The following is a 70,745-nucleotide window of genomic DNA, read 5'->3' on the forward strand; positions in this document are numbered from 1 at the left end:
TGTACAGAAATAAGTATATCCTGTAATGTGTGATACCTCAGGGGAGCAGTGGCGGATTTAGAGTTAGTAGGGGGCCCTGTGCGCTTCATTTTCGCTCCCTCCTCCCCACTAGGGACCCAGCCAAGACAAAGGACATTTGAGACAGCAAAAAAATGGCAAAGCAAATTCTTTGCTAGACTACTTCAAAAGACCATGTTTAGAGCACAGTTCACAGAAGCTCAGAATGCAGAAAGCCCGGACCACTTTGCAACTTGCAACACTTATTAAGTTCAGTCATTTGTCAGATTTGTCCTGCAATTTGGGGCCCCCTGTCATTGGGGGCCCTGTGCCACCGTATAGTTTGTTTCATGGTAAATCCGCCACTGCAGGGAAGACAATGCAATAAACCTTGCAGCTCGAGCTTAACCCTTTGGTCCACTCAATGAATTAATCCAGCTTCTGTACAAGATGAGAGAGGCAAAGAACTATGTGGTTCATATCTTATGCCGTGTATCCTCAATAGTACAAGTCTTGAGATGCACTGTACAGAAGAGAGTCTATGGGGTTTTTTTTTAAACAAGAAATGGTCAAATAACTTGTGCATTTGGCTAGTCAGAGGCATCACCGTTAACCCTAAAGGCTCAAAAGTATAGAATTGACTGAAAAATCATGAGAATTTTTAAAATACAAGTTCTATAGGGCTTCCCCCCTGTTTGTTATTGGAGTTTCTGATCCCTCTAGGTGCACTTCCTTCATGCTGTGTTCCACAATCACAAGGGATAGAAACTTACCTTCTCTTGGGAAAAAAAGGGGAAAAGATTCTCAAATACTTATGTGATTATAGGAGCAAGGGTTGCTCTTGTTGTCTTTGGAACATCCATCTATCAGCCTTAGCATAGACTGAAATTAATGATATCCATCAAACACAGGCACAATCACTTTTACACTCTGTTAATTCACTGTTAGCATCCAGGAGTGGTATCACAGGGCTGTTTGGTTTACATCAAAAAAACAAAACATGTAACAAGGTTTTGAGCCTTCAGCATTGTCATTAAGACAAACAGATTCTGCCCCGCAGTTATACCCCATTGATTTTGATGACATTTCATGGGCATCAGCTCAGAGCAAAACCTGACTCAGTTTCTCACATCCAAAATGCCACATTCCTTCCAGCTCTCCCCAGTGCCCCATCTGTTTCTGTTTGCATTCCCTTTTTGACCCAGCAGAATGACCTCTTTGTCAAATGACTCAGTTCAGGGTAGACGTTATGCAGAAGCACTTCTTGTACCCATTGGATCTACGTGTTGCTTTACAGTGACATTGTTACTGTGCCGTGCTTCAGTACTTCCTTTTGGAAGTACTAAAGCATGGCCCAGTAAGTACCCATACTGCACTTATGGGTGGCGCATGCTTAGATTTCCCCACTATGATGCTGTAGCACAGGGGCGGGCAATTATTTTGGGCAGAGGGCCACTTACTGAGTTTTGGCAAGCCATTGAGGGCCACATGACAAGCAGCTCAGGGCAGATTAATATTAATTTTCTAAATTTTTTAGGGGCCCCACGGGCCGGATAGAATGGCCAAAAACTAAAAAGCGTGCATTTTGCCCACCCCTGCTGTAGCAGCATGTTATAAGCAGGAAGTGTGCTGCTATGGTGACATAGCTAGTGATCACATGTAGACCTGTGTGATCACTATGTCACTGTAGGGCGATGTGTAGCTGCGCCCACTGATAATCGCTTATTGTATACAAAGTTCAGTCATTCTTTACTATTCTGAGGAGTTGGCCATCTGAATGCTATGCTGCATTTCATCAGTCCCTCTGCTGCTTCGTTGCCTGAGCCACAATCTTTAAACCAATACACAATCTTTATTCCCTTCTTGTAATTCACCATAATGCTATCATGCAGTGGCCTAATAGCTATCACAATTCATTCAGTAGAGGGCAGACGTATATAAACATATATGGAAGTCAGTAGTTAAGTTTCTAAGCATAAATCTAACTAAAAGGACACAAAACAATGCTCTGCATTAGATAAGGCTTCTGGTTCAATAACAGCAATCATATTTTTCCTTAATTATCAAAATCAATGTCTACAGCCCTGTCATTTCTGAAGACATTGAGTTATTAAATCTGCCTTTGACTTAGTTCAAATGAAATGCTCATCAGCTTGTTGGCCATGTACCAGAAAACTAGAGCTCTACTGCCCCCTTGTGCTATAAATATATTTATGACAACCTCTCCCTCTTAGAGAAAAGGGCCATAGACTCTCTAAGACTCTCTCTTTAGGAATAATAAAAAAAAAGTCTGTGAGGACAGTCTGTCTGTTACTAAGTAATCTTTGCAAGGCAAGTCCTTTAAAACTACTGAAAAGTTTTTTTTTTTAAATATTAAAAGTTATTTATGGTCTTTAAAATAAAATTACTCTATGCTCAACAACTTGAAATCTTTTCAATGCTATGCCTTTGACTCAATCCTTCTAAAGTATTACTATTACTGCCTTTATAGGCATTAAACATGCATCTCCTAGAAACTTTCTTCCAGGAAAGAGCTCTCCAACTATCACAGTTCACCAGACAAGCCATACACTTTAAACCACATATTCTACTATTTAGCTGTATAAGCTTTCCACATTTTTTACATCAGAGCTACCATGTCTATTCAACAGTCTATTGCAATGTCTATAGGCACCAAGATTTGTCACTTGGGGAAACAGTGTGCCTCTTAGGACCATATGACAGAGTCTTGGTTTGAGTTGATATCACATAGCCAGACCAATACGGCTGACCCCAGAAGAGAACTCCCAAACCTCTAAGGACCTCATATTTAGGGCTCAGAACTCCTTTTGCCTCTAGACAAATAGGGCTACAACCTGGATACCTGATATATTTAGGGCTACATTCACTGACATTCCCTAAAGCCTTTTTCTTTTCTGAGAAAAATGGTCCATCTCATCACTGGTCCTATCCCCTATCCAAAATTTCCATATTTGTATCGCATTCATCTTTTGTACAAGAAAATCCATTTTTCATGTAACTTACACACTTTCTTATTTCCAAGGCTTTGTGTTTGGATGGGGAATAGGCATGAACATAATCAAGTTAGTAATGTCACTGCTTGGACACATATGGAAGGATTCAAACTACTGTTGGCTTGGAAGTGGCTGTTTGTTCACCTCTACTGATTGCTCATTCCTCTTTTGGATGATAGGCTGCATGTTGGGCTACATGATGCATCTTAAGGAAACTTCACACCTGTCCTCAAGCCAGTTTTTTGTGTCTGAAGGCTAGAAGCAGGGGTGGAAGCCTATTCCATGCCCCTGAACTTAGGTGCCTCACACTCTGATGCATCTATGCTTAAACCTCTGGGGGGAAAAAATCAAGAGATGAAGTGTTAAGAAACATATCAGTTGCACCCACAACCTTAATTCTGTCTGCTGTCCCTGTGCTGCATTCCAGACATCTCTCTGTGTCAGATTTGAAACACTAAGCCTACCTCAGGTCCTCACAAGGCTCAGCAATTAATTCACTTAAGTATGTCTATTTTGGACCACTTTGGGGAGGAAAAAAATAGGTCTTTTATACGGTAACCTAGTCTCCGTATTAATGACAGTGCTACTATCACAACAGTATAATGGCAAAATTGAAGACCCATCTAAATGTTGTAAATTGATGATCACAAAAAGGGGAAGCAGCTAGTGGCAACAGCAGGCACTTTCTTTCCGCAGGAGTAACAGCCTGACACTGCAGACAAGCACTATGTGACAAGTTGTAACATTCTGGGACCAGCTGGGCATTCTAGACAGATTCATCAGTTAAAATAAATGAAGATGTTGTGGATCAACCGTGACTCCCCCATACAAAATATATAGTTAGGTTTGGCAGAATTCTCTTTTTAATTTAAAAAAATAATAATTTTGATATATCATATTAATGTTTATTTTTAAGCGTTTAATTCAATTTTTCTCTTTTTTTAGGATTGTGTTAAATTAGAGGTGTGGGGATCAAACAATTTATTATAACAAAAAGTACTATAGGACCGCTGCCAGCTGAGCGGTAGAGCTGCCATCCGTCCAGAGCCTACTTGCCCCTAGCTCCCTCCTCTGTTTTGTCACTTTGCTTCCTTTGTTCTGGGAGATGCAGTCCAAACTACAGTCATCACAGTTCTGTAGGACTGCTCTCCCTGTCATCATCACACGCTCCATCAGCCATCATTTTTCTTACCTCCCCTTTCTATAAATTTTAATTATTAACAATGGTAATGAATGTTTTTCATTGGTCCGTATGAGGTGAAACCAATATTTATCAACTTTTACCAATAAAAATCAAATCCTGCCAAGCCTATACGTAACATTCTAGTAAGTACACTTTCATTCAAGTAGCCCCAAATGACTTTCAATTACTTAAGGCCTCATCACATTCTTCTGAGATGATTGTTAATTTTATACACTTGTAATTGAAACACATCAAATAACCTCAGTCACATGCAGTTCAGTGTTAGTGAATGTTGCGCTGGCCGGGTCAAGCCCCGGGCCCTTTTGGTCGCTCTGCACGCGGGCTGTGGCCAGCAGCCCGGGCAGGCTGGGTCGGAGAGGGAGGTCGCCGAGCTAGAATTAGGCACAGATGCGTAACGGTTGATTTTAAGATTGTTTACTTACACCGAGATGGTCGCGGTGCAGGTTGAGAACTTGCTTAAGTTACAGTTGCAGATAGAAAAGAAGAGAGGCGGACTAGAGTTCCTCCGGGAACACTCTTCTAGCCCATCCGGTTGGAGGCTCTAAACCGCGAGCCTGTCGGACCAACCGGAGAAAATCCGTCTGGTAAAGAGCTCTGAATACACTCACTCACACGAAGTTTGCTAGGCTCTGTGGATCCGTCTCTTTGGCGCGCAGGGAAGGATACGTCTAGGATCGTACGGCGACGGGGAGAGGCTAGAGGCTGATCAGACCTCTGTTTCCTGCTTAAAATGCGTTGGGTCCGTGAGGATCCGCAGCGCTTAGAGATCTTCACACAGCGCGAAGTCTCCTCCTGGTGTTCGTGGAGTCCTCCAACTAGGGCGGAAACCACACAAGCCTTTTATACAGCTAGCAGGCCAATCACTAGCTGCCACGTGTGAATAATTTAACGTAAAACAATAATGGGGCTCGAATTAGAATACAAATGGCGGGAACTCTTTGCAACGTGCATCACCGTGCTGCAACTTAGAAATGCACACTGCAAAGAAAGCTACGAATTGGCGGGAACTTCTTTTGCACCCGGGGTTCTCTGTTGCAGCAGAAAACTCCACCGTGCAAAGAAGCTGCAATTTGGTGGGAACAATTTAGCGGGCAGCAATTTAGCTGTGCCGAAGCACACAAAACAAAAACTCACAACTTGGGTTGTGACAAATGTATCAATGCAACAGAATTTGGCTACAAATTCCGTTTCAAAACACTCAAAATTCCCATTTCAAACAACATTTTTCAGAGCGACCCAAGTTGCTAACTCATCTCCATGCTCTTCAGACTCTGACATTTGTCTTTTCCTGAAAATATTCTTGATGTCTCATTCAGTGCTGCTACTATAGACTGAGACACCATGATCATCCCTCAAAATTTCTAGACAACCACGTATCTTTAAGTAAACCTTTTAAGTGAAAATGAAGCTGAGGGGTCCAGAGAGATCCAGTTTGCTAACCACAGCTTTACACACCACCAGTGGCCCAGAGTGTTGATCTCAACAAGGTAATTCTGAAAAGCCAAACAACTTTTTCAGAGCAGAAGCTAAAAAAACCCCCAAAACCCAGAAAGAAAAAGTGTCTTGCTATAGAGCTATATATACTTTATTTTACATGTATGATGTTTTTATGTTGTTTCATGGTCATAAAAATGACAACTTAAATTTGCAAAAACATCAAGACAGCATTACAGCAATATATAGTACTTAATGCACAAAAATGGTCTTCCCAACCCCAACATGTTCCTAATTTTCTGTATTTTGATGGCTCTGATGATATAACATGAAAGGAAATGCTTGTGAAGCAGATTTCAAAGGGTGACAGTTTTTATTTTGGCATTAAAGAAACTAAAAAATGAAAATATTATTGGGAAACATCTCCTCCTTTCCTGCTGGATGGACTGTTTTGTTACCATGAGGTTCTATAGTTTTGTGGCATCAGTTCAGTGGAAACCAGGATGGACGCTTCCTGTTTCTTTCAATGATCCGTTTGCCTTGATCTTGTTCTCTGGGTTTCTCTCCTTGATACAAGACTAGAGTCTCTACAGTGGGCGTATTAAATGGTCCTCCTTCTATTTTCTTTATTTCAGCCCTTATGAGACTAGTTTCTCTTTTAACCTTTGCATAACAATGTTCACAAAGGACATGCTTCTGTTTCACATGGCCACATGCAGGACAAACATCTATATTTGTCTGGAAAAAAAAAATGGAACAGTTTAAAATTAAAAGCAAAGACAAACAAGAAAATACTTTACAAATACTCAAGACATTTTGAGTGAAGAGTTATTCCCACTGCATAAGATATATTTTCTTACAAATCTCTATATGCAGTAGAGCCGCACAAAGTTTAAAATACAAGGCTTCATATTCCCATAGCGAACCTTCACCCCACTAAAACTCAGACACACACAACAGAGTTGTACGCTAAATTTCTTTTCCAATTTAACAGCAAATATTTAATAGAAGCAAACAACAGTGCTGTTTCCTATTACAAAAAAATTAAAATACACAACAATTTTAACTTAATTGTGTAGCACAAAGTATAAAATTAAGGATTAGTTGTCAAAATACAACAAATCAACTGTGAGGGAGCTGGTTTAGAGTTTTTTGTTGGCTTACTGATTTACAGTTTTAATTACACTTTTGGAAAGTATTAAGGAGTTTGTTTTGCATAGGTATCATTAAACTTAGTGTTTATAACCAAGAGCAGCCCTTTGAAGTTAATGCCTGAAGTATTACACCTGGCAAAATCTGCAGGACTGGGTTATAAGATACGTAACCATATCTTGATTTGCAAAGTATTTAGAAGTTTCACTCATACTGAAATGTTTAGATATAAACCAATAAAATATAAAATCCATCTGCACTGTAATCTAATTTTGGAATAGTCTTTTGCTGCTTTCTTTGTTTGCAACTCTTTGAATCCATTTTGAAAGTGACACAGGATTGTGGGAAAGCGGAGCTGGCAAATGCTTTTAAAAAAAGATAATGTCTACAGAAATGTTTCAGCTTGTACTGACATTATTTGGAATATTTTTACTTAGCTTTAAAGCATGAACAGAGTGCATATTTTCTAAACCAGGAGTGTCACATAGGGCCCAAGGGCTGTATCTTGTTTGTGGGCCAACGTATCGGGGGGAGCAATGAATTCATGGTTACAAGGCTCCACTGGGGATGGCCTCTGGCAGCAGGGAGTGAGTGACCACTGCCCCAGTGCAGTGCTGCTCATGCTGCTGTAGTTTATCCCACCGACACAGCCTAGTCTAGATCTGGCTTGTGAGGAGCCCTTCAGTCCATGTCTAGCCTAGGAAATGAGCACATATGACACCCCTGATTTAAATGTACCGCAAGCTTTGTGCCAAAAAATTCCTTTTGATGACCCAGAGGGAAAGCTGACAGAAATCTGTCAAGTTACCTTGATTTTTATCATGTTACGGGGGTTTCGTCTCCTGCAGCGGTTTACCTCAATGGTCCGCCTCGACTTGGGAGCTGCCATCCAAAAAATGTTATCCAAGAAGCCTGGAGCATTGTTACTTTCACCTACATCTTCCGCTAGCTCAGGAAGAGCAGCTGGAGCCTGAACAGCCAATGCTGGCTCTTAGGACAGAGAAGGGAAAAAATACTTAGCGATGAACTTGTCACAGGGCCACTTCATTTACTTAAGTACAGACAGTCAAAATGCCCGAGGCTGAATCAATTCAGTCTTCGCAGATCAGTCTAGGATGCATACATTGAACTGAGAAGCAAGTGAATCACAGAATCATAGGAAACAGGGGTTGGCAGGGACCTCAGGTCTAGTCCAACCCCTGCTCCAAACAGTACCATCAAGAGTGAACATTCACTTTTGACTCAAAAATACAGCCCCATGCCTGCAGTGGCCCAGCCCAGGGGCTGGGGGGGTGCTAGAGCACGGCTCCCTGCTTGGCTGGAGCAGACAGCTTGGGCCAAATCAGCCTAAAGGGGGAGTTTACAGGTACGGTGCATCCTGCGAGTTACCTTGAATCCGGAGGGGCTCTGGGGCAGTTCAACGAACCGATTTAACTTACATCACTTACGTCTGATACTACATCCACCCAGGTTTATCTTGAACCAGTGTCCGCCATTTTGAAAGCGGTTTACGTGCAGGGAACTTCTGTTGTGCTGCAGTTGCACTGATTCCCCCCTCCCACCTATGCCGCTGTGTGTGCAACTTCTGTCCCTAGCCCTGGCAGGGGATGTGGCCCATGGAGTCACATCGCCACGCAGGTGAAGTCCAGGAAACATCGCTTTCCCACGTCGACATGCACAGACGCCGGACACGGACGAACAGGCAGAGCAACGCCCCGTCCCGCCTCAGGCCGGGAGCCCCGCGCAGCACCCACCCCAGGTCGGGCCGGCGCCGGGGAAGGCCCGCCACAGCTGTCCCCAGCAGCGCCGCAGGAAGCCGCGCAGCGGCGGCAGCGGCAACGCGAACACGACAAGCGCCACCATGATGGCTCTCCGGCACAAAGCATGCGCGGGGCATGTCGGGAAGCAAGCGGCGCGGGACTCCCCGCCCCAGCACGCCTAGCTTGCCCCGGCCACCTGGGACTCCAAGTCCCGGCATGCCTTTCGACCACCTCCTTCCTAGGGAACAGGCCTCCTACAAGGGATGGGGGTGGTATGTCCCGGTATGCAACGGGCCTGGCTCTCCCCTCCCCCCCCAGCCAATCAGGGCGGCGGGGGCCGGCGCGGGAGGAAGGAAGGAGCTGCGCGTGCGCAGAGCGGTGGCAGCAGGAAGCGTTCCAAGATGGCGGAGCGCGGCTATAGCTTCTCTCTCACCACTTTCAGGTACGGGCCCGGGCTGCTGAGGGATGGTGGCGGCTGAGGGTCGGTGCAGAGCAGAGCGGTGCGGTGGTGCAGGAAGGATGACCGCCGTGGTGGGGGCTGCGGAGGCAGCCGTGGGGGAGGGGAGGCTGACGGTTTGCAGCGTCATGGCCGGGCCGGGGGAGGCCGGCACCGTGTTTTCTCGTGTATAGCTGCCGCGGGGTGGGCGGTGAGGTACCGTATTGTCTGGTTTACATCGTGCTCTGCAATATTGCGCCCCTTCTTTTTGCAGCCCTTTCCAAAGTAAGGTCCCCCGGGTTGATGGCTGTCTCCTGCTGCTTAGGCTGACAGGAGCAGCTGCCAGGTGCCAAAATTGCCCAGAGAGAGGGTTTGTTTGGTCAGTGAAACACTGAAAACACTAAAAAGGGGAGAAGGTGGTTGACATTTGTGGAGTGAAGAAAAACTGGTTGTTAAGTGAATCGACTCCCCCAGCTGCTCAAACAGCCCAGTGGGAGCCAAAGCAGAAGGCTACTATTCCTCCCCTATCCACCTGGTAGAAAGCTGCTCTCCTTACCTAGGAGATGCACCCCAGGTTTGGGGCAGGGCTGATTTTAGGGGGGAAAGGGGTATGTTTTATGACAGAAAATATGGTATTTGCCCCAATTTTTGTTGCAAGGATAAATATGTGTGTGTGTGTGTATGAATTCCCTTCCCTGCCGTTTCATTCAGCAAGAGGGAGCAGATATTGCACTGGCCTATTAAACTCACTTTTGTAACTCTACAGCAAGCCATTTGCCTGGTTTTCTAGTTATTCAGACTATTGTGGTGCTCGGCCTTTAAAAAAAGAAAAGGCATACCATGCAATTAGAAAGAGAATTTGTTTAGCAGTCTGTCTTGGGGCTTTTGCTTTTGCTTTCTGCCTGTTAAGAATCCATGTCCCGCTCCTGAAAGTGCCATGTTAAATACAGATCTCTCAGGTATGGAAGAGGTGGGGATTGCAAAGTTGAGAAGAAAAACAAATAACTCTTGGACCTGCTTTGTAGTTACTTAAAATAAACAGGGCCAGGCATGGTGTATGCAGGTTTCCTGGAAGAGCTGTGCCTCAGCAAGTTCTTTGCTAAACTAGTCCTTGTCCTCTTAAAGCTAGCGTGAAAGTGACAACTGTTTTCATTTGTGATGTATGCAATTCACTGCTAAGATGCAAGAGGTAAAAAGTAAATGATAAAAGACAAATTTCAATATGACACATTAAAGATGGTGAATGATATTATGGCTGAACTCTGTTTTGTTTGTTTTTTTTAGTCCTTCTGGTAAACTGGTCCAGATTGAATATGCATTGGCGGCAGTTGCTGCAGGAGCCCCATCTGTTGGAATTAAAGGTATGCTTATATGACTAACCTGATGTTGGCTTCAGAGTACTGGGTGTTAGACCGACCCATTGTCAGTTGGGAAAACTAGGATAGATTTAGGCCTATTAAATTGCAATTGACGTTGTTGTCTTTCCCCTTGTTGGGACCTGGAGAGAGAATGGCGAATGAAAAAAAAAAAAAAAAAAAGTATGGCCCTTCGTCATTTGTTTCCTTTTAAATGGATTTTCATATGCTTATCTGGATAATGTCTCATAGCATTGAATTTTATCAGAGAAATGGTTTTAAAGTGGGAAGAGAAGAGTTTAATGCTATTTCAGAAGTACAAACGTTTGATAATTTTACTATGTTGAGGGGGATTTTACTGGAAAAAACACGTTTATTTTGAGCATTTTTGTACCCTGGGTAGGTGTTTCGTTGCTTCGTGTGTTTTCTGGAACAATTGCACATAATGAAAAAATGAAGAAAAAAAATTTTTTTTCCTTTTTTTGTTTTAAAATTGAATATGATCGCATGTTGAGCACTTGTATGCAATGCAGTGGAGGTCTCAAAAGTAATTGTTTAACATCCTAGATGAACAATAAGATCTGTAGATCTGGTGGGAAGAAGAGAGATTTTTCATGTACTAGCAAATCTGTTTAATTTTGGTCACTCCTGGTAACCTTTATATATTTAAACCAAAGTATTTTTTCTTTCCCCTTTCTAGCTGCAAATGGTGTTGTGTTGGCAACTGAGAAGAAACAGAAATCTATTCTCTATGACGAAAGGAGTGTGCACAAAGTAGAATCAATTACCAAACACATAGGCTTGGTGTATAGTGGCATGGGACCTGATTACAGGTATCAGAAAAATGCTGTTGTTTGAGAAGCTCTCTGTTGGTATTGACTTGCATCTCCCTAACTTACGAAAATTGAAGGCTGCTGTGAAAATAGGCATTTTATGATTTCCCAGTCCCTGTACATCTGTTCTTTAAAGTTATTAAAGCTCTTGGGTGTCTCTTTAGCATACAGCACATATCATATAATGTGACTCTAATGTAGGGGTGTCCAACCTTTTTGAATGTGGGGCCGGTTCATGAATTTTTTATCACCCAGTGGGCCAGCCAGCCGTATTCAAACACCCTCTGTCCTGGGCCAGAGAGACCTTGCCTGTATAGCCCTACTGCACCTGCCTGTTACTGCAAGGTTTGTGGTAGCTGCTGGTGGGCAGGGGCAGGAGGGACCCATTCAGCATCCAGCCAGCTACTGTCCCAGAGACTAAAAGGGAGAGATAAATAGCTCCACATCCCCCGAGCAGCGCAGCCCCATGAGCCAGGGCTGGAGCGAGGCGGCCGCTGCACCGCATCCCCTCACCCGCACAGCCCCGCTCACCGTGGTGCCCAGCCGCTCGCGCATGCAACCCCGGTGGCCTCAGTGCTGCGAGCCTGGAGCACAGGGTCCAGCAGACACCGGCTCCTGCTGCCTCACCCCGCAGAGGTCACTCCAGGACCCCGCCTGCCAAGGCCCCCCTGTGCTAGCTTCTCACGTGCTGCTGGGGACGGGAGGAGGCCAGCCAGGTCAGCACCAGCTACCAGAAGCAGCAACAGAGCCATGTGATGCTCGGGACTGACAGGTGTAGGCAGGGGAAAATGCATCTGAGCCTCTGCTGCTCTGGCCGGGCTCGTCCCGTCCCAAGTGGCACGTGGCTTCGCCGACGCTTCTGCTGGCCGGTGCAGATCTGGCCGGGCTCCTCCTGTCCCCAGCAGCTTGTGGGAAGCTGGCTTCAGTCGCGTGCTGCTCCGGGTGGGACGGACCCAGCCGGGTCAGCACCAGCCAGGAAAAGCGGCATGCAGCTGAAGTCGGCTTCCCACGTGCTGCTGGGGACAAAAGGGGGCTGGCTGGGTCTGCACCGGCCAGCAGAAGTGGTGGCGGAGCCGTGTGCCATTCGGGATGGGACGAGCCTGGAGCGGCAGGAGCTCAGCTGCATTTTTCCCCTGCCTGCACCCGTCAGTCCCGAGTGGTACGTGGTTCTGCTGCCAGTTCTTCTGGCTGGTGCCGACCTGTCCGGCCTCCTCCCGTCCCCAACAGCACGTGGAAAGCCGGCTTCAGCTGCATGCTGCTCTGGATGGGACAGACCCGCCCGGGTTGGCACCAGCCAGCAGAAGTGGCAGAGCTGTGTACTGCTTGGGACTGACCGGCGCAGGTAGGGGGAAAGTGCAGCTGAGCCCCTGCTGATCCGGCTGGGCTCATCCTGTCCCGAGAGGCACATGGCTACTCCTCTTCCCACACGTACCGCGTCAGCAACGTCAAGCTGACGCAGTGCGTGTGGGAACCTTGTCCCTTCCCTAGCCCTTCAGCAGCCATTGGGAAGCTTCTGAGGGCCTGGGGGAGGGACAAGGGGTGGGAACGAAAGTAAACTCTTTAATTTTGTTTCCCCTAGCAGCACCATGGGCCTCAGAAAATGCCTTGGCGGGCCGTATGTTGGACAAGCCTGCTCTAATGTAATATACCGTCTGAAAAATGTATGTTTAAAATATGCATGCTCTCTGAAACAGTTGGATTATAAATATAAAGGCATGTTTCCACTTAAGTGAATAGGAAAATAATAAGGAGAATCGTTTATGAAAGAAATATGATATATGCTTGGATATGGTTTCACGTGTCCTTAAATGCCTAAGAGTGTTTTGCGTTGATACTTAATGTGTTCCAATAGAAATTCCATTTATTCTTTACATCAGTCTGGTTTTTCTGAAGATGCAGAATACCCAAAGATTTCAAATAGAAATCTATAGCATTAAAACCACTCTGACCTGTTGTCGTCTTTGAGTTGTTTGCAACAGAAAAAATGTTTTATTTTTTCCTTAATCAAAATGGAGTGTAAATTTAAAAGTTGACATTTTCTGAGGGGAGGGGATGGGTCCTGCATCTAAAAAGGTTGAAAACCACTACCTGAGCATCGTACCATTGCAGTAGAACAGCTATCTTTAGTTCTAATAATAGATATTGTCGTGCACAATCTGTTTATATTGCTTTTTAGAGTACTTGTGCACAGAGCTCGGAAGCTGGCCCAACAATATTACTTGGTTTACCACGAGCCCATTCCAACCGCTCAGCTAGTACAGAGGATTGCTTCTGTGATGCAGGAGTACACACAGTCTGGGTAAGCAGCTCTTTGATTTTTTTTTTAACCAAATAGTGTAATATTTTTAACTGAATTTCTGCCTTTCTGTCTCGGAGGCTTATAATAGGCTTTAAAGAAATTACTTAATCTACTGACTCTCTTTTTCTGGAGCAGGGTTTTTTTTGTGTTAATGCTTGGAGGAAGGATATTGTAGAAGTGTAAAGCATAATTATTAAATGCTTGATATCAAAAGGAAACTGCTGCTTGTTTTGTTTAATCCAAAGAGGTCTCTAAAATGCGGTGCCTCTGAAGCCACATCACAAGATGATCTGAATGTCAGAGGTGGAATGTAATGTTAGTATTTTGCAAGTGTAAAGATTGGAGAGTAGTAGATATTTTAAATGACCTTTTTAAAATTTTTTAAAAAATAAAGCCTGATTCTGTTAGGAGGAGGAGGCATATAGCAATAACCAGTTGAGGCAAAAACAATGAAACAATCTTAAGAACTTTGTGATTTGAGCAATAGCTTTTTTTTTTTTTTTTTTTTCCCTTTCCCCCTCATAGTGGCGTACGTCCATTTGGAGTATCATTGCTCATATGTGGCTGGAATGAGGGCCGACCCTATTTATTTCAGTCTGATCCTTCTGTAAGTATCAAATACATACTGTCTTGCTGTTCTGAAATTCAGCACTTTTAGAAAGAAGTTTAAGTATTAAATGGATTTGTGAAATGCCATCTTTCTAGAATGGAAGGTGGAATCTGAAGTTTAACCTAAATTTTACAAAGTTATCATTAAACTTTGAAAACTAGTTTACATATAATAATTTAATGAGCATGTGAGTAAACAGTTTCCGTCTTAAGAGATGTAAAGTTTTCAATATGTGAACTATCTATTTTATGTTCAGACTACTTTGTATAATCCCTCGTATTTCATGAAAAAAATTAGTTGTACTAATGACTCTGAGCTCTTAAGTAGTTAAAATGTAGCATAGTAATGAAATGCAAGGTCTAATAAAGCTTTATTTTCTTGAAAATGTAAGAATATACTCTCTCTCTCTCTGACTCCAAATGGCATCAAACGCTGTCCTTCCCCTGACTGGGGACTGTATGAAGCCGTGGGCAGCCCCATGTTAAATTAATGTATAGAATCAGTCCCAAAATAGCTATTCAGTTTCATCATTTGTTCATCAGAAATATTGTGTTGACTGCACTGTACAAGTAGGTCTGAACATATTTCAATCTTATTCCTAATTGTCCAGACACCTCACCTTTATTTAAATCATTCCAAATTGAGAATGCATTAATTTTTGGAGATCTACATCAAATTTCCTTTTTAAAAATGAAAGGAAATGTCAAATGAACATTGCAGGTATGGAATATCTTAAAAAATATATATATATTTTTAACAGTGCACATTGTAAGCATTTCAAACAGTGGTTGTGAGTGAGAGTCCAAATATCAAAAGTCAATAAGATTTCATAAACAGTAGTGTATTTTATGAATCCATAGTTAAGCATTTTAATTGTAATGTAATTGGGCTAATGTTTTCATCTGTACAGGGAGCTTACTTTGCTTGGAAAGCAACAGCCATGGGAAAAAATTACGTGAATGGAAAAACTTTTCTTGAAAAAAGGTAATGCCTGTAGAGCCTACCGAAAGAAATTTAGAAAAATATAGATGTGGTTCTGTGTTCAAGTTTTGGAATATCACAGCTAGGTTACAATATGTATTCATTTAAACTGTTTAAAAGCTTTAATAACATGTTTACAGACGGATACCAAAAAGTTGTTGGGTTTTTGTAGGGGGTTTGTGTTTGTTACTCATTTGTTAGCTTTTGTACAGAGGGAGGGATAGTTGCATGAAAAAATGTGTATTGGCAGTCTTATAAGTGTGTTTAGCTAACAAGAATAATGCTAATTCAGGTTATAAGTATAAAGCTCTAAATAAATTGGGTATCATGGGCTTTGAGAGAATTCTGTATTTTGCAGATTTAAAATATTAATCTCATTTATACAGATACAATGAAGATTTGGAACTTGAGGATGCCATACATACAGCTATCTTAACACTAAAGGTTAGAGAGAGATTTAACAAAAATGTTTTACTGTTTTATTAAATCACTGGTACAGCAAAGTAAATTCTCTTTTTCTGTTTAATAGGAAAGCTTTGAAGGGCAAATGACAGAAGATAACATAGAAGTTGGCATCTGTAATGAAGCAGGATTTAGAAGGCTTACTCCAACTGAGGTTAAAGATTACTTGGCTGCAATAGCCTAGTATGAATCAAGCAAGACTGTAGATTCACACAAGGATCTTTTTAATTTTGGCTACTTAAATGTTTTTGTTTGCAATTTTTGCATACTTATTTCTACATGGTTTGTCCAATGGATTTTTTAAATATCACGGGTGCAAATGCTGTGATTCTAATATTGATATATGAAAACTTCATACAAGGAATTATTTCCTTTGAGATATGGAATCTTTGTACATGAAACTGTACAAATTATAAAGTTATAAAGAAACCTTATAGAGGATACAGAATAAAATTTGAAGGGAACAGTTTTAGGGGAAATGCTTGTGCCTGTGGATTTTTTTTTTTTTTTTACGTACAGTTCAGGTTTTAATGTCACTTTTTTTAAAGTAGGCGTCTCGAGCCATAGCAGTCATGACCAGGGATCTGGGTTTTCCGTTTCCACGGAAAAATGGTAAAATGTGGATTTCTCATTTTAGCAGAGAAACCCACAGATTTTGTAGTTTTGCTGCAAGCCGTTTACAGGCTGGCACAGTTCCAGCCTGCAGGGGGCTGGGAGGGAGCAGGAGCAGGGTGGTCAGGCAGGGGGCACCATGTGCATATATAGCAGCTTCTGCAGGTAAGTGACGGGGATTGAGGCCCCCATAGGGAGCGAGTTGGGCAGGACTGGGCTGCTGGGCAGTGTGTGGGTCTTGAGGCCTGGGGCCATAATGTACGGCCTCGGAGCCCCGGTGGGGAGCAGGACAAGGCCACGGGTGGCTTGTTCGGGGGCAGGGGGTGGAGCTGGCTTCCTGCCAGAGTGCACACCCAGGGGACGGGGGAAACAGTGTCCCCCAGAGTGTGGTGCGCAGAGCTGGGGCAGGCGCATACCTAGTGCGGCAGGTCACAGCGGGGCCACGCAGGAAAGCTGCTTGCCCCCGTGAGCTCCATGCTATCCTGGCGACATTTCCTCTGCATGCACAGGTGGTGGCGCAGGGTTGTGCTCACTGCTGCCCACATGTGCAGGGGAAGCGTCGCCAGGGCACACGGACAAGCCGCTTTCCACACACTGTGCTGCAGAAGCCCCGGGGGAGGGCAGCAGGGTGGGGAACACGAGCCCGCATGCACCCTGCACAGATCTGGGGGGCGTGGGTCGCCCCCCCCCCACTCCCTGGGAGTGTGCTGCAACTGGAAGCCAGGCCCACCCCTGCACCTCCCTGAGCCCGTAGCAGGGGCTGAGCTGGCTCAGTGCTCTTTCTCCTGCAGCAGCTGCCTTCTGTCAGGGCCAGGGGGCTGCGGACCTGGGTTGCTGGCCTTATAGCCTGGGCAACTGGGGGCCCCTTCTGGCACAGCTGGGGGGATGGGCTGTGAGTGGGGCAAGGGGCACAAGCAGGACCTGGGAGGGGGGGAGGGCACCAGTAGGCCTGGGAGGCTGTGGTGGGGGGAATGAGGGGCACCAGTAGGGCTGGAGGGCTGTTGGGGGAGTTAGGGGCACCAGGAGGGCTGTGGGGAGCCTTTAATTTTAATTATGGATTTGGGGTTTTTTAATCTATCTATCTGTCTGTCTAATCCATTATCAGGAAAAACCAGGATCCCTGGTCATGACAAACAGTGTTTTTGGTTTAAATGTATGAGTTGGCTCAGGATTTTCTCTCTTTCACTAGGTTTTTGTTTATAGTGATACATGAAACCTCAAATGTTTGGCTTCATTAACAGTTGCTTCAGTGTGGAATAATTTGATCTGTTACTTGTAATGCAGAAACACTAAAGTCCAGGTTAGCTAAGTGGGAGTTCTGATTTTGGAACAGTAGGATTAAGCCCTAAACTTGTGACATTGCAAATATAGTACTGAGAAACTATGCTTTCACAGTGCAAGAATGGTTTTCAGGTTTGTGCTATTTGAATTGATGCAGTTGATCCAGTATTGCCTCAAAATTCTGCAGGCAGTACAAAGCAAAAGAGTTGTCTTCAGTTGGCTTGTGTTAAGTATCCTCTACATAATCCATGCAAGATGAAGGGGGTAGTTAGATTTATTCGTCTGAAGTCGGGCAGAAAGCAAGATAGGGTCGTATCACACAGACTTATGCATCTCTGATTCAGTTAGTCTATAAGGCAGAACTCAACCTTCAGGCAAGATAAATTATCCTAGGTTTCTTGGGACAAGAATTTTTTTTTCAAGTGCACAGCAGTAAAATTGTTCATCACAGCTTTACCAGCTGTGGAGGCTAGACTACTTACAGAAGAAATATGAGAACTCAGATAACAGACAAAATAATTGGTTCTTTACTAATTCTTGAAGTGAATTATTTGCAGATTTCTCTTTAAAGGGAGTTTTAACATGATTTTTGTACAAATACTTAAATGAGCAAGGGACAAGGATGTTTGTCATTATTATAAAATAATATCTTTTATTGGACCAACTGAATGGTCAGATGCAAGGCAGGAAGAATGCCTTGCATTTAAAATCTTGTCTCACTTCATCCCAGCCATACAATTGGTCTGATAAAAGATACTGCCCACAGAAGTGTCTCACATAATCCCTGAGCTATCAGGGCTACAACATCACTTCGACACTACTGAGAATATTAAGCACAGAGGACCACTTATAAATGGAGAGGAATTTGAACAGCCTAACAAACTTGTTCTTTTCTCCGTATCACTATGCCATATTTGACCGTTTTGTTACACATGCTTGTGCTCATTTATTGTACTTTGCAAGATCTTTCATTGTACATGTGCCTTCAAGCAGCAGGTATTGCAGCAGGTGTTTCATAGTCAGGCTCTGTGCCGCAGTCACAGGTGGCTGAACCAATTGTATAGCCGCACTTTTTCATTAGTTCTTTGGAGCATTCCACTTGGGTGTGTAGGTGGTTGAAACATTGCAACCTTTCTTGTGGTTCACCAGCCCCTCATGATTCACCAGAGGTAGTCGGCACTGGAGTGTCTATTTTTCTCTGTCAGATATTTTCAGCCTCTTGTTCTCCATCTGTAGTCACGTCTCCTTGGTGTGGCATCAAGTGGCCAGGTGCTGGTGACTTTAGACGCGTGTGTGCTGCGGGATGGTTGTGCAGCAGGTGTTTCATAAACAATAAGCACTATCCTAATAAAGAACATGCGCTCCAGTCCACAGAAACTTCTATGTAAGCTTTGTTACTTGTGAGATGAACCACAAGCCAGTCTTTCTTGAGTCTGTCTAACATTACATACAAAGCTAGTCAGGGTGGTGCGGGTGCTAGGGTGGTGCAGGTGCTAAGGCACACTATTGACAGCCCATAGGTTGCAAGTTTGAGGCCACGGAAGAAGTGCTCATGGTGCAGTTGTCAGATTCCAACAAATGTGCAAATTCTGCTAAAATACATTGTCACAAGAATATGAAAAAGAGGGGAGGGAGTGATGCAAGAAAGCACTTTCACAGCTCAAACCATTTTATTTCATCGTAATAAAAATGAAGTTTGTAGATGGCTTGTTTTGACTGATGCAACCAATCTGTATAGCATTTTCCTCTGAGGCTGCCTCTCCACAGCAAATTTAAGGTTTCATAAAATGGCAAACCATCCACGAACATGTTCTATATATAATGTAGAATGTTTTGTGGTTGGTTTGCGTGGCACCTTTAAATGGAACGTATAGGATGGCTGGGGCTGCCAGCCATTTGTCAGCCCCAGCCCCCTACCTTTGGGCACCTGGCTTTCAACATGTTGGTGCAGGGGGAGCACAGGATTATGATCCTTTCTACTGACAAGTGGAAATGGCACGATTGGGATCGTGTGGCGTGACAGGAGGCATGATTTTTGTGGTTGAGAATCAGATTCCACAGCACCTTCAAACAAACAACATGTACCAGGGGCTTGAGAATCACTAATTTTATTCGGCTTTCTTTTGAAGGCTGCTTGTATGCAGTATACTACCACATCTTTGATTTGTGCTTTGGTCCCTTCTTAAAGTGTTCAAACAGATGCCTTGAAATTAGGTCATGGTTAATGCCAAGGGTGTTTGAAGTACTCTATAAGCATCAAAAAGATTTCTGTGAATGGGGGAACAGGTGAGCACTGTGGACACACAGACTATCTGGAAACTGAAAATAAAAAGTGTAGCTGAGCATTATGGGACATCGCACGAGATGGGATTTAAAGCAAAATAGTTTGTGTCTTGATAAGTCTGAAACTGATGCAGGCAGGATGTTTTCTTAAGATTTTTCTAATAAGTCTGCTAACTGTTTTTCCTGAACTCCATTACTGTAGGGAACTACTTAGTGGGTGCATGTACACGAGGTGCTAAATGCACAACAGACTAATTCTACTATGCATTAGCACATCATGGCAAAAGCTGTGCTGTGCTAACTTGTTGTAGAATTAGTCTTCTGTACATTAGCGTCACTAAAAAGGCATGTGCCACTGCTACCATGCAGTAACACTGGTTACTGTGCATTGAGTTAGTACCTGTTATTACAGGTACTAAACTTAATATGCTGTAATTACAGTACATTGGTGCACATGTAGACATGCCCAGTACATACATGGAAAGGTGTTAGTTTTAATTTCCCCCAAATTTGGTTCCATTTAAGTTTCTTCAGCATGTGAATAGTTCAGCTGATGGAAGGTAAGGGAATCCTTCTAGTGCCTTACCTGGGGGGTATTGTGATAGTTTGTTTTGTTGCTGTTTTTTTTTTTTAATGATGCTTGTATTCAGTTTCAGACAAGGGGAAAATATCTATATTGGAGATAAAGTAATAAACACCATGTGTAGGAGCATATGTTCTAAATGTCAGAAACAGTGCTGTTCTATGTATATGGTGTTAGTAGTTTCCATCACCCAGTGATACAGGGTGGAGTCTGTGTTGAACAGGGGTGCTTCCTTTTTAAGGTGTGTGCATTTTTTTTTTTTTTTAAGTTATTCTGATTTAAAAGATTTTACACTAGCTGAAAATGATTATGGGAGAGCAAGTGCCATAAGCAAAATAGCCTGAGGGGCTGGCTATATTTAGGCCAGTGAGGTGGCAGGTTCTCATTTTCAAAAGAATGAAGAAATACACTTCTTGGAAAGCAAAAAAAACAACAATGTCATGAATCAAGTTTCCAGTAGTTCATGCCAAAATACTGTCTTGGCATTTCTCTAAAGGTGCTGCATTGTTCCTTGTATTGCCTTGTATCTTTATTACTGTATTGAAATCCCTGCTTCAGTTGCGAAGACGCTTCAAAGCTATGATCATGTAACTGACATAGGGATTAGCATGAAACAGTATGCCTGACAGGCAAGAGGTCAAATACCATGACAGATGTTTACGTTTTAAATTAACTGCTCCATTTCTCGTGTAAGACAGAAGAGGATCACGGAGGGTAGAAGGTCACAAAAGAGGCAAGTCTAAGGGTAAATGCACGTGTTGAAGCCCTACCAAAGGAGGAGCAAGGCCCAGTGAAAACGAGCATGTCGCTGTATTTTGAGCTACGTTTCATTTTGGTGACTTAAGTGGCTGGAGCTTAATACAGCTTCTTTTCCTTGTAGTTGTGAATGAGGATTTGAACAGGTGATTTGGGAGTTTCCTTTCCTCTGAATGCAGAAAGCTGGACTTGATGGCCCAGGAGGCTATAGCCCCCATGTTGTTTGAATTAATGCTATTATGGAAATTATGCCATGGCACCAACAGAGCAGCGTTGAAAATAAAAGACATTTAAGAGCCAACTAACGGCATTCAGAAGTCACTTAGCTTCTTGCCTAGCAGCTTGGTGCATGGTGGGGAGGAGGTAGCTGGGGAGGGGTGATTGGAAGTTAAAAAATACAACTTTTTTACTTTCTACAATATTTGCTGTTTAAGTTCTGGTAACTGGGTTGGGGTGTGTTTATAAAGAAACGAAAAACACACACTTCAAGGGTAACATTGGTAGTATTTACTAGACCATACTGGAGGCGCAGAGGCTTGTGCTCCTGCTGGCAGTCCTTTTCTTTTATTGACTAACTGAATGAGAGAGAGAGAGGTGTGCCTCTACCTTGCCGTGTATCTTAATGGGTGTGTTTTACTCCAAGTCTCCAAAATGTAACTTCTTTAAAAAAGGAAAAAGCAGTATGAATGAAAGCAAAGGGACATTGAAAAGTTTGGTTAAAAGCTTTCTTTATCATGACCTAGTTCTCTGGAGGAGCAGAAGTGCTCTGCTGCAAGAGAAGTGACTTGAAAGTTTAATGGCAGACAAGGTTCCTTGGGTGAATTTGATCTCTTTTATTAGACCAACCCAAATGGTTGGAGAATAGTTATTAAGCAAGCTTTCGGGTTCAAAAACCCTTCGTCAGGCTAAGGAAACTTCAGCAGTTGGTGTGTGCTCTTCCTGGATGGAAGCAACTGCTGCAGCGTCCTTAGCCTGACGAAGGGTTTTTGAACCCGAAAGCTTGCTTAATAACTATTCTCCAACCATTTGGGTTGGTCTAATAAAAGAGATCAAATTCACCTAAGGAACCTTGTCTGCCCATATCCTTAAACCAACACGGCTACAACCTAAACCCTTGAAAGTTTAATGTGAGGGATGTGGGGAATGATTTAGCAGTGAAGTCCGTGGGGAAGAAGTGAGGAGGCAGATGGGGGGGGCAGTGGTGTAATTGCCCCCCTCCCTTGTTTTTATTCCTGGTTCATCCAAAGTTTAAAACCAACGGCCTGGCAACTGCAGCAACATTTCTACTCTGGCCCTAGTGTGCAGGCACTTGACTGCATGACATGAGAACAAGCCATGATCGTCCTGATTCCTCCTAAACCTGTTATTCACAGAAGCTGCCGCCAGACGTGCCCGAGATGGCTAACTGGAGCCGTGGGCCCTCTGGACCGCCAAGCCAGCCTTTCTCGGGCAGTTCTGCCGCCCCGTAGCTGCTCCTGGCAAGATGTGACATCTTACGGAGCTGGGAGGGAAAAATAAAAAAGATGCCCCTTTTACGCTAATGACTGCTTTTGCCCAGTGGCTTGTGGTTTTATTTTAATGCCTCCCAGCACAGGAATAAATGCCCATCTACAGGAAGTGTGGCTGTAAAGGGGGGTAGGGCAGGATTGGCCTTCCTCGGGAGTTGGGACCTGGAGCGTGTAATGACATTTTGTAGCAGCAATACGCAGGCTGCCGCCGCACCCGTGGCAGGTCGGGGCGGGCGAGGCCCGGGGCGGTCCGGTGTAGAGCTCGGGGGAGACGGCGCGGGCGAGCGCCCTCCCAGCCCTTGTCCTGAGCACAAGCGCCCGCGCTCCGCCGCCCCCACGTGACCCGGCCGAGAAGGCGCTCCCGGGGCTGGGCGAGAAGACGTCAGGGGGCGCTGCAGGCCTGGCCTGGAAGTCTCGCGAGAGCCCGAGCGCGCGGCGGGTGACGTAAAGCTGCCGCGGCGCGCGCAGAGCCGTGTGGTTGCCCGGGAGCAGTGAGTAGCTCCCCACACCGCCCCGTAGGGTATGTGCTGTCAGCCTGCCGCACCCGGCCGTACGTGCTGTCGCCGCCGGCTGCGCCCGTGGCCTGCTCGGCGGGGGTGGCGGAAAGGCGTTTTTGCCCGCACTTGAGATGGCAGTTCAGTTTCCTTCATCCTAGCTTCCCGTCGCCATCTTGGGGCCACGTGACCTCCGCTGGCCGCGGCGCGGTAGTAGCTGGTGGGACTCGTTTGTGCCGCGGGGTGGAGGGGCGGGGTCGTTCCCTCCGGTTGCGGGGCCGCGCTGGGTCCTGCTGCCTGCCGGGTCCCCAGCCGGCCTCGGCCGTGCTGCAGGGACCAAGGCATGGGGGAAGCCGGGTTAGTGCATGGGCGGGGGCACGCGCGCACATACTCGCCTACCTTTCGCCTATACTCAACCCCACCCCTAGATGTACATGCACACACCACCCCCTACATGCCCCCCACTCCTACACACTCACACACAGGCTCCTACATCTACCCTGCTACATACACGCCTAATGCGCACACACACCTGCTTGCACCTACCCCCTACACATGCCCCCACACACCTACCCCACTGTACCCTGCTCCCCACATGCACACCTGGTTCCCTCCATAGCCCCTGTGGTGCTGCAGGTGTGACGTGTGCCCGTCTTTCCCTGTGTGAAGCCCTCCTGTTTGGCAGGGGCAGGCGTGGGGGAACAGCTTCATGGTTCTGACAGCCCAGACCCAATCTGGTCTTTGTTGCAGGAAATACCCATCCCAGACCAGCACTCCTATTCCCACTGATGCCTGTAACAGCAGCAAGACTGTCCTATTGACTTGTTCCCTGAGGGGCCTGCCACACATTCAAATTAAAGCTGGATAGAAACCAGCTATAGAGTTGCCACACATTTTCAAGCACTAACTTTCTAGCTGGTTGACTCTTTTTATAGCTGGATAGTCCTTTTTGTGGTGTGACAGTTACTTTGCATGTGTGGCCAGTTTAAATTTATTGCACAGTTAACTGCATAAAATATGTAACATGTAGCAGGAGCCTTGTATGCAGCCTGAGGTGTTGTGTGAAAGTGGCTTTAAGAGCTGATGGCCTTAGTGTCTGGTCTGAATAGTGTGGACCTACCTTGTCCAGCTGTGATAGACAGCTCTCCTTCAAGAGCAAGTTACCAGTGTCCCACTAACTACTGGGATGGTTTAGTCAGGGATGATCCTGCCCTGAGCAGGGGGCTGGCCTAGATGATCCAGCCCTGCTTTCCCCACGATCCCTCAAAGCTAGTGTGTGGGTACAGAGCTGGCTGTTTCTGCCAGGTGATCTGTTGGTTAGACCTTCCCCCTGGAAAAGGATGAAATGGATTGCTGAATGCACTTAACTCTTTTCCCCTTTATTATGATTTAGGTGATTGTTTCAGTCAGTTCAATTAACTTGGTGCAGAACAGAGTGCCCACCAATCTGTTTTACATCCGGATAATGTAAGAGACTGAGTGTCAGTCTCTTGAGAGGATTACTGTTAGAAGCAGTGTTGAGAGGTGCTGGGCTTGGGGATGTTTGCATTTGCTAAAAAGCATTGAAAAATTGTGGTTTTTTTAGTAAGGTTGGAGAAAGGCTTTTCAAATGTGGCTGGGAAAGGCATCAGGCATGGAGGACTGCCAGCAAGTATGAAGAAAGTAAGGTGCAACAGTGCTAAAAGGACATGAAAGGAGTAGTGTGACAGACATCTTTTCCTAAACAGTGAAGGAACAAAGAGGGGGAATGTGAAGAAAATGCTAGTTGTGGAGAGTGCTGGGTAGGATATAAGGAGCTTACATTTGATTTGCTGGCCAGCAGAGACCCAGTACATGTCTCGAGAACATATGAATATGATCTAAAAAACTTGGTGGAAGAGTGGTGGATTTCTTCAATGTGGTAGTGTAGCAGAAAAATTGTGTGTGGTCTGTTTTAAACATAGTAAAGAGCCTGAAGAGATTTAGTTGACTTTGATGGTGGAACAGGTACAGCTTAATGTGGTAAAGTGAAATGGAAGATTTTGGGTAGAGATTGCAACTATTAGTAAATCCTAGTGGTTCAAGTCTTGTCTCGCATGCGTCATAGGAAGGATCAAAGGTTTAACAAATCTGGGATCAAAACTGGTACTAGCTCAGGGTTATCCAATTGGTGGCTTGTGAGGGGTTAACATGCAGCCCCAGGACTCTCATCTGGTGGCCACTGCCCTTATTACTTTGGCTGCAGCAGCAGGTGGGGTCTTTGGGCTCCCCTTCCCTCCCCTTGCTTCAGCTGTATGCCTCCATCCAAGGAGACAGGGCTTCATGCTGTGGCGCAGGCTGCCATGCCAGGTAGCCCAGGATGCTCGTGTGGCATGGTGCCAAGTTGAGGTGGGCTGCTGTGCCATGTTGGGGAGTGCCTTCCATGTACTGTACATGCATGGGTCGTGCTGGCTGAGGGGTATCAGTAGCTGGGACCGAGCACCTCTGCTAGTGCTACTTCTATAGTATGTGGTCTGTGGGGGATGTGGCCCTCAGCTGCTTTGAAGTTGGACAGTCCTGCACTAGGACATTCTTTTAAAACAGAGTTGCTGGACATTTTGGCCCCGTGGACCAGATGAATGGGGTAGGCTGGTCTGTGGACTGGATGGAGCGCTGTGTATTGGGATTGAGCCTTGGGGCCTGACACAGCCCCGCTCCTGCCCCTGCGCACCTATATGCTTGGATTGGGTCTCGGTGGTCTGAGATCTTTGTCACCAATACCAGCTCTTTTGACCTTGTATGCACTAACTTAGTTAAAAATCATAGCAGCAGGTGTATATGTGTGTATACTATATGTTGCTCCTGTAGGTAAAATTGGGATAGCATTGGGCACTTCTCTTTCCTTAGTCTACCCACATTGACTAACCAGTCCACTTCACACTGTTGCGAAGTAGGCAGTTTGAGAGAATATTAGCTGGGAAATGACTTTCCTGATGTCATGTGGTGACTCTAGTAGTGACTCTTCAGCAGGCTCAGGTTAGAGTGCAGGAGTTCCTGGATCCCCTTGGCTTGTTCTCAGGCCACCCAGATTTTGTGCAGCTTCCTAGGGTTTGGAACTTCCTGGGATAAAAGGTCAGTCATGCAACAGTCTTCAGGCTCATGCATTTAACCAGCAGGAAACAGTTCTACAAGGTAACTGGGAAACTCCTAAAGATAGGGACCTGTTATGAAAGTGTTGTAAAACTCCTACCAAGCTATGCTAACAGTTTTAAAAGGTGACTTTGGGCCTTATGGTATGTAAGTCTTGCAAAAGGGGAGAGATTTTTTTTTCTTGCAACATAACAGGGTTCCTATTTTTAGCAAGATATGTTTGAGTAAGTGTGAGTAAGTTCAGAAGGGAGGGCTGAGGTTTCCCTCACCTCTTCAAGTGATTGATGTTAAGAATTCAAACTGGAAGAACATGGAATCACAAGAAACCCTCTTTGAAGAGGCTTGCCTTTTCTGTGTGTTCCCTTACTGAAAATTGGGCTCCTTCAAGGTGTTTCAAATCAGGCGCTCAAGCCTTTCTAATTTTTTTTTTTTTTTTTTTTTTTTTAAATCTTGGCTGTTGTGGCAAGTTCCTATTGTTCATGTTTTGGGAATAGCTGTAGTCCTTGCATGGAATCCAATGTAAAAACTCTGACACACAGTATTGGAAAAAACTCTTTATCACTGAACTAGTAATATTTATCCTGTCTTTCTTTCCTTTGGTAGGAATAATGTTACCAACATGTCTGTGCATTCGCTGCTTTGTGACAGAATCGCTGTTGCTAAGGAATTAATAAAAAGAGCAGAAGCCCTTTCCAGGTCATACAAAGGAGGTATAGAAGGTGGAGCAAAGCTCTGCAGCAAACTGAAGGCTGAATTAAAATTCTTGCTCAAGGTGGAAGGAGGAAAGGTGGCCATTAAGGAATCCCATCTACAGAGCACAAATCTCACGCACCTCCAAGCCATTATTGAGTCAGCAGAGAACCTGGAAGATGTTGTCAGCATTCTCCATGTCTTTGCCTATGAAGACAAGTTTGGTGAAAAGCAGATGCTGGTGGTAGATGTTGTTGCAAATGGCGGTCACACCTGGGTGAAAGCAATTGGTCGAAAAGCTGAAGCTCTGCACAACATTTGGCTGGGCAGGGGCCAGTATGGCGACAAAAGCATTATTGAACAGGCAGAGGATTTCCTGCAAGCCAGCCACCAGCAACCAGTTCAGTACAGCAACCCGCATATTATCTTTGCTTTTTACAACAGTGTGTCCAGTCCTATGGCAGAGAGGCTCAAAGAAATGGGTATATCTGTGCGGGGAGACATAGTTGCTGTTAATTCTTTGGTAGAAACCTCAAATGAAAACAGACACTTAAGTGCCAGTGAATCTGATGAAGAAAGCCCTGAGCTGCTGCAGGTGACCAGTGTAGATCGAGAGAACTTAGTAGCCAGCGTTGCTTTTCCTACAGCGATCAAAGTAGATGTGTGCAATAGGGTTAATTTGGACATCACCACTTTAATTACCTATGTATCTGCGCTTAGCTATGGTGGCTGCTATTTCATCTTTAGAGAGAAGGTGTTAACAGAGCAGGCAGCACAGGAAAGGAAAGAGAGAGTCCTGCCTCAGCTGGAGGATTTCATGAAAGGAAAGGAGCTGTTTGCTTGTGAATCTGCAGTCAAAGATTTTCAATCCATCTTGGAAACTTTAGGTGGACCAGGGGAGAAAGAACGAGCCATGTTGCTAATTAGGAGAGTTAACGTGGTGCCAGACCAGCCATCTGATCGTGCCTTAAGACTAGTGGCTAGTTCTAAAATCAATAGCCGCTCACTAACCATCTTTGGGACAGGAGACACTTTAAAAGCCATCACAGTGACCGCAAACATCGGTTTTGTTAGGGCAGCAGCTAATCAAGGAGTCAAGTTTAGTGTATTTATCCATCAGCCAAGAGCACTGACAGAAAGCAAGGAGTCTGTTGCCACACCTTTACCAAAGAATTGTACAGCAGGTTGTGGGCTTTGATGAAGCCACCTAATTAATTATGGTCTTTAAGATAAATGATTTATGCTGGTGGGTGTGTTTTCTGTTACAATAGCTGATTAAACCTGCTGCAGGAAGAAGCTATGAAGTAGAACTGTTAAAACAATACACTTTTTTTTCATGTGCATCAGTCAGAACATTAACTGTAATTGCTCGAGAAATACAGTTCCTTAAAGGACTTGTATCCTCTATAAATGTAATTTTTGTTTTCAATTCAATAGGTCTAATTTATTCACTAGGATAATGGCATTTCAATGAAGAATGTTAACTGTGTCCTACCTTATTAAAATATTCAGTTTAAAGCATTATGTACTTGAGTTTGTAATTGTCTTTTTGCCTTGCAACATTCTCGTCATCTTTTGAAAGACCAAATTGTTTCAAGCTGAAGCTTTAACGGGCGTTTAAAATTATCACCATAAAGCTTACATTAATAGGATAGATTACAAGGGGACAGCATTTCTTTGCCTGTTGATTCAAGTGTGCCTCCTAGAAAAACTTGCCTGTATTGAACGTCTCTGTAACTTACCTGCTGGCTGTGTGTTCAAAATGCTGTTTTCCCCCACTCTCCACCTTCCCCTGATTACTCACTCTGAAACATTTAGGGGTGACATTCACCCCACTCAGTGGAGGGTAACCTGTTCTGGTCTGTACTCGTGCAAAATTCATGCCAGATGAACTGAAACAGTATGTAAGCTTTGGAGTCCTGATGCATCATCATGTGAGGGTTTAAGCCATTTCAAGTTCAAGTATTTTTTTTAATACAGTTGTTGGTGTTTGAATGACATCCACATCCGCTGCCTGCACTCATGTTTCCATCCATCATGCATACAATAGATGAAGAAAATGTGAGGGAGCTCTTGAAATGCTCTGTATGCCCCCAAGACATTCAAGCAACTTTGAGTCCTTTTTATTACTTCATATGTCTTCACATTGATTTGGTGCCATAAACAAATTGACGCAAGACTTTAGGCCCATTTCCCTTTCAGCAGTTTTCTAGTTTGGCAAAACAAAAATGCATTTTTCATCGGTTGAAAGTATATTACAAAGTATAGTTCAACATAAAATGGGTTGGAGCTAAAAAAATGTTACTGTAATAATCCGTGCTTCTGAATTACCTTCTAGTGAAGGATTTCAGTGATTCACATGTATTAAAGGCTGAGAATATCTGGGCTGGGGTAGGGAAGTAGTAGCACTATAACTTTTACAGATGAGGGACTGGAAGATTGAAATTAAATGAGGGTTACATACCTGGTACTACTAGCCAGGGTTTCTGGCTCCTAGTCACCTCTGAGCATATGGGGCTGTTCTGTCTGACCTGTCATAAGCAGTTGGAGGATGTGAGGACAGTGAAAACTCTTTGTTGCTTCACTGCAAATGCACCTTATATGGGAAACCTGTCATCTGTTCATCTAGGAAGTGGTTATTCTTAAATCAAGATTCACCAGAGCATTGTGGAACATTTTGTTCTTCAGGTTGTCCTTTCTGTGTGCATTGTTTTATTGCATGTGATTGTAAGGACCTGGAGTCATCTCTGTTCTAGACAGCACTGAGCTTACTCCTGTGCTGGTTTATTAAGAAATCATTTTAAGTTTGCAGATTTACCTAAAGTGTTAAATTGGATGCTGTCAGGGCTGGGTCTTATGCATATTTACTCATCTTCCTGTTTTTAATAACCCGTCTGAAATCTCACTCAAAAGTAATTTTCCCTTCCCTCTACCTGCCTGTTGTTTGGTTTTGTTTTTTTTTTTTAACCTGTACTTCAGGAGATATTATTTCTGATGTTTGCTCACTACTTGGTTTGGAAGTCTGAACAAGAAAACAAAAAGTATTTCTGCATAGCATGTCTGTGCTTGGCAATAATTGGCATTCTTGTAGGTAAAGAGGTTAAAAAAAGGAGTCAACATTTCATACTATTGTTGGTCACCATGGAAAGACAATGTGGGAAACTCCTGTGTCACTGTTTGTTCTGTAAGTAGCCTTTAGCTACTGTACTGCAGTTTCCAGGCCAACATTCCTGTATCGGAATGTCATGTTCAGGAATGGAGGGAGCTTGAACTCTCCAGAACTGAGTATGAAAATAGGAAGTGTGGCTGTAGGGTCACTGCTGGGGTTTATGTGAAGGTATTCACACATACCCATATCCACCCACCCACCCTCTCCTTCCAGCTCAGCGCATGGGCTTATTCATAGATTAACAATAAATAGTACTTGGAGTCACTTTGTGTGGAAAGTTAGAAAAAAACCTAACTAGTTTTAGCAAATGATTGGATAGAAGTTTTGACAATAACAAGACACACTACCCTAATGACATTTTTATGCATGTAAGTATGTACTTATTACTGTTATGCAAGGAGAACAAGACTACCAGCAGGGAATGATGAACTTGCAAGGGAAGGGAAGTGTTGCAGTCCAAATGCCACACATCAGCCCTCATTTGTCTAACCAGTCAGAATTAAATAAAATTATAAACAGAATACATGGGAATGGATTAAGTGATTGTGTTAAAACCCAAACAGGTGTGGCTAACTTTCTATGAGCTGTAGCTTCAACAAGTATATTGAATTTAGCTTTGACATGCCATCATCTAGAATTTTTCTTCCAGGAAGCTGAAGTTGTCAGGAAGGGATGGTTATACTCTGCTGATGAGGTTATTCTAAAAGTAAAAACAAAAGGTTGAATGAGAAAATATTCCACTGAATGGCAAGAGCTGAAGATTGAGCCCATACCCTTCACTATGAGACTGTTGCAGTTTGTAGCCTGGTTCCTCTTAACATAGTTTCCAGTTCTATGAACAGCACTGTAGAAATGGGGCCATTTCTTGGATGAGGGAGAGATTTCATGTGTCATTTGACCAAGTGAAAATATTTGCATTTATGAAATAAATGTCCTGTGGGGGTTCCAGTATGCACAAGGCCGCATTATGTACTTAAGGCTGTGTTTCTCAACTTTTTTAGACTCCCAGACGCCCCTCATTAGACTCATGGTACCCCTTGGGAAGTGACAGCTCTTGGCGCTCACTTGTTTCTTGACTACACAAAAATAATGGAGCAATTCTTCTGTTACAAAAAACTCAGGAAGACCATAACAGGTCAGCATGTTTTTGACACAATCTGAAATCTCTGGGTTTATCTTGCGACTCAAGTAGGTGTTTGAACATCTAACAGTACTGATATTGCATATCATCCCATGGTACCCTTGAAAAGATCTTGCCACAGTACCTGGGTTAAGAATAACTGAATTATGTAATCCTAGTTGATCCTTCCTCCTGCAAAAGACTGGTAATCAATTATTCCATCCTAGCAGGATGATAGATAGAGTTGACTGGGCTGGGATTTGAATATGTTGGTCCAAGCAGGCTAGGTATTTCCTTCCCCCATGAGTTGGGGATTTATAGAGATATTGTCTTGCATTATGAAAGCGGCAGCATCCTCCTTTGGCAATTCAGCTCCAGTGAAACAAAAGGATATGATGTGCCTGTCTGTCTGGATGAGAACAGTACATGGACTATATGAGTCTCATCTCAGCCTCTGTAAAAGTGGGGGCCAGATCCCACGTGTCTAAGGGAATAATAATCAGGGAAATTGTGAACTCTAATTCACAGAATTTCCAGTTTCTTGCACAGGGTTTTCTCTGCACAGAGGATGATTCCAGCCTTGCAGCTGAGGTTCTCTGGACAATTCAGCAGAATCTGTGCTGTCCTTTGTAACAGCACCGCTCAAGAATCTCTGTAAATGCAATAATCTGGACCAGCCTTCTACTATAGCAACTTAATCCACTACAGAAGCAGCTCTACTGGGCATGGGAGTTTCACTGTTGCTCACATTTAGCTGGAAGTAGACAGACTTCAGCTTAGACAAGAAAATGGGGGGAGGTTATCCTTCCTGCCAATACCTAGCTGGTGAACTGGTGGAGGGGTTGCTTGGCTTCTGATGGTCCTGTCCAATACAAGTATTCAGGTTAGGGGGATGGAGAAGTGCTCTGGGTATATATTGCTCTTCCATGGGCAAGACATGAGGACTTACAGGTAAAAAAGGAAAGAAAGTGGGGAATAACAGCACAGGGGAAACAAAAGGAGGAATTCACTTACAGGGTAGTTCTGTGTTTGGCTCCGTACTTGGTTCTACACTTGGGTTTCTGGTCGACTCTGTAATTGGATCTGGGCTGGGTTCTCCACTGGACTCCTCACTTTCTTCAATGCAGGGATCTCCACTGAGCTCTTCATTTTCTTTGTGGTTGGGCTCAGTGCTTGGTTCCACACTTGACGTGGAGCTTGGCTCCAAGCTGGGCTCTGTGGCTGGCCCTGAGCTGGGCCCCGTGCTAGGCTCTGTGGCTGGCCCTGTGGCTGGCCCTGTGGCTGGCCCCATGCTGGGCTTCGTGGCTGGCTCTGAGCTAGGCTCCGTGGCTGGCCCCGTGCTGGGCCCCGTGGCTGGCCCCGTGCTCTGTGCTTCTATGCTTGATCCTGTAGATAGAGGGATAACAAATGCCTCTGAGAAAAAAAAAAAAAAAAAAAAGAGAGAAGGACTGGGTTACTTACTGTGGTACCAGCACATGGATTTAATTTCCTACTTGTAAGCTAGGAAATTTGAAAATTGTGTCCAGTGATTCCAGGTACAAGTTTTCTCATAGAAAATAACCATGACAACTAGAGAAAGAAAGATCCTGGGCATAACCAATCCCTGAATACCAATCCACTCTATTGAAGTGAACAGCATTACACCTGGGTTTGATTCCACTTGCAAAACAAGCTCCCTGCATCTGTGTTGCCTCAGTGGGTTTGACTTACCTTGCACATTTATCAGATTGACCAGAATCAGAGCCAACAGTGTGGAAAAGATCAACCTCTTTCTCAGCATGGTTGAGCCAGTACCTTACATAAAGCGTGTGTGTCAGGAAGCAAGAGAAGAGTATGCAGTTTCCACCCAAAGGGCGATCTGGCTGTATTTAAAGCAAACCCCTGGGCTCAGCCCACTTCAAATCTTCCTGAAAACAGCAGATTGCAGACTGGCCTGATGACATGCTCAAAGATGAATCTGTGGTTGTTGAGGGCTGCTGGATTCTCATTAGTCAGTTGCCACACACTGCCACTGAGAGCGATAACCTTTAGCACAAACTATGGAGGCCAATTGCAAGCTGATGAGAGTGGCAGTCATGGAAAAGGCCATAAACTATAGCAACACCAATAATGATGTCACCAGATGTGCTTCTGGCACTACTGGTTTCTCAAGACAAATTTTTAAATTAGCTTCCACTGAGGAATTTGAAAATCCCGATACAACTCTTGACAAACAGAAAGTGCCCCAGGCAGCTGGAGATAGAGTGAGGGTCAGCCTGCTGTTTTTACCATGTTGTAAGGAATGCATTTGAATGGTAAGAATAGTAACATTGCAGCCAAAAAGCTGGGATGGATATTTAATTGGAAAACCCTCTTTTCAGTTATTACAACTTACATTCAAGCACCCCAGGACTGCTATATTCCACACTGTATCTCAGCTCAAAGGTAAATGCATTTAGAGTATCTGATTTATGTCAGCAAGCTGAAACACCTATTCTGCATGACTTTGTTGGTTGAAGGTAACTATATAACTGATATAACTCTAGGTATACAAAAAGGGATCCTCTGGTATAGACTCTAGTGGCCATTTACCCATCTCTGCTCACAAGATAGAGTCAGGGCCAAGAAACCTATATTTGCTGTAGCAAATTCCCAGCTGCCGTGTTGGCTGTTTAGGCTCTTAGTAGCCAACGTAAAATAAAGTAGCATGGAAGCCTGCTCCTTTTATTTAAATACTGTTATTGGAACAGCTGTGGGCCTAATGCTGATTAGAAAAAGAAATAGCAGTGTCACACGAGTGTAAATTTACTGTGAGGTGATTCAGACTCACACTCATTAACTTTGGGATGTTCTGATCTTTATACCTCTGAAACCTTTCCTTAATATTGCATCAACCTAGTTTCTCAGCACTGAATTTCTGTCAAGTTGCCTCCATCTTAGGGGCTTGCCTTAGGCATTATTCTTGTAATCATGCTTTTGTGTGCAAGACAGATTTTTTTTTTTGGTTTGCAGTGAAAAGAAGCTGAAGTTCATTAACATCTACAGCTGTACAGTTTCTACTATAGCTTCCTCCACTGTTACTAGTTTCAACCTAAGGTTGATTTAACCTCTATAAAATTGTGAATGGATTATTAAGATTGCTTGATCAAGATTGTGGGTGTATAGAGTATCAATATAATGCACAGGCCAAGAATATTTATATAACTGACTCTTATGAGTGTGACTGTGAATCCCAATGTCAGTCTTTACATTTTCTGAGTGAAATGCACTACAATCCTATTATAATAATCCCCCATGGAACCAGGAGAAAAGTTCATTAACAGAGGGTGCTTGCTATAACAGGGTTAATCTGTTCACAGCATCATCAAAACTGCAACAATTGGTTCCTCCTGCTGGGATTATTAAAAGGAGGGGTTTGTTCCAAACAGGGTTTGATACAATGAGGTTCTACTGTATTTCTTTTAGGGAGGAATTAATCGAAACAGTGCAGAAAAAAGAAGGTAGGATATACCAATAGGGTTCACTGAGCTGAATTAGATTCAGCTCCAGTAAGATTACTGGTTTCTCATATTTTTTTGCTTGGGTGGGTGAGTGAGGTGCAGTTCCTCTGTGTGCAGATTACTGAGCCCCTCAGAATTTGATTTATCTGGATATTTGCAAGTGTTGGACATGTCAGCAGGAATGTTCAGCCTGATCTGGCTCACTCTTCCCAGAAATAGATGAATATGTTTAGATTTTTAAGGCCAGAATGGGTCATTGAAGCTAGTCAGACCCCCCATATAATCCAGGCCATAAACTTTCTGTGTTAGTCCCTGTTCTACACGGATTTGTCCTCATAGCTACACAGTGTCCAATCTGCAGTTTAAAGGCCAAATGCAGCCCAGAGAATCCTAAAATACTTCTCTTGTCTGTCATCCCCAAACCAGAGGGCACAAGTCTGCTGTATGTTTGTATTGCTGTTGAAAGCCTGTAAGGACACCTCTTCATCTTTCTGGGCAAAATCCAAGTACAATTGTATTAAAGTATTTACATTAATATGTTTAAATCAGGAGGCCTGGATGACTCATACTTGAGCCCTCTAACTGAGGAGATCTTTGCCCTATTGTTGTTAATTTTAAGCAGTCTGGAAGTCCAAGTAAATTTGCAAGGACTGAAGAAAAGCTAGTGTTGGGCCCACACTGAAAAAGATCAAGCAGGATGGAATATTGAACGAGGGCAAGCTTACTGAAGGCCAGTTAGTATGCCATCAATGCTTGGCCACATAATGGGACAGCAGGTGTAAAATTCTATTAATAAAGGGTAGGAATGTAATTAATACCAGCCAGCATACTTTTATAGGAAATGGGTCTTGTCAGACAAAGGAGGAGGATTCAAGTTGGGTTGAAACCGGTAAATGTGTAGATGTTGTGGATTATCTTAAGTATTTGTCTTGATTTCTTATGGCACTCTAAATGAAAAATCGGCACTATTCCATAACAATGAAGACATGACACAGCATAGGGACTGACCTGACAGATCTCAAAAAAGTAGCTGTCAATGGGAAATTGTCTAGTAGAGGTGCTTCTAGCTGGTTTCTGCAAAGATTGCCATGAGGCCTGACAGTGAACATTGTCCTCAATGGAAATGAATATAAAATCACTGAAGATAAAAAGCATAGATGAAACAAAGATTGGCAGAGTGGTAAATGGTGAGTACAGGGCAGCCATCCAGGGCAATCTGGATGGCTTGATGAGCCGGGCCCATTCAAACATAAGGTATTTTAATACAGCCAAATGAAATGCTATATATTTAGGGACAAGGAATGCAAGGCTGTATATCTGTAGAGGCTTGGAGACTGTCACCTGGAAAGCAGTTCTCAGAGCCAGTGCCTTCCTAAAGCTTGGAATATGGGATAAGATTTGGGGGTTCACATTTAAAATGGGAGTTGAAAAATTAGAGATTTTGCAGAAGGGAACCATAAATGATTTGTTTGTTGGAGAAAATGTCTCACAGCAAGAAACTCCTTTAAAGAGCTCGGTCTCTAGCAGATCAATGAGAAAATTCAGCAGTGACGTGATTATGGCTTTGAAGTACTATCATGGAAAGAAAATAGCATGTATTAGAAGGGGCTTTAATCTACAAGACCAAAGGCATAACAAACCAGTAACTGAAAACCGAAACTAGATTACTTCATGCTTTAGTCACAATGTACTGGTATTAACGTAGAGGTAGCTGGTCAAAAGTAATGGCCTGTGGTATACAGGAGGTCAGACTGACTGATTTCAAGGTCCTTCTGAGCCTTAAATTCTATAAATCTATGAATATACAAATTGGGTATCACGTTTCGACTTGTAGCAAGTATTCAGTGTGTCCTCCAGCAATACTGGAGCTGGATAACCAACTCCACATTTTAGATGATGGAAATGTACAATTTAATTGTTGGAATGGTGAAAATTGCACCATACTTTGCATGTGTGTGCTGAGCACCTAGATAATACTCATAGTTCACCCTCGCCCAGCATGTCTTAAATCTGGTACCTATCTACAAAATATGCTCTATCTGGAAGAGAAAACTACATTTGCTTCTGTAACAAAATGTAGAGCTTCTGAAGAGCATGAGATTGAAAATGGCAGAGACTGACATTACCTGTTTATTTCTAGAGCAGAAGTAAGATTACGTGCTGGTAGTGGCAACTCCCCTCCATTGTCTCTAGTGGGGAAAAGTAATGTGGGTGTGTTAATTCTGCTGAGTCTGTTGCATTTAAAATTTCACTTGGAGATGGAATAAAGATAACAATTCACTTCTCATTCAATAGTTGAATTAAAGAGTGACCATTCATTCTTTCCCACAAGACTAAACATTTTAGTAAAAGGACAGTCACAAGCCTATAACATAACACACAGTTACCTAAAATAAACAAAACATAAAGACTTTTTAAAAACAAAGTTACATTTCTTCACTCAATTCTGATTATTTCTCTCATCTTAGTGGGTGCACTAACCAGTTTCACTTTAGTTCACAGTCTGTTTTACCTTCTGAGTCTCTTGCACTCGTTCACGAAAGCTTGTGCTGTCTCTATATATCTTATTTAATTAGTCTATAAAGGTGCATTTCTACCCTGCCTTCTGACTGCCTTCAGACTAACATGTCGATTTGCCTCTCTCTTTTCATGCCGTACCCTAGTGCTACAACATTCGAGTTCTGAAAACTGATGGAGAATGGTTACATCCACATAAAAACATCACTGCATTTGTCATTTTTAAAATGTGAAAACACTGCTTTGTTTTAAAAAATGTGAAAACACAACATTTTAGGTTTTGTAAAAAAGTATTTTTGTATTAAAAAATAGTTATATGTTGTGCTTGTGTATAGTTCCATAAATCGCATAAGCAGGCATAGCTCAGCTTCCCAGCTGTAAAATAGCATAAATCAGTTGAGTTGAAGTTGCTTTAAATTACACCAGTTGATAATCTGGATTTCATACTATCCATGTAATAAATTGGAAAGCCAAGTAATGTACAGCCAAGCTATATAGTAAAAGAGTCATGGACCTGTGTCCACTTTATCTGCTCTCTGTTTGGCAAACCATTTCTCCTTGCAGGGTTTTTAATGTTCCAAGTCCTGAAGTGGTTTTATACAGACACCATGAAAAAAATTCAGGTTGGCCAAAAACCTGTTGAAAAAACCCCCAGCTCTTTGGAAACTTTTTTTTTTTTTTGTTTTTGGTTTTGATTTTATTTTTTTTGACAGAAAATTGAGGTTTTCAATAGAGAGATTTTTTCTTGTCAAAAGTTTCTCTTTTAACAATAGAACAATGCCATTTTCAATGTAAAGTAAATGTCCCCCAATTAAAACCTGTTTCTTTTTACTTTGGGGCAAAATGCTTGTTTGTCATATTTTACTGAAAGGCTGACATTTTCTATTGAAAATGCTAATGAAAATAAAGAAAAAAATGAAAAGTTTTTATTCACATTTTCTATAGGGAAATAAACTATTATCTGATCAGCTTTAAAAAAGAAAAACTTAACTTGACAGATAAATAGTTTCCCCTCCACTTGCACATGTGGCATTTCCCTTCCCTGCCCCCTAATGCCTACCTGAGGCCCCTAACAGGCCATTAGTCTTTGGCTACTGATAGCTTTTCTATACATAAAAAAAGCATGATTGCTGCCGAGCAAGGCCACCCCTTTGACTAGAGAATACATGTAATACACTGAAAAGGGAAGATTACTAATTTAGAGAAGCTTCCTAGTTTCCCAATAGGAGATGCACATGCATACATGCATATGCATATTCAGGCTGATTACATTTCTGTACAACGGTATCAAAGAACAGTTTTGCAGTTTTGCAGCAAACAGCAAGTCACATTTTAAAGACCAGAAGAACCAAGTCTGTTCACAGAAAAACCATAATGAGTTTCAAAACTTATTTGACAGACTGCATGGAAGGTTTTTTCAGTTAGACAAGCAAGACTCACATTCATAGACCCCTTAAATTGCACAACATGTAATGCAAACTGGTGTTTAAAACATCAATTTCTTCACCGGCAGTAAGGGCCAGATTTTCTGGAAAGACAAGATGCACATAACAAGAACACTTTTTTTTTTCTTATGAGATGAGAGAGTAATTCTCCCCAGGGCACCCATGACAGGGGTAACTATTCATGCTCTGTGAAGTGGGGTTGTGTTACTCTCCTTACAGGTGATTTATCTAAGCTGAGGCAACATTCTTTTGAAGCTAACTTTTGCAGAATGCTCTGAGAAAATGTGAAGTGTTATGTAAATCTGAAGAATTGGCCTTTTCTGACATTACTGGTGGTCTACCTGCTGTGTACAGGCCACTTACACACTGTATTGTGAAGCCTTGGTTTCACCCAACTAAGATATATCTTTGCATTTAGTTCATGGGATGAATGCTGCAGTACCCTTTAATCCTATATTTGCTTACAGTTTACTATGCTAAAGGGTTGTGATCCAACTAGATTCAAAAGGAACTGAATCTGGATCCCTGTTGTACAAATAGTCCTTGCTCATAACAGCCCCTTGACCTGAATGGGGGCATTTGCATGAACTGACTTGTAGATATCACTGGACCCTTTCCTTGCCTAATGCTTATGTAGCAACTTGCAGCTTTTTGATAAAATGCACCTGTCATAAAGACACTCAAAGGCACATTTTCACTAGTGCTTTTATTTTGATTAATTTGTGACAACTCTCAACTATTTTATAGATTGACAACTTATGTATTACATATTATTACAGTACAAGTATAGATGTAATATACTATATGCATATATACCTCTGTATCTACACCTATATATATAATAAACTAGAATGAAGTTTGTGTGGTTTGAAATTATACCAATCAACAGTCACATTTTACCACCCTTATTCATGTTGAGGAACAGTTAGAGTTGGTCAGAAATGTTTCTTACAACTTTCATTGAAAATAAATCCCCAAAGACTGCTGTCAACTAATTTCTGGTTGAGATTTTCATAGAAGAGCTGTAAGGGATCATTAGATCATATAACCTGAGCTCCTGAACAGCAAAGCCCACCATATTTCACCCAGATACCCTTTGTTAGTCACAAAGACTTTTGATAGCCTGCATTTCAGTCTTTAGGATGATAACCTACAAGCCAGAGGAAAATGACAGAACAAATTAAGGTACCTCCAATAACTGCAGAGCCTGCAATGGCAGGGAACTGAATTAGTGGAATATACCCAGATGATCTGAGCAGGTGAACTACACTCCATCTGATGACACAATGAGACCTGTCCTATGGTGTATGGGAAAAGTTTTTTCTGCCCCACAGATCTGGACATTGGGGTTTCTCAAAGCTGCCAAAGATCTCTGGATGATCAACTCCCATAAAAATTAATGGGAACTGGGTATCAGGGTCCCTTAGGTGGCATTGAATCCTAAGTCAAAATGAACATTTGGTGACTTCTATACTACACATTTTAGCCTCTTTCAAACTTATTGTACCTGGTTTGGTTCTAATTTTCCACTGTTCTCAACTGGTTAAGATATTTATGAAGTCCTCTTCTGCATCTCTGGAGGATTGGCTTGGAGGCTCCTTTTCCCTGGTGACTGGGAATCCCATTCTCGTCTTTCGGTTTATTCAGGATGGTCCTCTCTCAGATCACCCGCTCACATCTTTTGGGTGGTGCAAGCTGGAGCAGCTGAGCCCAGGAATGCTCCACTGGCCTATGGTCTGGCCTGTTGAAACTTTTTCCAGTTGCTCCCTGATTTTGTTATTGATTTTTTTTTCTTTTCTTGTACTTTTTTCCCCATCTTCCTTCCTTACACTGATCATGTGCACCCTTGAGAGAAAAATTGTGATGTGGGTTTCCCTTTAAAAAACAAGGCATGGCGAGGTTCTGCCCAGCATATAAAGGCAAAAATTTCAACTGTGTGGGGAAAATTGTCCTAGAAAAGAGAACTGTCTGAACCCTGAGCCACCTTAGAGGAAATAAATTCCCATGGGGTACAGTTTATGCCTGCTTTTTTTCTTTACAGTAGGCTATTTTTAACTACTGTATTCAGACTCTGGGATATTTATCACATATTTTAAAACCCTGAATATTATGTTAAGAGTTCTGGGATTCTGCTCATCCCAATCAGATGAGTCTTGCTGTTTTGGCCCTCTACAGTTACTGGCACTCTCTGGCTTGGGCTTCAGAGATCATTGGTTATTAGAAGGAAGGCATAGAAGCATATCAACATTGGTGCAATTTACACCCCTTTTGTACACCAATGAAATTATGTATGTTCCAGAGTGGACCACAACCAAGCATAGGGCTTGTCTACATGTAAAATTAATGTACATAAACTCTGGCATATATTGTACCAGAATTTATTGCTCCCAGGCACTATGTCTTCATGTGCACCTAGGACCATGATGTTCCTTGCACCTAGGAGCTTTGAGCTGGGTTGATGCAGCCCCAGATGGCAAGAGCACCGGGGGTCATCCTGCCAGCCTGGGGCTGTCCCGACCTGGTTCAACATGCTGTGGAGGAGCTGGCTGGGGCACGAGGGTGTTTTAATGCATGACAAATAGATCCAAGGAGGTGATAAATAGATCCAAGGAGGTGTCATGCATGACAAATAGATCCAGAGAGGTGACACTTCCCTTCTATGCGGCATTGGGCATACTGCAGTTGGAGTATTGTATCTAGTTTTGGGTCCCGTACTTCAAGAAGGATGTTGATAGACTCGAGAGGGTCCAGAGGAGGGCCACTCATATGGTTAGTGGCTTACAGGACAAGCCCTATGAGGAGAGACTGAGGGACCTGGACCTGTTCAGCCTCCACAAGAGAAGGCTGAAAGGTGATCTTGTGGCTGCCTACAAATTCATTAGGGGGACGCAGCAAGGGATCAGAGATGCTCTGTTCGCCAGAGCACCTCTTGGGGTAACAAGGAACAATGGTCATAAACTGACAGAGAGCAAATTTAGGCTAGAAATCAGGAAAAACTTCTTCATGGCAAGGGTGGCCAAAATTTGGAATGGGCTTCCAAATGGTGCTACCTTGGTGTGATGCATGACAAAGTGCGGTTAGCTTTGCTGAACACTTCATCAAACGGACGACTCATGTTCACCTTGGAGTCCACTATGACTCCAAGATCCCTTTCCGCTTCTGTGCTGTTGAGAGGGTCACTTCCCAGCCAGTAGAGGCGCTGGATATTTTTGCGCACTAGGTGCAGCATTCTGCACTTGTCCTTGTTGAACTGCATCCTGTTGTGTACTGCCCACTTTTCCAACCTGTCCAGGTCTGCCTGAAATCATTCCCTACCCTCCAGAGTGTACACTTCACCCCACAATTTAGTATCGTCCGCAAATTTGGACAGACTACACTTCACACCCACATCCAAGTCACTGATGAAGATATTGAAGAGTACAGGTCCAAGGACCGAACCGTCCGGGACTCCACTATCTACATCCTTCCAGGTTGATACTGACCCATGTACTACCACTCTCTGGGTGCAACCACTAAGCCAATTTGCCACCCACTGGACCGTATAAACATCTATGTTACAGCCTCTTAATTTATTAATGAGAATGGGATGAGATACTGTATCGAAGGCCTTGTTAAAATCCAAGAAAATTACATCCACCTCTACTCCTGTGTCTAAGCATAAAACAAAACCAGATTGGTCAGGCATGATCTACCTGCTATGAATCCATGCTGGTTTCCCTGCTGCATTATTTTTTCTGCTGCACTCCTACAAATATTCATAATCTTTTCAAAGACCTTTCCAAGGATGGAGGTGAGACTAACTGGCCTATAATTACTTGGATTCTCCTTCCTCCCCTTCTTGAAAATAGGGACCACATTGGTCCTTTTTCAGTCCTCTGGGACCTGACTCGAGTGCCACAAGCGCTCAAACAGCCATGCCAGTGATTCTGCTATGACACTGGCCAATTCCTTCAGTACTCTTGGATGAAACTCATCCCGGCCTGCTGACTTAAACACATCCAGTCCATCCAAGTGACTGCACCAAGTCAGCATCGACAGTTGGTGGGCTGGTGTCCCTCTGATGCCCATCTAGGAACCCATTAGGAGACTTACCTTGACCCTGGTTCAGGAACACCGAGGCAAAAAACTCATTGAATATCTCAGCCTTGTCTCGCCTGTCTGTCACTAATTGCTCCTTGTTTAGTAGGGGGTCCTATGCTGCCCTGCGCCTTCCTTTTACTCTCTACATACCCTTCCTTTTACTCCCTACATATGAGTATGCTGTATGTTGTGGGTCTACTTCTTTTGTACATCAGTGTAATGGCAGATTAGTGGAATGCTAGTTGAAACATGTTGCGTGTCCAAGCCCAAGGGCAATTATTCCTCAATTATTATGTAAATTGGGAATTGAACACAGGGTCATGAGGGGGACTTTACAGACCAACAGCACTATCTAATCTCTTCAGAGCCTAAACCTGATGTCATGCATGAGCCATGGAAGTGGAAGAAGAAAATAAGTGAAGCAGACTCAACACCTGAAGGGAGGTCATACTGCTCCACTCATTGTAATTATTTATTAGGTGGAAGAAGCAGAAAGCAAAACCACTGTGTTGTTTTTTGTTCATCTCTTTTAAGGAGACTTGTTTTTTTCCCCTAAAACTAAACTCCATAGTCATATGTAATGTTTCAAACAAGTTGCAGGGAGCTAACATTCATTTCTTTCTTGTTTTGTAAGTGTTATTGAGCTTCATCCACTCTGGAGGGTTTATAGAAAATCTGAAATAGGAACTAAATGCTAAGGTTATACATGAGGGTGGGCTTGGTTATAGTTATAAGATTATAATACATTACTGTCAATGTGGAATAATATTTCTACGTGCAGTTAGAGGCTGGGCTTTACAGTGGCCAAGTCTTAGATGTTTTTATTCAGGGACCTCAAAGTACTTTACAAAGGCAGGTAACTTATTCCCATTTCACAGCTGGGGATTCTCAGGCTCTGGGAGCTTTGAATAATCACATCTCTCTGCTTCCTGAGAGAAGTATTAAACTAATTTCTTCATTTTAGCTTTTCCAGAACTGCCATAGAAATAACAATAAAGGGAAAAATGATGTGTGTGTAGGTGATAGATACCAAGTGCCTCAGGGAAGGTAGAGAGGAATTGCTCTATTTTGACTGATTACTTGATAAGGTACTTGCATAGTTGGTAATAGGAACAGAATAATATAGGAATTAACTTTCTGGATCAGATCACTCTGTTCCATATCCTGTTGCAAGCCGTGGCCAGACCCAGTGGAAGATATAAATATTTTTCCACAGGCAAAATTTTGTGCTTCAAATATCTTACCCTATTTCTTCCAAAACCTCTGATTTTTTTTCCTGATCGTTGTGTTTATGTCATCATTATTATTGTAATTCTGGTTTTGATATTCAATAGAAATACCTTATCCCTTTTTGAATCTTGCTAAAATCTTGGTTTTAGTGATATCTGATATCAAGGAGTTCCACAAGCTAATTGTGTGTTCTGAAAACATTTGGTTTCTAAAAAAATATAGAAAATAGATAAAAGGGCCATAGCAGTTTTGTAGCTGACCTGAAATCACATAGCTGGTAGGAAGGTGGAAAAAAGAATTCTGGGGCAAAACTTTAGGAAGTGGCCAATTTTGGGGGTGTCTCAGTTTTCGGTTTACCTGAGATAACTCTGGCCTTATTTTCAGAAATATTTGTAGAGAAAGGAAGTGTCAAAAGAAAGAGGGGGTGAGATGTATTAGATGAGATGAGCATCTTGTAGTGTTGTTTTGAAGCATCTGTATCCAGATCTTGGTCTGTTCAGTTTGACCCATGCTTCTCTGTCAAGGTTGTGCCCAACGGGTGACTCAGTTGGTCTTGGTATAAAACAATGGAAGAATAAATTTCAGACCAGATTAGTCTGAATGATCATTTCATTTCCATTCACCCCACCCCTTATATAAATTTAACACACAAGGCCACATTACCTGGCCTGCCAAGCTCTCCATGGGTCCAGAAACCTGGCAGCAGGGGAGCAGTTAGCGTCTGTCTTCATATGTATCTTAGTCTAATGCCCTAGAGTGCCAGGAGTATAATTGTGTGTGTGTAAGTTGTGCAGCCTGTTATGAGTCTCTGCACACTGTTAAGGACAGTGTTAAGTTTTTAAATGTGACAATCTCTGGGTGGTACAGGAGCACAGTAGTCTGATGGGGCATATAGCATGGTGGCTAGGGACAGACATTCAAAAAGCTGGAGCTTGAATTGATTCAACCTTTGCAGGTTAGTCTAAGCTGCCCAGGCTGAACCGGGCTGAAACAGGACAGACATTCTCTCTGGACTGAGGCAATGTGGGCACATGCCTGCAGTTGCTCAGGTCAGGCGCTGGGGGGTGCTAGAGCATGCCCTCAGCTGCAGAGAAGTGTGTAGAGGGGGTAGGGGGGTAGCGTGGCCAGTCCTGGCTGAACTGGCCAGAGAGAGGTTTAATTCCCCGCTCCCTGTCCTACCAGCAGGGACCCAAGTGGGGTCTGCAGGGCGTTCCAGCCTCACTGCTGCAGCAGCGGGCACCAAGGCCCCTGAGGCAGAGGGGGGCAGGGAGGAGGGCTAGTCTCCCCTCTACCCCCACTGGCAGCCAGGTCTGCCCACCGTTGCCACTGCACTCACTCCCTGTGGTGGAATAAGCCCTCTGCTGTCCTTTCCGCCGGATGCCAGAGGAACGGGGAATAACCTGGACACTGGAGGGACAGTCCCTGCACCCCAAAGGGGCCTTGCGCCAAGGGGAGACTGCAGCAGAAGGGGGCAAGGCCCTTGATGAGGACAGTAGCCCTATCATAATGTTATGGAGGTCAAGCCCCTTCCCGGTGGGGGGCCGTGTTGCGGGTGGGCAGAGCTGCAGTGGGCTGTGTGCGGCAGCACCGTGGTCTGCAGGGGGCCAGAACCCTCCAAGCCTCCTGCAGAGCCGCCGCACTCTGCAGCAGCTCTGCCTGCCCCACAGTGCAGCCGCTCGCCGGGAACAGGCTTACATTTAGGGAAACCATGACAGGGGACTGCTGCTCCCATCACAGTGGCTCCCCCCTCGCTGCTCCAGCAGCCAGTGGGGGTGGGGCCAGATGCCACTGGCAGGGTACCTGGGGGGCCCAAGGAGCAGGGTTATTCCTCTCTTTGCTCCCAGGGCACTGCAACTGGGTCTGCCTGGCCCCTGTTGGGAATGGGATGGGGCCGAGCACAGACCGAGCGCTGGCTGCGGCCAGGCCAGGCAGACCAAGCTACAGTGCCCTGGGGGTAGATGGGGGAATAACCCTGCTCCCTGCCCCTCCCTGCCCCCCCCCTCCCCAGGGCCCTGCTGGTGACATCTGGCTCGGCCCCACCCAGCTGATGGAGCGACCATCATGGGGACAGCAGCCCCCATCACCATTTCCCAAAGCATGAGCCTCTTCCTGGCAGGGGGTTGCTCTGTGGGGCAGGCAGAGCTGCTGTGGAGCGTGGCAGCGCTGCAGGGACCTTGGAGGGCTCTGGTCCTCTCTGGACCCCCGTGCTGCTGCATGCAGCCCGCTGCAGCTCTGCCTGCCCTGCACTGTGCCCCCCCCACTCTGGAAAGGGACTCATGCTCCGCAACATTATGACAAGGGCTGCTGCCCTCATCAAAGGCCCTGCCCCCTCCCGCTGCAGTGGCGGGGCAGGGGTGTTGCCACACACTGGCTGGCAGGACCCTTTGAGGGGCGCAGGAATGAGGGTTATTCCCTGTCCCTCCAGCGTCCTGTGGAGGGGACAGCAGGGGGCTTATTCCACCACAGGGAGTGAGTGCGGTTGTGCGCAGACCTGGTAGCCAGTGTGGGTAGAGGGGAGACTAACCCTCCTCCCTGCCCCTTTCTGCCTCAGGGGCCATGGTGCCCCACTGCTGCAGCAGCAAGTGGGGAGTGCCTGGCAGACCCTGCTCAGGTCCCTTCCAGTAGGACAGGGAGTAGGGAATTAAACCCCTCTGTGGCCAGACCCATGCCCCTGCCTGTCCCTGCTCCGGCTGGGGAGCAGAGGGGTGGGGCCAGCCCAGCTGCACTGGAGCAGAGAGCCCAGCCCACAGAGCATGCTGGGATTCTGGAAGACTCTGGTTTAAGTTAAATCAGGAAGCGGTCTGGGACAAACATTGAATAAAACAGTTTGAGTCAAATCAGTTAAGTCTGATACTACATTTAACCAGGTTTATCTCAAACTGGTTTTGGCCATTTTGAAACTGGTTTATGTGCACTGTGAATGTCTGTTCTGTTACAGGCTTCAATCAGTTTCCGATAATTTAAATCGGTTTATGTGTAATGTCTGTCCCTAGCCTGTAAGTGCAATGGTTCAGAGCACTTTGAAGTTGGCAGCCCATGTTGTGCTGGCTAAATGTTTTAAGGCAGGTACCTGTGCAGAGACTCTGTTGCTGATCACATGAATGTGATGTTTATAGGTGAGGGAATGGTCTAATGCGACTCCTTGGTTGCTTGGGGTATAGTCATGGGAAGGATGCGGTTGCCTATTCTGATATACAGCGTGCACTTGGCTCAAAATTGTCCAGGTGGAAGAGTGATAATACTTGATTTATTGATGCTCACCACTGACCTCTCATGTCTTTCAAATACCTTCCACCCCCAACCTCCGTGCCACTGGCCTGGAACAAAGCTTAGGCTCCAGGATCGGTACACTTTACTGTTGTTGGGGGCTTATCAGTCTGTTATATTGAGTGTGACCATAAATCTGGTTAATTAACAACTGACCACCCCAACCCTGAGAGTCCCATAGGCTTTCTGAGAAAACCCAGTGCATTGATACAGAACCACTTGAGGCAAACCAGCACCCCAACAGACACTGAAAGATGCTGAAAACTTTTTTCAAGCCCCGCAATTAAAATATAACCCTCCCTTGCCTCTCCTTCTGGAACTGGAGAAGACTCATCTCTCCAGGCCCAGACCCTTGGGTTCCCAGGGATCCTGATTCCCACAGGAGCAAGATGGAACCCAGGCATCCAGGTTTTCCAGCTGGGAGGTGGAACGCGGGCATTTCACAGCATGGTCAGTGCCAGGTTGCGAGCAGCTATGTGGTTTCTGTCACAACCCAAGGGTGTGATTTTTGTTTGTGTGCGCTTCGGCACTGCTGAATTATTTCCCGCCACTTGTAGCTTTCTTTGCAGGGTGCATTTCTTTGTTGCAACACAGAAATGCACATTGCAAGGAGTTCCCGCCATTTGTATTCAGATTCGCACCCCACTATTGGTCAATTCTAAATTATTCCTACGTGGCAGCTAGCGATTGGCTTGCTAGCTGTATAAGAGGCTTGAGTGGTTTCCGCCCAAGTTGGAGGACTCCATGACCATCAGGAGGAGGAGAACTTCACGTCTCGTGAAGATCTCTAAGCGCTGCGGAGCCTATCGGACCCAGCGTGTATCTCAAGAAGGCTATAGGGGTCTGATCAACCTCTGGCCTCTCCCCGTCGCCGCCTGATCCCTCGACGTACCTTTCCCTGCGCACAAAGTTCCATGGAGCCTAGCAAACTTCGTGTGAGTGAATCCAGAGCTCTACCTGGGGCTCGAGTCCTGCAGTTTTTTTTCTTCCCGTTGCCGAAACCCCATTGCGACGTACTCCTGAGGTTTCTGTTCATCTCCCGTCGCCGAAACCCCATTGCGACGTACCCATACGTTCTGCAGGTTCGAGTTTTTTGTTCTGTTTTGTAACCGCAACTCAAGCAAGTTTTCCTGCGTTCACCGCGACCATCTTCGGTGTAAGTAAAATAATCTTAAATCAACCACTAAGCGTCCGTGCCTAATTCTAGTCCGCCGGCCTGCATTCCCCGACCCACGTGCCAGGGCTGCTGGCCACAGCCCGCCGCGCACCCCCGAAGGCCTCAGACCGCTCCCGGCCCGCACATGGCAATGAGGATGGGATCAGGGGAAGGCACGTTGGAGCTAGAATTAGTTAAGAACTGCCCTTGGTGCAGTGGAAAATGCCAAGTAGAAAACTTCATGGAACTGGAGGCACATATCGCTTACCACTAGGCGGGCGGAACAGGTGAGAGATTTATCAGTGGACGCCTTTCGCTGAAGGGAGAAGAGGGAGCTTCCGAAGACGGAGCCCAAAAAGAGAGGGAAATGTATTTGCACCCCGCGGCATTCGGGTGTATAATGAGTGATGAGTGGGTCCTGTTCAGGCCCCTCGACACTGTGTCCCTCGCCAGAGTCAACCCAGCGGGCGAAGTAAACCCGACCCTCACCCGGGAGTGTGCCCATTGCCTAAGATGTGCTCGGGAGAGTGAAGAACCAGTGCCGATCGACCGGTTCGCCCCCTTTATGCTGGTGTCGCGAGGTTCCATCCAAGGGGTCGCGAGCTTCCATCCGAGCTCCACGAAGATCTGGAGACGGAGGAACGCGCCGCGAATGAGAGGGTGGCCCCACGATACGACAAGGGGGGAGTGTTAACTGCAACTTTTTGTACTGTAACCGATTTAATGCAAAAGAATTTAAGTTTGAAAGCCCAGCTGCGTATGGCCGTTCGAGCGGTCAAAGAAGTGGCTGCGAAAGAGAATCCTGAAATGCCACGACAAGATGGCGCCAAGCAAGAGGGAGACCGCGTGGAAGTACCAGAAGAGAAGGGTGGAGCTTCGGAGGAACCCGCGAGAGTTCGGTCAGCGACCCCACCCACTGATGCAGCGTCGTTTCCGGCAACCCCGCCCACCAACGCAGCGTTGCTTTCGGCGACCACACCTTCTTGCCGACGGAGGGGAGAATCGAGCAGAGGAGTGCATCCGCCTCTCCTGCCTGAAGCAATAACAGCAGCAATGACTCCCGCGGCAATAGTCCAGCCTGTAACAACAACTAACCGAGTTGCTACTGCCTACTATGCTTGCACCAGAACTGAAATACAGGATTTGTGCAGAGAATCAAGAATCCAACCTGAAGAAACTCTAGCTGTATGGTTGGGACGTTTGGTTGTGGAACTTGGATCCGACCTGCTGAACCAGGAAGAAGTAAGTTTCTTGGTCAGACAAGCTTCGTGGAATAGAGGACATGTCACTGACATCAACATGGTAGCGGTTAATGTTCACTGGCCTATTCCACTGCCAGCGCTTGTTGCAGGACTGATCGGCCAGAAAGCCCACATATGGCATGACGGACAGCCAGAACATACCGGCGCAGAACATCTCATGCTAGCAATCATCGGAGTCTCATACTGTGCCTGGAACCCCAGAGCATGTGCGCTGGGACTGACATCACTCCAGTGAATAAGACCAAGGCCTCACCGTCATCTACGAGATCCTGGAACCGTTTCAGTGACCGTTCACAGCATAGATAGTTGTCTTGAGGTTTATGGGCGAAAGAACATCGTCGTCCTCCGGATTCTACTCAACCCAATGGTTAACCAGCCTGTGAGTAACCTCCTTCATCAGTTGTCACGACTGCGTATCCTGATGGAGCCAAGATTATCCGGTGATCGGGAACGTCGACACCCGACCGAGATTCAAGGCACAAGACACCGCAAATCCGATCTTCCATCATTGCCACAGAGAACACCAGAGGAGCGATACATGTTTGGATTTCTCCTACAGCGTTCTGGACTCAATAAGTGGCAACTTTGGATTTTAGGGGACACAGGCCAATGGCAACTGGCCTGTGAGTTAGGTTTCCATTATCTAGAAGAATTAGACGACAGCTCCTCAACAATTTCATCTAGTTAAGTGTGCAAGAGAGGGTAGTTTAAAGTAGCAAACACCTGTATTATATGTTTTAGAAATGATAGTATAGTTCCATGGAAACTTTGTAAATATTTTGAGATACGTTAACTTATTTTTTGAGAGTTTTATTTACAGATCCGGAATTCAGAGTGCGTGGTGAAGAGAAGCCCCAAGAAGGATAACATCTTCGAGGAGTGACGGCCTGACGCGCAACTTTGCCATGACACCCACTGAAGCCCTGATCGTGCAGTTTTTCATTATGAATCTGATCATGTGCATATGTATTTGTGTTGGTTATTATTTGATTCGATCCCTTGAGGACGAACTTCTTATGTTAGCTAATTTTGTGTTTACCCGTTTAGTTCGACGACCCGTGGTAAGAGCTCTTGATAACCCAAGTGATGAGTGTGCAGCATAATTCAGCTACGCCTTCAGCAATGGGGGATGTCACAACCCAAGGGTGTGATTTTTGTTTGTGTGTGCTTCAGCACTGCTGAATTATTTCTCGCCACTTGTAGCTTTCTTTGCATGGTGCATTTCTTCGTTACAACACAGAAATGCATGTTGCAAGGAGTTCCCGCCATTTGTATTCAGATTCGCGCCCCACTATTGGTCAATTCTAAATTATTCCTACGTGGCAGCTAGCGATTGGCTTGCTAGCCGTATAAGAGGCTTGAGTGGTTTCCGCCCAAGTTGGAGGACTCCATGACCATCAGGAGGAGGAGAACTTCACATCTCGTGAAGATCTCTAAGCGCTGCGGAGCCTATCGGACCCAGCGTGTATCTCAAGAAGGCTATAGGGGTCTGATCAACCTCTGGCCTCTCCCCGTCGCCGCCTGATCCCTCAACATACCCTTCCCTGCGCGCAAAGTTCCATGGAGCCTAGCAAACTTCGTGTGAGTGAATCCAGAGCTCTACCTGGGGCTCGAGTCCTGCAGTTTTTTTTCTTCCCGTTGCCGAAACCCCATTGCGACGTACTCCTGAGGTTTCTGTTCATCTCCCGTCGCCGAAACCCCATTGCGACGTACCCATGCATTCTGCAGGTTCAAGTTTTTTGTTCTGTTTTGTAACCGCAACTCAAGCAAGTTTTCCTGCGTGCACCGCGACCATCTTCAGTGTAAGTAAAATAATCTTAAATCAACCACTAAGCGTCTGTGCCTAATTCTAGCGTGCCGCCTGTCTTCCCTGACCCAGCATGTCCGGGCTGCTGGCCACAGCCCGCCGCACGAAAAAATGGCCTCGGACCACTCCCGGCCCGCGCAGTTTCCAGACCCAGGAGGGAGAGAAAGGGTCCAGACAGGGGACTCACTATAGGTCCTTCGGTGTCTCCCTTGTCTGCAGAGTCCGCATTTGTGTGTGGGAGGCCCGGTCATGAAGGCTGAGATGCTAGATCCAGGATGGCCAGCTGGACACCTGCAGATCACATGAGATGTGTGTAGATGGAGCTGGCCAAATGAGGACCAAATGGGACCCTTGATGTGGAGGTGGGAATGGGCAGGCTGATGACAGCTTACACATGCACTGCTGAGGCACTTGAACAAGCTGTCCAAGCCCAGGATTGGGTCCAAGCTCTGCAATGGGCAAAGCGCCACAGTTTTTCTTTATTGTGCACATGAAAAGTTTGGCAGCTGCAACATTTAATTAAACTGAAGGGCATCAGTTTCTCATGTGGCATTGCGCCTGCTGCCTCAAGGTTTTGTGTTTGTTAAGTTGAGCCCCCACGGCTTCCCACCTTCCCTCCCTCCACTCCTCAATGGCATAACCACGGTGCAGCCAGGGCCTATCCCCACTCTTTCAATGTTAACTGAGAAGATGGTTTCAAGCTGCAGAGCAGGCAACATTCCACTGTTTTTGTTTCATAAACACACTAAAAGTTTGGCAGCTTCAACATTTGATTAAAATGAGGCAAGTCTCTTCTTTGGGCTGCATTTCCTGCACCCCAGTGTGTGCCCTTGGGGAGGGCTGGGGAGGCAGAGGGGAAGAGGGACAATGCCCAGAGCCTGGGTTGTGTGCAGCATTGCCCATGATGCAGGGCCAGAGGAGTCTATGGCTGGAGACCCATGGCTTGCTGCCAGGGTGGGGGTACTCAAAGCTCCCGAGCCCATCCATCCAGGGAGGGCTCCCAGTCCACAAAGGTGAGGAGCTAGACAGCCAGGGCTTCACAGATCTGGACAGCTTGCTGTTGTGTGAGGCTGGGGCCACCAACATCACTGCAGGGAATGCGGGCACCCAGGACTCACACACACACACAAAGCACAGGTATCTGGGACATACATGCACACACACATGCATGGTGGATGCAAGGTGCACTTGGTGGCTGCATGGGACAGCTGGCTGGTGGCTCGTGACCATGAGGGCACATGCCATGATGAGCCGCTGCTGCATCAGGTCCAGGTGGGTTTCCTGCAGCCTCCAGCAAGACTCACACAGGGTGACCAACAGTACCTGCCACAGCTCCTGGGTCTCCCTGCTTGCTTGGAGATGCAGGCTGGGAACAGAAGTCACCTTTCCCAACCTGGATGTGGAGGTGTGGTGGCCCATGCCCAGCAGCCAATCAGAGTTGGCTTGGCCATTTGGCTCCATTTAGGAGTCTTTGGCAGCCCAGGGAGCCCATGGGCCACACTGTAAGGCATGCAGGAGCTCCCCCTCAACTTGCTCGGCTTGGCCCGTGCAGGCAGGCTTTGAGTCATGTCCCACCGAAGGTCTAATGTCTGTTGTATTCAGTCCTGCCCTAACCTTGGGTGCTTAGAATAAAGTTTAAAAAGTAGTGCATGTCCTCCTTGGGCTTCTTAAATGCCTGTACTTAGCCTAAGACTATTGCCTTGTTTTCAGGAGAAAGATCTACTGGGTTAATTTCAAATGCAATTCTGAAGTATTGTAATTAAACTGCTGCAAAAGGCTGTGCGGAAACTTGTTTCATTTTAGGAGTAGCTTAATTTGATTAATCTAAATCTGTTCTTAATCATCCTAAAGTATTCTGAAATAAGTATGACTGAACCAAAATAAGAGCATTCTCACAGCGTTTTGGATCAGCTTAACTAGATCACTTTAAAAATTGTATCTTAGGTTAAACTAATGCAATTCTGCATGTAGGCAACCTCTATATAGATCCTGCATTGGGATTAACTGGCAATTTCAGGTCAAAGGAACCTGCACTGGCTCCAAAGTTTCTCTGCTTCCTGCCATTAGCACATCCGACAAAATACTAGACAATGGGACACTGATTGCATTGCAAGGCCTGTCAGAAGAGTACTCAGAGTTACCCCCAAGGTCTCATCATGTTAATGGAAACTCACTTGTGCCCTATCACGCTCTACAATCAATGAAAATGCCAGGAATTAGTAGAAGAGAGAAGAAAAAAAGAAAGAAGAGATGGAGAATTGGGCACTTTTTGTTTGCGATTGCAATTTCCCCAAGGAAAGAGAAAAACAGGCTTAGCTGATTCATAGATTCTGTTGTAGGCTAATGTTAAATCTGCAGTGGTACATTTTTAGTGCTCAACTCTGCTTTATGAGACATCATTTTGCCTTCTACTGTATCAGTTCTCCATTTCTGAAACACATGGGCTTTCTCCCTTTCCTTTATTTTCTGTATCTCCACTTCTCCATCAATGGCTCTATAATCATATGGAATAGCGTATGCACCTATTACATAGGGCAGTCACTAGATCATTCTTTCTTTTGGAAACCTGGTGCGATGGGAATCACAAGAAGAAAAACTCCATGAAGAGGTCTCCTTGAAGAGGTCTCCCCCACACATATGACTGCAGAAAAGAAGGTTCAAAGCATGCCTGTCTAAAATGGACAGGGGTTTCAGGTCTTGAAATCAGCAGTTGTCTTGATGGAGGGTCAAGGACATCCACACAAAGGTGTTGTGTCCCTACAGAAATTTTGAGGACTCCTAATTAGCAGCAAGCTTTCTGACAGCCTGGCTATATTTGACAACACGCTACCCCGACTTGCCATTGCCCTTGAGAACTCACAGGGAGTTATTAACATCTATAGAGGAATTGATAGAAACGCTGATGCAACTTTAAGGATCGATGCCAGACCTCCTTGGATTTTATCTGCTTGCCTAGACTATTCTGTCATAAAGATCGGCATGGTATCACAGTAGCTCTGTAGTATCTGAGTGGTAGTAGGTCTGAATGAAAGGGGAAGATATTGCTGCTGAGACAGCTCAGCTTTTCTGAGCAAAAATAGGGAGATACATAAAGAGAGCATCTCTGCCTTGTGGCAATGCTGGGACATGAGCCAAGCCTGAATTATAATTCTTTTATCTCTTTCTATAAGACAATTAGTTATTTAAAAGCAATCAGGGCTCGTGGACAGAGGTGATATCTTTTATTAGACCAACAAGATTTTTGCCCTGATTGCTTTTTTCCTGTAGACCAATACATCTACAACCTGAATACCTGACACTTAGTTATTTAAAGGATTTTGATGCTTTTTTTTTCACAAGAGACATGATCCAAATCAAATATTACTTATATGATTATAGCTCAGTAGTATGGCATGCAAGCATATTTGAAAGCAAATATACTACTATAAATAGGCACATCTGACACAGATACTTCAAGAGTATCTCATGAATGGTGTCTGCAAGAGCGAAACAAAGCAGTGTTTGAAACATGCTGAATTGCTCTGGCTCTGACACACAAGCCAAAGGATCCCTTTACATCAGAAGAAGCATTTCTTTATTGTGAATCATTCCCTCTTTCCCTTTAGGGCTTGTTCCTGTTGCTACTGAACTGGGTGGTAGCTGTGCTCTGTGTCATTGAAAGCAGGAACAGGCCCTTAAACAGCTAGTATTTTCCTGCTTTTTTACATTAAAACAGTTTATGTAAGCAAGCTACTTACTTCCCCCTGGACTGCTCCTTGAGAGGTAAAACTATGCTAGTAAGTCAGGTTCCTTCAGCATTCTTTGGGCTGCACAGTCACATTCAGGCAATCTCCAAAACACATGCTCCACCTTCATTACAAGACTACTATTGTTAAACTGCTAATTTTGTCTGCCCTTGAGCTCAGCAATTTTTGTATAAATAAGGAACTAAACATCTTGATTTTACTACTGTGAAGTCTTATTGGCTCCAGATGACATCAGTGGGAGACTTTGAAGAATGCAGAATTGGGCCTCAGGTTTCTCCAATAAGAGGCAATGTCTGTACCCATTCTTTTCTGAGAGAAGCCACAGCAGAGTCAGTCCTCCAGCATCCTAGGGCGCTTCGCTTGCACCTTCCCACCTCCAGGGAGACAGTGTATCTCTTGGGCTGAAGTTTTCTGCTCCAGCCAAGTAGGCTGCATCCAGATGTGCAGCAGTGTGTGCTTGCAGTGGCCAAAATAATAGCGGCACAAATTGGTGCTGCTACTTTTTGCACAGCTCACGCCCCTGGATGTGTGTTTTGTGGAGGGACAAATAGTCTGGCTTAGGCAAACTGCCTGTGCCCAGCTTCTCTGGCTTTTGGCATGCTGGAGGAGCTGAGGCACAAGTGAAGTAGTGGAGATGCTTTGGGCGGCAACCAGAGTGTTGCCCTGGAGGACTAAGCCTCCGTGTCTTTGGGCTCATGTTCCTGTTGTATGTGCCACACTATGTTTGTTCCTGGCACTTAGTTTTGCTACCAGGATTTCCTGGTAGCAAATTTTGGCCCCACACTGCAAATTTGTAGCACACCATGTTTTAACATTCCCCACATGCAGCTTGCGGCTCTACAAACCACGTGGCCCTGCTCGTCTGGAAACGGCCGTAGAGTGCAGAACATGCCCCCTTCACGATGCCCACGTTGTGCTGCAGGAAGATGCAGTCTGAAAGGCAGGCTGGGTCAGCCAATCAGTTTCCATCTGTCAACAGGCAGACTGAAGGAGTGTACTAGAGTACCCTGCCTGTGCAGTATCAGTACTGTAAACTCTGCTCTTCAGGGGCTTAGCATTTGATTGTGTGTTTAGTCATCTCTAGGTAAGTATTTCTACCAGGAGAACAAACTTGGAAGAAATCTTCCAGATCACTTGAGCATGTGTGGCAATGCAGCTAGGATTATGGGTGACATACTGCAGCAAGTCTAATCTCATTAGACTTGGTTTGAGCTTTCCTAATGCCTGGCTGAAATTGGGGCTTGGATGAGACTCAAAGCCAACAAAACAGAAGTAATGCTAATGGATCAAAGGAACTTGAGGCCATGGCACTGGTTCATCCTGCCCCATTATTGAAAAGCATGTCTTTCCCTTGTCAACAAAAGGTCAAACATTTACTTTGGTGAGACTGTTCATGGAATAAGATGATAGTCAACATGCACGAGGCTATCAAAATCTGGCTTGCTGATTGATATACTGGCTTAACAGTTATGGTTTGTGGGTAGCATAGTATTATTGCTATAAAATCTTTTATTTGTACTAAGGAATAAATGATATTTAGTTTAAACAGGAGGTTTCCAAATATATGAAAAGGAAATATACATAATCTTTTCTTGCATACAACACCTCAGAATAAATTAAGCACCTTGTTTTTGAAAGGCAGAATGAAGAAAAAAGATCTTTCCTTGTAGTAAGTAACTGAGCAGCTGTAGCTAGAGCTTGCTCATTGTTCTGCTCTTTGTGAGTCCAGTGTAAATTTTATTTTTACTTTTGCCCGGTAACCTGCAGGAACTGCTCTTACTGTATTTTCTGCATATAATTTTCAGCAGCTGTTTTTTGTGGGGGAGGAGGGGAAGGAGAGGAGTGTGCATTGTATGCAAGAAAATATGGTATATAGTCCCATTTTCTTGGGACCGGGAAGTGAAGTCAGATAGCAGGTATATTTACCCCATACAAACATCAGTATTTTAGAAGCAATTTCTATTCTGCTGAGGTCTGCCACTCACAAAGTACTGAAAGAGTTAAGAGGAAACTGTCTCCATTTTGTTCAGCCCTGCAGCAGAAATTTCAAAAGATAAAAGTACCTCTGAGCTTGAACAGACTGTGAAATGTATTTGGAAATAAATTCTTTAATGCCAATTGTCATTATGAATTTATTTTCAAATACATTTCACAGTATGTTCATGCTGAGAGGTGCTTTTATCTTTTGAACTTTTAGGCTGTGGGGCTGTGCAAAAATACATAGCTTTCCTTTTAAATAAACCAGAAAATATTGGAATGAGATTGTATCTGTTTCATATTATAATATTTATATTTATTCCTCATCAAGCCAAAATCCCCTAGGGAGTGTCTCAGATTCACGAGGGCTCTGAGCACTGGATTTTGTGCCTGGGTTCGTTATTGCTTTAACTGAAGGCTGTGCTGTATGCATTTGCTATACTAACTCAGTGTTCTTGTTGGGCAAAGATACATAAAAGACAATTTGAAGCTGTCTGTTAAGGCAGATACTTTAGGGAGTATAATGAGATGGGAAGCTAAGGATGAATCTGTGAGCCTTGGGTTCAAGTTTGACAGTGCCCAGCACATCTCTAAAAACTACTCTACCCTCTTGCTGACGAGTTTTATATGGCTACATTACTCTTTCAAAGACTAGTGTTCATTATAGTAACTCAAGCCCAGCCTTTTTTTGGATGGTAGCATTTCTGAAAAGGCTGCGAGCCCTGCCTCCTTTTGGGGCAGCTGTCACCCTCAAAAGCCCTCAAGAAAACACATTGTAGGTGTACTTTTTGAAGATGGAAAATCACAATGAAACAGAAATTAAGCAAAGTGTCTGCCTCTCTCTCTGAGGGGATTAGTGCTCCTATCTTTGCCCATTCATAACTCCTGTTGACTTCAGTAGGAGTTTAAGCTCCAAGGAATTCACGGTTGACATCCAGATGCTTATTAACTAAACTTTTTGGAAATTTTCCATATACTTCAATCTGTAGGAACAATTTATCATTTATAATTAGGTCTGTTCTTCTCATGTCAAACCCTAAAATCTTCCTCAGTTTTATTGAATCCTTTTCAAGCAGCCCTCATGTGGATTATCAATCAGACAGTCTCCAGGATCTTAACTGGGAGCTATCAGGTCAGCATTTTAAAGTCAGCTAGCCACTAGAGGGGGATGTAACACACATTTTTTTTTTAGCATTTTATACTTGCTCACAGCAAATTCCTGAAAAGAGCTCAGCGGCAATTATACCTGAGTAGGAACTAAGGAAGACCCTTGTGTATAGGTGTACTACACATAATGTCTTTGAGTCCTTGAGTACTGTACTAGTGGAAATTTTACCCACAGTAGAACAGACATTGCTAATGTTTAATTATCAACAGATGTCCTTACAAGCCTCATTCCTTGTACAGTTTCAATCATTTCTTGTACAATGAAAATCTTTGATACTATGTTCTCATCCCTCTTAATTTAGAAAAAAAATTCTATATAAAATAAATTTTGGTCCATCAAGAGAGCAAGTTCAATAGCTTTTTGTTTCCACTTCTGATGTTACGCTGACCTCTAGAGATGCTTTACGTCCTGCTAACCTTTCAGAGAGTAGAATTTAGTTGTTTTGTTAATTTTTTTAATTGTTCAAATAAAATTATAATGGTCTGACTTAAATCTATGACAATAGTGAAATGCAGTTTGCAGTGTCCCTTTAGTTTTATCTTATCGGACTGTCTGATCTCCTCTTCTGTAATGTTATGGAACTACTTCATTATTTAAGTAGTCAATGCCCACACACCAAATATACCAGATCCCAAGCATCTCAAAGTGGGTACCCAAATTTGCTGGACACTTTTGATCTTAAGCTGTCTTGGGCTCACCTCCTCATCTGTAAAATGGTATCAGTACAACCCACTCATATCTAACAGGGAGGCCATGAAGATGAATTCAATTATGTTTGTGAAACACAGATAATGTAGTGGTGAGGCAGAGAAAAACGTATAAGGAAATGACTAAATTAGTTTAAAGCAAGATTTGAATTGTGTTCAGTGAATAAGTCTTGGAGCCACATCTTAAATAAAAAGGATAAAACCAAATATTGAATAGTTGCTTATTAAGTAATCATAATACATGCAGTGGTCTGAATGAGGCATAGGTCCTACATATAATAATGTGTTCATATGATTACAGACAGTAAAATAATGCATTAGCACAGCTGGACCATAATAAGTTTGCACAGGTAACCATAACTCTGATATTTCCTAACTGTGGAGTGCTTGACCTTGCAACATTAATAGTGTAATGCTTTAGAGTATATTTTTATATAATTAAAAGCAGAGATCCAGATTGATTCAACACGCAGCTGCCTTAAAAGGTAACTTGAAGACAGAAAACACAGTAGAAAGCAAGAGATGAAAGACAGTGTAACTCAGGTGAGAGTAGGAGAGATGGAAATTAGTTGTGCTCTGCTCTTTAAAGGACAGAAAGGGCTGTGAAACTGATTTCTGATATCCATTAAGACAGAATTCTAGTAGTAAGTGAAAGAGAAAATCACTGCCTACATTTACAGGAAAGGAAAGAAACATCAGGGAGACCATCTCAGTTCTGAGTTATAAGATCACCCGGACAGCAAAGAGCCCAGCACTTTGAAGTCAGCACTGAAGTCACCCCAACACCTGGGGAGAGATGAAGCTGGATGACTTTTCAGTAGGGACTTAGCAATTCAGTGGAATGGTAAAAAAACTAGGTAGGTATAAAGGGGCAAGTCAGAAAGGAATCAAAAAGGAATCCAGAAATGTATACAGAAACAGATAATTTTTTGCATTGAGAATAAAACTTTGTAGTGTAGCCTGAGGCTTAGCGTTTAGCAGATAGGCAGTGGGTTCAAGGTCCTGTAGGGTTCTGGTGACTGAGGATGCTGAGCCTGTGCTGGGGTATTGGTTGTGTTTTTGTTTTGCTGAGTCTTTGCATCCTGCAACAGGATTCCAGATTCTCCTTTTCCCCATTAATAAGGGACTGTAAGTATGATGCTTTCTAACCTGAAAAGAGTTCATTTCTTTCACCCTTACAAGACTCTCAGATGGAGCTTTAAAGGAGCACAGGAGAAGAAATAGGAAAATCTAAATTCATGGGGGAGCCTGGGCAGAGCAATAAAAACAATAACGGCTGTCTTTTGATTGGTATAAATTACTGGAAACCACCCTGAATTCTCTCACAACCACTATTAGCATGCTTAGCATGCATTAACCAAGTGGGTAGGGGATTAATTTAATCAGGGATAAAACCACCACACTTAACACAAGACTGAAAAAGATACTGTCTTGTCACTGGGGCTACTGCTGGTAGCTGCACTGCGGACTATATATAGCACCTCTGGCAATTATTCAATCTGTACCAAGAGGTTGACTGTAAAGGGGTGGGGGGGGGATTATATTCCCCCGCATTGAGCATTTTGCTGTGCTCTACCCTGGCTGCCTTATGTCATCCCTGCTGTTCCCAACCATGGGGAGTTATATTCCCCATGTTGAGCATTTTGCTATGTTTTACTCTGGCTGCCCTAGGTCATCCTTGCTGTTTCTGACCATGGGTGACCCAGTTAGAGTCAAGGAGGTGGCAGTGGTGGTGTCATTGCTACAACTGGGAGTGGAGGAGCTGCTGGAGAGGGGAAAGGTGGGGAACCAGGAGGCCTGAAGGCAAGAGTGGGAGGGGGCAGAGGAATGGAGGAAAAGAGAGGAAAAGTGGTTTCTACATAGGTTTCTTTCAACCCAGCAACTATACTCCTCTCAGACTCATATGGCTAACTCTATATGTAGTCATCCTACATGCTATACCTCGAGTCTTACAAAGCCTTGTATTTCCCTTCTCAGATTTGCCAAGGATAATGCCCTGCCTTCCCACAGTTGCTCTTATAGCAGCTCTTACCTGCAGTTGGTCCAAGAAAAGATATCACCCCCTCAAAAATCCGTACCTCTTACTTCTTTTGGGAAGGGAAGGGAAACCTAGTTTGAAGCCAGAAATCCATACCATATTTTTAGTGTCGATGTTGCTTGCTCTGACAGTAGATTGGTAGGCATAACTCTGTAATCATGTTATGAATGCTGAGATGTAACAATTGTATGGACACTGTGTGTAACTTCCCTATATAAATTCATTGCTTTAGCTCAAGAGGTGACTGCTAGAAGAACAAACAAGCAGTGCAGTGGCTTCCCAGATAAGAGCATCTTAGCATGCATTTGAAAGGCAGTTACAGGTTAGCTTCAAAGATCCTGTTACCTGTTGTATACCTCTTTCTGACAGAGCTAGGAGCTGTCAGTTAACAGGGCAATAAACAATTACAGTATCTTGGTCCCTAAGAAGAGGGCAAGGTTGCCAGGGGCTGTCTGTGGCTTGTCACTAAAGTGTTCAGGGAAGGAGAAAGGTTGACTCTGTACAAAAGTCAATGGAAAGCTGAGTCTTTCAGGGTCCCCATTTGAAAGAGGTTTAAACATTTGGTGAGTTAAGTATCTGTTTGGCCTGTTTCATTAAAGGTATATTTTCTCTGAAGGGCTAAATATATAACATCTTGCTTTAAGGAATTGGTCCTCAGTTACTACTGTCATTGCCTGGAGGACCGCAAGGAAAATCTGACCTGCTGAGGAAATCAGGGGAACTGCTGCCTAGAGCTAGCTAAGAAGAATAATGGGGGAATTGGACAATTCTGTCCCCAGAGACAAGTCAGCTAGAAGCCTGAAACCAAAAAAAAAAAAAAAAATGCAGTGGTATGGGTGTGCTCAGTTCATAAGGTTGATAACATTTGCTGTGTCCTCTCTCCTCAATAATCTCTTTTCAGGTATTTATTACTCTACAGGTTGTCCTCCTTACAAATATTGTAACAAAGGCCAGGTACAGAAATTACACCTATTGCGTAGTAAGTACGCGGAAAGTGCTCTGTAGCCACAACCGAACAGATGGTCAGGGCACACAGAACATTGTAAAAATGACAGATCCTGCTCTAAGATAACCCTGGATGGATGTGGTATCACACTTCAGCGCTGTAGGTTAGAGCATTGTAACAAGATCTGTGCTAGACCCCATCACGACTAACGTTAGGTCACGTTCCACTGGCAACCCAAGGAGCATTATGGCACCCTGCTCACCCCCTCTTGTGTGGTGGCGCTTGAGCCTTGGGCAGAGCTCATCTTCTCTGTCAAAGTGCCAGGCTGGCTCTGCTCCTGGGCTCTCACTGACCTGGGGTGGTGAAGTCCCTTTTTCCCACCCTCTCCCCTACCCCCGCCACCTACATTTTTCCCTCTAGCCAGTGTCTGGTATTATTGCTCAGTGTGCAGATACTGTGTACCCCATCTGGGCATTTGCAAAGATTGGAGCTTTCAATGAAGTGCTGTGCTGTTTGCTGATCACTGCATTCACACAGGGACCCAAGGTATTCATCTTGTACAGTGTTGTTTTGAAGCATCTGTATCTAGATCTCAGTCTGTTCAGCTTGACCCACATGCTTCTCTGTCATGGTCATGCTCAATGGGGGACTTGTTTGGTGTTGGTATAAAACATTGTAGGAATTGATTTCAGACCAGATTATTCTGAACAATCATTTCATTTCCGTTTACCCCACCCCGACATAAATTTAGTGCTACACAGAAGGCCGCAGTACCTGTGAAGCTGGGTTCTCCATGTGCCCAGAAACCTGGCAGCAGGGAAGCAGTGCTGGGCAAAATGTGGCCCGCGGGCCAGATGCAGCCCACCAGGCCATTCTATCCGGCCTGTGGGGACCTTAAAAAATTTAGAAAATGTATATTTATCTGCCCCTGACTGCTTGTCATATATCCCTCAATGGCTTGCCAAAACTCAGTAAGCAGCCCTCCACCCAAAATAATTGCCCACCCCTGGGTTAGGGTTTGTTACTTTATGTCGCTTGGTCTAATGCCTGAAAGCGTGGGGAATACATCTGTGTGTGTGTAAGCTGTGCAGCCTGTTATGAGTCTCTGCGGTCCGCTAAGTACAGGATGAGTTTTTGGTGTGACAACTTCCAAACCATACAGGAGCACACGATTCTGCTGGTGCATATACCATTGCAAGGGCAGTGGTGCTGAGCACTTTGAAGCTGGCAGCCCATGTCATGCTGGCTAAACGTCTTCAGGCAGCTACCCATGCAGAGACTTTACTGCTGACTAGAGGTGCACCAGTAGAGATTTTTTTGGGCCAATACCGATTTTTTTGGGCATACTGCTGCATGCACCCTGGGTATGGGTGTGTGTGCCCCCAGATCTGTGTACAGGGTGAGGGCAGGCTACCACTGTGGGCTGGGGCCGGAGTGACGCCGGGCTCCTCCTGGTGGAGAGCTCAGCTAGGCTGTGGCCAGGGCAGGTGGCGGTGGTGCTAAGAGAGGAGCTACAGTGGGGACTTCAGCCACCCCATAGTCGCCATCCTCATTACGATATCATTCACCACCACCCTTGTATGTACTGTCTGCTTTTGCTGAGTTCCCTAATTGTCTTGTAAAAGTGTAGAAATGGGCTGGGGGTCAGTACAGTCAAGGTCTCGGAACATATCCCTATTTGTTACATTGTAAAGTGGGTTCCCTTTATGTGAATTTGAGTTATGCACTGTTTTCCAGGAATGCATGTACAGCATACAGCGAAGAAACCTGTAATTCACTGTAATGATTGGAAGATCCACTGACATCCCTTAAGTTTTGCTAATTCTTATACCCATTCCTGCCCCTATTAAAACCAATGGCACAATTTCAATGGTGAAGCATTTAAAAATACATCCTGGAGTCCAGATCCTGATTTAATAAACACAATTCAACAAGATAAGTAAGCTGAAACACAAAAAGGATTTTATTCAAGTATTTGACAAGCCTGTTGTTACACTATTTCGTTGTAAACTGGTATACATTTTTTGTCATAGATTCTGCTCCTGCTCCATGTGAAGACAGTGGGAGTTAATTCAGTGAGAGTGCATTCAATAGGAGAAATATGAAATTCAATAGGAGTAGCATTTAATAGAAGTTGTATTCTGACAGTCTTAATAATAATAGTAGTAAATATCACTGCTGTGCTCTGATCGGGCGCCCATCGGGGTAACTAGAAACAATGGCCACAAACTGAATGAGAGCAAATTTAGACTGGACATCAGAAAAAAATTCTTTATAGTGAGGGTTGTCAAAATACGGAATAGGCTTCCAAGGGAGGTGGTGCTTTCCCTTACCTGGGAAGTATTCAAGAGGAGCTTGGACAAACACCTGGCTGGGGTCATCTGACCCCAGCACTCTTTCCTGCCCAGGGTAAGGACTCCATGATCTAATAGGTCCCTTCTGACCCTAAAATCTATAAAATCTTTATTGATAACCAGGGAGAAAGAAACATTTTGTATGTGAATGGGGAGTTCCCACTGTCCTGCACTTTTCCAATAGATACGAGACAAACACTTTTTTTTTTGTTATATTACCTGCCTCTCATAATCAGTTTTTTTCTATTCAACCCATTCTACTTACAAGGAACTGAAAACACTCGACATGTCACTTGTAGTTTTGGAAGATAAGATAGAAGACTTCTGGCCTAGTTTATAGAATGGAACATTTAAAATGACTCATCAGTCTAATATTTACCCACTTAGAATGAGTTGCCAAAGGAACCAAAATAACTTAGGCCTGTGAGATTTAGGCTCTTGAGTCACATAAGTACTTTTAAAAATACATCCTGGAGTCTAGTAACAATTTATGTTTGAAACGTAGAGTCACTGGCTCAGCCCAAGTTTTGACTTCATAAATTAATTTCAATCAAAATCCAGAAGAGGGAGCCCTCTATCAAAATAAGACGCTACACTGGATCCTTACCAACATGCACAGAAGTTTCCACTTTCTTTTCCACCCATTTATAAATCATTCACTGGAATTTCAAGCCTGTCTGCCTATTTTTTGAAGACTAGCAGCTCACAGTGTCTAGCTTTAAACGGTATCATTCAATATCCGAGAAGCATGTGAGCACTTTTAATTTGTTGCTGTGCATATCAGATGAGGAACCTAGTTGCTGTGCATATCAGATGTTGAACCTGGTGTGCATAAAAGCAGCTATTTCCATTATCCTCAAAAGCAAAACATTGGCTTGTTCCATAGTGAGAGTGGTTCATTCCATCATTCACTAAGCTTTACGTTTGACTCGGGGCAGCGCTTTTCATTTTTCAAGTGGCAAACAAACTTAGGGCTCCCACTGAAGTCAGTGCAAGTTTTTGCCATTGTCTTCAATAGGAAAAGAAACAGGCCCTTCATTATAACAGATGATGTTTATCAGGAATGTCCCTCATACGCACATGAAAAGTTTCAGCTCCTAGCTGGAAGGACCAATTTGTATCAGAATGAAAAGGTTATTTTGCTGCAGGTATGCGGTGTGCTATTTTTAATGTGTACTATGCTCACTGTTTAGCCATTCCAGTACAGTACTGCCCCATCTATCTATCTAGCAGAGCCTACCATCTAAGTAGAACTACATTGCAGGAGCTGAAGAGCTGGCCCTCAGTTGGTATCCATTTACATAATACTGGGAGAGTGGTTCTCAACTAGCGTGCTGTGGTGAGGGTGCCACTGCTGGTGCAATGGGGTGAAAGTTTCCCATGTCTTGTGCAGAGCACTGCAGCCCTTCCTGGCCTGACCTCGTGCGCTCCTCTCAGAAATAGAAGCATGTAAGGCAGGTGGAAGTGTCCCTGGCCTTAAAGAAAGGGCCATGGCTAGAGTGGGTGTTTCTGCCTAATTTAAGTGTATCAGATAACCCTAATGCAAGTGGGAGCACACACTCCTGCCCAATTGTGTAACTAGGGAGGAAAAGAGGGGAACCAGCCCAGGCACCAGCTTAGAGGTGGCACCAGTCTTTGCCATGGCAGAAATAGCCCTTCGTTACCCAGGTGGAGGGAGCAGGGCTGGAGCATCCAGCATCACCTGGTCAAAGGAGCTGGGTAAATACAGTCCTGCATTACCCTGCTGCAGGAACTGGGTGTTGGGACACCTGCAGTAGGTAAGACCATTTTCCTTCCCCCCCTTCCACCGCTTGCCACTATGCATCCTTTCTCCTCTCCAAGCTCCATAGTGCAGGGGAGTTTTGCCCAGGGCATGGAAGTCATTAGTTAGGCCCCCTCTCCTGCCCAAACCCTTCCCAGTCTGGCTTCCTATGAGTTTCACTTGGCTGCAGCAGGAATGACAGCACCCCAGCTGAGAGTCATCAAGATAAGCCAAGGCAGTACAGTAGTTCTTAACTGGGATAATGCCAAGCTAAAATAACTTATAAAGGGGTGCTCTGAAGCTAAAAAGGTTGAGAACCACTACACTGGGGTCTGTTACTCATCTATAACTTTAAAGATGATGTTCAGAAGTAAAAGAGGAGGTTTGTGCCTCCCGCCCCCCCAATCTTTCTGATACATAATGGACAACTAACAGTTACTTTTCTATTGTGTGCATGTGTAGGGAGGAGGGGATTGTATTTTTTTTATTTTACTTTATTTTTGTCTTTTACTTCAGAACCGTCAAGCGTGATATTTTCCAGTCTTGCCAGAAAGGCTAGATGGAGGGCTCCGATGTGGATTGTGCATTTAATCTATTCTTAATCCAACCACTTTATTTCTGTCATCTAAAGCATCCTTCAGTAAAAACAAGCAAAGAAACTCCCCAAACCAGAGTAAACAAGAGTGAATGTATGATGCAAAAATATCAACAGAAACAACAAATACAAGCTACTCTTTCCCCCCCCTCCCCCCCAGTCAGGCAGAAAAAAATCCCTTTTGGAACTATTTAATAACTATATATATATAGTTATATATAAAGTTATATATAAACTATAACTATATATATATATAAACTATATATAGTTATATATAAAGTATATATATAGCCACATACTTTTGTATGTGTGTGCGCACGTGTGCATGTACACACACACATACATACACATATATATGTGTGTGTATGTGTGTGTACATGCACACATACATGCACAAAAATGTGGCTTTAGGGCTCTTAGGGGTACAGACCTCGCAGAATTCTCCCACTTAGTTACTGTACTCCCCAAGACCCAATTCCAGTAACTCAGTCTCTTACAGGCATGATTTTGTACATAAGGTGAATCCTTTTTGCCGGCCTTTTTGTGCTGCCAAGAGCACTAGATGCTACACAAGCAATACCATTACACTGTGCCTTCAAGAACAGATTTTCAGCAGACAGCCAGGCGAATCTGTATCCCCCACATGAACCAGAGTAAAGCAAAGGCATATCCAGTAGATCCATTGATCAGTTTTCCCTCACTTCTGAAGCTATTGGCCCTGGAACAACTGCTGTTCTTCAGCTTGGATTGAGAGAAGGATTCCTTACCTTTCCAGGATCCTTAACCTAGTTACCTGGTCTGCCTCCTTGATCTTTGATTTCTCCCTTGGTGTCTATTTGAATGGAAGTAGATTGGCACTGAATAACCACTCTAGGCATGATTGTAAAGTAAAATTTATTGATACAGTATGTAGTATATGGAAAAATCCAATTAAAAAAGAAGGAATGAGCCAAAAAGTTTTAAATTAGGCCTTAGGAAATTAAGTTTTCAATATATTTTCCATCAACTTATTCAGAATCCTGTACCTTACTTATATGAGTAAAGTGGTTCATATTAGCTTCCAATATTAAATGTATATAGTAGACTCTTGTTCATGCAGAAAAGGCAATAAATGAAGCCACTAAAATAAGAATATTTACAATATGTTCCATGTATATTTCGCTGTGTTAAAATACATGTGTGTTTCTTATTGCTGAGCTATGTGTTGTGATTACTCTACTGGGAAAAAGCCCTCATGGTATATTTTCAGGGAAGCAGAAGTTGTTGCAAATTAGGTAAATCATGGCCAGCCTTCCTAGTTGAGATCTACTGAGGGAAGGAACTCATGGATATTTACCTCCCTTTTTGTTCATCTACCAAAACATGATATTATGCAGGCAATTCGCCTTTCTCTTAGGTTCAAGAGCTGAAGGGTGAGATCAGATTGGCGAATTACCTCCTGCTGGAAGACAAAAGTGGGTTGGCAAGTTAGATACCTTCCCATTGTTGGATAGAAAGCTTGATTGGGGACCCCAGCACCATCAACCTAATTTTCACATTGTATATGCTTACAGACAGCCCTGAGGTAAAGAACAGGCAACGTCCTGGTTTACTTACAAAGCTTTCCATTCTAAACTGGAGGCAAATTATAACCAAGGCGACAGACCCAATGTTTTCACAGAAACATTTGGCATTTTAATAAAAGGCAGCCTAATTAAAAAAAAAATCCTAAATCAAATAACAGAGCACATAGGATCACTGAAGTAATGCCCTTAAAATAACCCAGTAATAAATGAAAAAGGCTGCTACTGCCCATGGACAATCAGTGAGCTTCCTTGTATAAAAACTGTGGGTCTTTTATTAGGCTACAAAAGTGTTTCAAACCAATGAAAACCAAATGTGTAAAAAAATGTGAGTTATCTTTTCAAACTCTTGTACCAAAATAGCACAAGCCCTTGGGCTCTTGAAGCCAAGATCTGCCTTAGTCTTTCCCACTGGCTGGCTTGTGCTTTCAGGAATGAATACAGGGACCATCTATTGAGAAAGACGCTACATCGTTCTTTGAGATAGAGGATCTATACAGTAACTGTATTGGAGAGATTAAGAAACCATTCAGTATAGAACTATTCAAAGTAAAGAACCCTGAGATATGCAAAGCATTATGCAACTCTGATTGGCACATGTTGTGTTCTCCAGCCCAAAATAGTTGCTATTGTAGAAACAGCCTTTTTTAATATTCACATGCAAACGCTTTCAACATGTACCGTTCCAGTACCCTGTCTTGTAGTATTGTTCATTCTAGCACTAAACAGACCCAGGGCCAAAACTAGCCTTGGTGTAAATGAGTGCATCTCCTATTGAGATCAATAGGAATTGCACCTGCTTATACCAGGGCTGATTTTTGCTCATATTGCAAACAGTTCTACTGTGTATGTAAAATACATTAACCTTCTCTGAACATAAAACTTAGCTAGTGTCAGCCTAGGATTCTGCTTTTCAGTGAATGCTCATGAATTGCAGAACAATTACACTTCGTGTGTGAAATGTTTTATTAAGAGACCTTGACTTCTCCATATTACACCTATACAGCCTGACTCGACTGTCCTTACTCATGTGAGCAGTCATACTGACTCAGTGAAAACTATTCAGGAGAGTAATGGCAGGAGGACTGGGCTCTTGGGCTTCAAGAATGCTTTTCCGTATGGAAGTCAGATAACTGCTTGGCAGGGTTTCAAACCAGGCTCTTCTGGCCAAGAGAATGCAATAACTGGAACAGCAATAAGATGTGTTATTAAGTGAGACAAGTTTTAATAGGCCAAATATAAGCTTCATTCACCAAGAGCCTTATCTTGTGAGCTGATTAGCACTCCCGTTTGGCCTCATTTCATCCGGCTCCTATTTTAGTCAATGGCAGAATTCCCACTGTCATCTCTTTATCTAAACTTATATAGTATGCATGCCATTGGGATATCTAAAGGCCAGATCCACAAATGCATTGCATTTAAGTACCTCACTCCTATTTAGCAACCTAATGCCTATTTAAGTAGATAAGTGTTAGTTGTAGTAAGAGTAGGAGTTATTTGTTTAGAAAGCTTTGTGGGTCTGGGTGTGTCTTGAGGAGCAGGATTGGGATGCACTCCTATGCTTTGTACAGGCTGAGTAATACACCATAGATATCCATGAGACTTAACTTCAGCAGGAACAGGCACTGATTACCCTTTACCTTGGCCAGGCCTTCCAACTGGTGTCAAATCACTCCAGGCTGTGAAATTTTCCAGCTGTCTTTAACTCCCACCATGAGATCCCTGCCTCATTTACTATGGAAATTGTAAGATCATGCTGAATAATTCAGGTGTTCAAAAACCCTGCCATTGTTTACAATATATCTATGTTTGCTGCACCACATAACAAAAGGTAGTGCATCAAATACATATAAACAACTGTATTGGTGAAATGCATATGTCAGATTGTAGTAAAAATTTTAAAATGTAATATTGGGAGGCAGTCTGTATTCCTGTAGATATTTTTTGTAGCATACTGTATATGCAAAAGGGGATGGAGTTATAGTCGTAGCATTAACTCTAGTATTTTCTAAATTTTGGGTGTTTTGCTGTGTGCTGTCTCACTGCGGACTTTTTTTTAAAGGAATATAGATTATATATTCAACGTACTGTGTTCTATGGACTGATGTATGACACTTGATCGAATGCTTTTTGCTCTCAGGATAAATTATAAAGTACTTAAGTGTATTTTATTACACATTACACTTCCTCTTCAGGCAAAATGTGTTTTGTCAAAATATTGATTTTTATTATCAGGGTTTATTGTATAAAGTCCAGGACTGAATTTCATTGTAGGGAACTATGCAATTTGTCTAACCATTCTAAGGAAAAAGGACATCAAGCATGTATGAACAACCTTATTGGTGAAATGAATTTGAATCCTGTTTATCATCTTTATAGATACACCGTAGAATGAAATTTGATAAATTTCATTCTCTAGACCTCAGTCTGATTGCTGATGAGATAGGAATGTGATAACATTTCAGTGGCATTGAGCTGAATTCCTGCTCTTAATAAGTGCTGATAA

At 44.0% G+C, this 70,745-nt stretch overlaps 3 protein-coding genes and 1 long non-coding RNA gene across 9 annotated transcripts; 2 read left to right on the forward strand and 2 right to left on the reverse strand.

Moving 5' to 3' along the window:
* Nucleotides 1–5,784: 5,784 nt before the first annotated feature.
* On the reverse strand, nt 5,785–8,710 carry MRPL32 (mitochondrial ribosomal protein L32). Of its 2 annotated transcripts, none has more exons than XM_019483379.2 (3): nt 8,556–8,710; nt 7,610–7,791; nt 5,785–6,387 (listed from the first exon to the last, which is right to left on the reverse strand). In XM_019483379.2, exons 1-3 carry the CDS (start codon nt 8,662–8,664, stop codon nt 6,133–6,135), a joined length of 546 nt encoding a protein of 181 aa, XP_019338924.1. In that variant the 5' UTR covers nt 8,665–8,710; the 3' UTR covers nt 5,785–6,132. The 2 variants fall into 2 exon arrangements, with proteins under 2 accessions (XP_019338924.1, XP_014457997.1); XM_014602511.3 differs by lacking the exon at nt 8,556–8,710 and adding an exon at nt 8,250–8,540.
* A 185-nt stretch (nt 8,711–8,895) lies between these two features.
* Nucleotides 8,896–16,016, forward strand: PSMA2 (proteasome 20S subunit alpha 2). Its single transcript, XM_006259842.4, has 8 exons — nt 8,896–9,003; nt 10,282–10,358; nt 11,053–11,185; nt 13,362–13,484; nt 14,010–14,091; nt 15,005–15,078; nt 15,462–15,519; nt 15,605–16,016. The coding sequence occupies exons 1-8, from the start codon at nt 8,963–8,965 to the stop codon at nt 15,719–15,721; spliced, it is 705 nt and encodes a 234-aa protein (XP_006259904.1). The 5' UTR covers nt 8,896–8,962; the 3' UTR covers nt 15,722–16,016.
* Nucleotides 16,017–22,972: 6,956 nt separating this feature from the next.
* On the forward strand, nt 22,973–28,376 carry C5H7orf25 (chromosome 5 C7orf25 homolog). 4 transcript variants are annotated; one of them, XM_014602503.3, is made up of 2 exons: nt 22,973–23,080; nt 26,766–28,376. In XM_014602503.3, exon 2 carries the CDS (start codon nt 26,782–26,784, stop codon nt 28,048–28,050), a length of 1,269 nt encoding a protein of 422 aa, XP_014457989.2. In that variant the 5' UTR covers nt 22,973–23,080; nt 26,766–26,781; the 3' UTR covers nt 28,051–28,376. The 4 variants fall into 4 exon arrangements, with proteins under 4 accessions (XP_014457989.2, XP_006259900.3, XP_059584631.1 ...); XM_006259838.4 differs by having other exon boundaries at nt 22,979–23,051; XM_059728648.1 differs by lacking the exon at nt 22,973–23,080 and adding an exon at nt 23,124–23,264.
* Nucleotides 28,377–28,959: 583 nt separating this feature from the next.
* On the reverse strand, nt 28,960–55,197 carry LOC132250868 (uncharacterized). Of its 2 annotated transcripts, none has more exons than XR_009462531.1 (3): nt 55,122–55,197; nt 32,156–32,554; nt 28,960–30,721 (listed from the first exon to the last, which is right to left on the reverse strand). It is a non-coding gene; the product is annotated as an uncharacterized LOC132250868 (long non-coding RNA). The 2 variants fall into 2 exon arrangements; XR_009462530.1 differs by lacking the exon at nt 55,122–55,197 and adding an exon at nt 32,852–33,179.
* Between the last annotated feature and the right edge of the window lie 15,548 nt (nt 55,198–70,745).

Source organism: Alligator mississippiensis, chromosome 5, assembly GCF_030867095.1.
Source record: "Alligator mississippiensis isolate rAllMis1 chromosome 5, rAllMis1, whole genome shotgun sequence".
Taxonomy (NCBI): Eukaryota; Metazoa; Chordata; order Crocodylia; family Alligatoridae; genus Alligator; species Alligator mississippiensis.

Excerpts from the sequence above, each read along its gene's own strand:
- MRPL32 (XM_014602511.3), bottom strand. The coding sequence starts at position 8,457 with ATGTTTCCTGGACTTCACCTGCGTGGCGATGTGACTCCATGGGCCACA. Across the intron at positions 7,792-8,249 it reads GGGTGGATGTAGTATCAGAC|AGCCAGCATTGGCTGTTCAG; the intron begins GTAAGTGATGTA and ends CTCTGTCCTAAG. Across the intron at positions 6,388-7,609 it reads GTAACATGATAAAAATCAAG|ACAAATATAGATGTTTGTCC; the intron begins GTAACTTGACAG and ends TTTTTTTTCCAG.
- PSMA2 (XM_006259842.4), top strand. The coding sequence starts at position 8,963 with ATGGCGGAGCGCGGCTATAGCTTCTCTCTCACCACTTTCAG. Across the intron at positions 10,359-11,052 it reads CCCATCTGTTGGAATTAAAG|CTGCAAATGGTGTTGTGTTG; the intron begins GTATGCTTATAT and ends TCCCCTTTCTAG. Across the intron at positions 11,186-13,361 it reads GGCATGGGACCTGATTACAG|AGTACTTGTGCACAGAGCTC; the intron begins GTATCAGAAAAA and ends ATTGCTTTTTAG.
- C5H7orf25 (XM_014602503.3), top strand. The coding sequence starts at position 26,782 with ATGTCTGTGCATTCGCTGCTTTGTGACAGAATCGCTGTTGCTAAGGAA.